The 60,948-nt window shown below is 38.2% G+C and overlaps 1 protein-coding gene across 9 annotated transcripts; it reads left to right on the forward strand.

Moving 5' to 3' along the window:
* The first annotated feature begins 31,247 nt into the window (after positions 1–31,247).
* On the forward strand, positions 31,248–37,552 carry LOC147384144 (UPF0481 protein At3g47200-like). 9 transcript variants are annotated; one of them, XM_086426746.1, is made up of 4 exons: positions 31,248–31,459; positions 33,274–33,550; positions 33,738–33,909; positions 36,079–37,552. In XM_086426746.1, the coding sequence occupies exon 4, from the start codon at positions 36,137–36,139 to the stop codon at positions 37,379–37,381; it is 1,245 nt and encodes a 414-aa protein (XP_086282872.1). In that variant the 5' UTR covers positions 31,248–31,459; positions 33,274–33,550; positions 33,738–33,909; positions 36,079–36,136; the 3' UTR covers positions 37,382–37,552. The 9 variants fall into 9 exon arrangements, with proteins under 9 accessions (XP_086282872.1, XP_086282867.1, XP_086282868.1 ...); XM_086426741.1 differs by lacking the exon at positions 33,738–33,909 and having other exon boundaries at positions 33,274–33,321; positions 33,413–33,550; XM_086426742.1 differs by lacking the exon at positions 33,738–33,909 and having other exon boundaries at positions 33,274–33,321; positions 33,425–33,550.
* The last annotated feature ends 23,396 nt before the right edge of the window (positions 37,553–60,948 follow it).

Here is a 60,948-nt window from a genome sequence, read left to right on the forward strand (position 1 = left end):
GACACATGTCATCACCCCATCTCACCTCCCTCACCCAACTACCTACTCCATTAATTTGCTTTAAATCCCATCTACCCACACATCAATCCATCACCTTTTCTCTCAAATCAAACACATCTACCCACACCCCTAACCTATGCCTCCCCTAATCTACCCTCATCATTCCCTACAAAACCCACATCTACAACCTAAACCTACACCATCCTCTCAAGTCAAACACTCAACCTCTCCCATCAACCTATCCCAATCCTTCATTTCCACCCACTTTAACACATGGCATCATCTCCTTCACCCTCCCAAAATATCATCAACCACCTCTTTAAATCCTCCATTCTCTTAAACCAAATATCATTTAATCTCAACCACCATCTTAAACTCACCTCACCAAACACTCCACCCAAATGGGTTGGGTAGGATCCAAACCATTTGGGTCAAAACTCACCCATTTAACCCCCCTTCCCTAAATACCCTCCAATCTCCTCTAAATTACACCCACTTCTCTCTCAAACTCATAACCATTCTATCATTTTTCTTCACTTCACCCCATTATATCTATAAAATAACTCCTCAACATCTATAAATACCCTCCTCCTCTTCCCAAAAATGGCCCCCAACTTTTACTACAAAATTCTCTCCAACTCTCATTACTAACAACCATCACCAATCCTCTTCAAGTCTCATATACAAAAAAAAAGTTATTATACTCCACTCATCTCTTTCATCATCTCTTCTCTACTCTTTCAATCATACAAGAATTGTATTTTCATAAATACTAAGGACTCAAGAAGAAGAAAAGAAGAAAGAAGATACAAGGTGGGTTCAAGGTAATCCCCCCTCTCTCTTCTACACCCTCTCCTCCTCCCTCTTCTATCACCCTCTCCCCTTCATTTTATTTTTAGGATGAATAGACCCCAAGGTTAAAGGTCTATAAGGGTCATTTCCATCAATGGAATGACCATATGATCAAGCCGAAAATGAACCCCTATCTAGGGTACAAATGCACCCACGTGGCACGTTATCTTTCACACCTTTTTAAATAAAAAATACCCGAGTTGAGTTGAGGTTACCACTCTTTAGTGGGGAGAAAAGGGTGCCTAACACTTTCCCTTTTCTCCAATCGAGCCACTTACCCCGAATCTCATTGTTTGATTAGTTCCTATCCATCGAGAGTCACTAAAACGTCAAAAATGTCACTTTTTCAAAAAATGCACACCGGGTGACCATTCACACCCACTTATAATATGAATGGTGGCGACTCCAGACCATTGTAGATGTGGTCATCGTAATGACAAAATCCCGTGTCTACAAAGGATTTTATGGATTATTATTGAGCCAAACTTATTTATTTTGATATAAAGCCCAATACTTAATGTGTGGATCACTTGAATTTGTTGGATCATGGGCTTTATCTGCGAAAGCCCAAATCCAAACCATATGTGTCCCGTCCCAATCAATGGCCCCAATTTAATTTAAGGAACTCCCGTTAATTTAGAAAACGACAAGGACCCATTTCAATTTTAATGCCTACAAATGCCCCCTCAAGGGTGCTTTGTCGAAAGTATATCGGACAATAATATACCCTTGATTCTTTAGATAAGGGTGCCACTATTGGCAAATATAGATATATTTAATGCCTCCATTTCCCATTGAGAATTTGGGTCCTCTTCTGCAGCTATTGATTATCTTTATTTTGTATAGAACTTAAACTTGAAAATTATGAGTGTCGAAATTTGAAGAACATTGTGACCATGTATCTTTTACAGATTTGCTGTAAATTTAAGTATGGGCCTTGGAGATTGGAATATTTTTTCAACCCATGAGTTCAAAACGAAAGTGATGATTTATGGACCCTACAATATCCAACTTCATAAGGTAGTATCTCTGAGGTGTATGGGATAAACACTTAGAATATTCAAACTTCAGGAATTGTGCTTTTGATTTGTATTGGAACAATCCCCTTAAAATATCCTAATTCAAACTTCACCCTAGTACCTTGGAGATGTATGGGATCAAACGCCCATTTTCTTCATTCTTTATGATCAACAGCACCCTTGCCTATAAAGTCTTGGTGTATTGAGATGTATGGGTTCAATCCCTCATCTCATCATTTTCTTGAACCCAGCCATTTTAACACTGTCATGATGTTATATATATGGGTTTTGTATTCGAGATGTATGGAATCGAGCTCTACCTACTCATATTCTCATTTTCTTTAAACCATTGACCCTTCAACCTATATGGTGTAGATGCTTCAAGAAGAAACATAATGTGAATCGTTCCTCCTTTATGGAGCCATCTAAATTTTTTTTAAAAATTAGTCATCCTCGCCTCCTTTTGTTTGACCATCTCCATGGTATCTTTGTCTTAGTGTCCATTCGAATTGGTTTATGACACTAGTCGTCTTATATCCGTTTGGGCTACTTTGAATGGGCTTGCAATGGGCCCCAAATTTATTGAAAGTGAACCAAGGTTCCTTAGTAAGATTTAAATCTTACTAATTTAGTAAGCTTAATTTTTTTTTTCTGTTTTACCCATTTTCTCACGGCTTTGTGTAAAAGATTTGAGGTTCAACAATTAACAATTGGAGTGCCGATATAAAATGGGAGTTTTAAGGAGTAAAAAGTTCGGGTGCAGATATAAGTTGTATCCATACTAAAGATCCAAAATCCCTTTCATTGTTGCTGCAAATCGTTCTTTAGGGTTCGACGATGTAGACACCCCATTTTTGCACTCGCCTGATTAATCAACTCGTCAACCCGATCGCAAAGGTTCCCAATGATGGATGCCTATTCCAATGCTTCATTTTGTTACCAGATATGTTTCAGAAATCCGGATGAGGTATCTCGAACTGACAAAACTTAGAAATCACGCTACGCTAGGTAAATACTACCCCAGAAACATAGAAATCATCATCTTGCAAATCAAAAAGAAGCTTCACGATAAAATCAATAAAAATGATCAAATTACCAAAATACCCCTAACATCAAACAACCCTAGAGCCTACATTACGCTTAGGAAAACCCATTCAAACACATAAAAAACAAATCGAAATCAAATAAATCATTTCACCAATTTTCACAAAATTTGACAAAATTATGAAAATACCCTCATAAAATTCACGATCATTTCACACAAAAAATTTCATAAATGATAAAAATCAACTTTTCCATTAAATTCCTTACGAGAAATTGATTCCAAAACATCCTGGCACATTGAAAAACGACTTAAAACGTAAAAAATCCTCTCCAAGGGCAAAACGGTAATTTTACAACTTTAATAATTAAAAATTTTGAAATTAATAAATAAATCATTAAAAAATGTAAAAAGAAACATTAAAGTCAATCAAGTAAGACTAAAGTCAAGTAAGGCTAAAGTCAAAACATAAAAATCAACCAAAAAAGACTAAAGTCAAAGTATTAAAGTCAATATCATAAGACTAAAGTCAAAACCCTAAATCAAAACACTAATCAAGTCAATCTCATAAGACTAAAAGTCAAACCCTAAATCAAAACCCTAATCTAAACTAATTAAGTCAATTTCATAAGACTAAAAGTCAAAACCCTAAATTAAAACCCTAAAGACTAAGTCCATTTCATGAGACCAAAGTCTAAACCCTAATTGAAACCCTAATTGAAACCCTAAAAGAAACCCTAATGAAACCCTAATTCTCCTAAAAAAACTTTATAAATAGGAGCCTCCACACCCTATTTTCGTATCAAAGAAAAAACCCTAGAAAAAGTAGGTGAAGAAGCCTCCACAACCTCCCCAATACCCTAATTTTGGAGTCCCAACTCCTTCCCTAACACCCCTACTTCGATTTTAGCCTAAAAAACACATAGAAACATTTCAAAAACACTCCAAAAATCCACAACAAATTCAAAGCATCCAAATCGAAGAAAAAGATACCTTACCTCGGAGATCAAAAATTAGATCTGGAGATAGAACGAAGTAAGGAATACGATATAAGAAGTCGTTTTCACTAGATCTGAGGGAATAGCACTTTTGCAAATCGAAGGTAAGTTTTTTTCATTATTTTTTAATCTAGGTTTGTCATTAGCGATGTAGATTTATTTGGGATAAGTAGAGACCGGCAATGGCCGGGCGGGGTTGGTGCCTAACACCTTCCAACCCCGTAACATGATCCCGGATTCAGATTTTCTGTAGTAGAGTAGTTTTTATCCATTTTAGAGTCAGTTTGGTTCCTAGACCACAATAACTAGGTGGCGACTCCCAAACCTCAAGGGTCAAAAGCGGATCCGTGCACCCCGCGGATCGAGGGCGCTTTCAGACGAATCGAGGCTCTCTCTTGTTCTTTGGCGAGTAACGACGGTTCCCATCGTCTCATCTCTCTCCCACCTTCTTTTCTCCTCTTCTTCTTTACGTCTCTGCCCCACAGCCGTGTCCAAGAAAGGCGTCTTCTTCTACAAACTAATCGAGCCGATTAGACGAACATCTTTTTATCCTTCTGCTGTTAGTGGCTGATCCTTAAAGGAATTTGCAGAAACAGAACGAATTCTTGGGCTACTACATGCCCTCAGGTACCCTCCTCTTCTTCTCCTTCTTCTTAAAATTTTTTTGTTTCTTTTTGCCCAAAACAGGGGCTGCGGTCTCTACGTTAGGGATTCGTAGCTAGATTTTTAATATCAAACATCTATCTAGAACTTGATTTCCGCTTATGAGCTCTTTGTTTGATAATCAAAAATAGCGAAACTCATATCCCTCAAAGACACAAAGAGATAGAGAGAGAGAGAGAGAGAGAGACAGAGAGAGAGACAGATTAAAAAAAAACAAATTCATAAAAACCCTCTCTTATGGTTTCAACACCAATTCGTCAAAAAAATTTTATTTCTCCGATTTGGAGGAAGAAACATCAATAGGTAGGCCCTTTTGCTACCACATTTCATTTTTATCTTCATATTTCTCTTGTTGTTGTTGATCAACTTTATCTCTTATACATGCTTGAAGATTGATCCAAAAGTCGAAGCTTCCTTGTAATCTTATAACAAGATCTGAGTTGATTTTTTTTTCTTTGTCAATAAACCAGAATTTTTTATCCAGGAAGAGAGTACGCCACACCATCGTGCCTTCATCGTTGCCGTAGGTATGTCTCTTTCTTGTTATTTTTCTATTTTCCAATTTGATTTTACTGTATATGGAAACTAGAACAAGGCTATGCCATCTTTGAGTCATGCTACCCTTAAGTTCAACTGTTACTTAAAATCTGGGAGTTATGTCCATCCTGAAAACCTTGAATGAAGTCAAAAACAGAATTTTTTTTTTCATATTCTTTTAGCCGTCATAATGGTTCAGAACTTACTGGTTGGTAAGCTTTAATAAGCTTTTGTTGTCTCCTTCTTTGAGCAAGTACCCATTATTCCTATTAGACGCATATAGTGCAAAGTCACAAAATGTTGTAGTCTTTTTTTTTTTTTTTTTAAAAGGACTCGATGAGTTTGATTCATTGTTTGAATCATCATAATCGAAGGAAAAAAAGATTGTTTGATTGATCAATTCAAGTCAAATAATATTAATTAATTTGACAAGAAGCTTGATTCTAAAGGTGCATTCTTGACCTCTTCCTTTAATTAATTAATTTATTTTTTTAATGAAAACATCGCCTGACCACCCATAACGCAGTGACTTTTGCTAAAAGTATAACAAAATCCTTTTTCTTAAAAAAAAGAAAAAAAAATTTTGTTCAACAATATGATTAGAAGTCTTGGATATATATATAACCTTCTTGAATAAATTCCAACTTTGATTACTTTGTCATACTTTGTCTCTTTTCCTTATTGGGTCTTTTTTATGATTCAGAATTTGAGAATGAAATAACATTGAAACTTCTCTTTTTTTTTTACAAACCCAAGACTATCAATAATATTGATATAAAGATCTGATTCTTTTGGGTCGATTGCAGCTCGATTACAGCTTTGAAACCACATGCAGGTATGGATCTTAATCATTCTTCCCATATATTTTCTTTGAACTTTGTCATCCTCGCATTTCCTTTCTTATGAATTGTAAACAGAATTACAAATTGAGAACTTATAACTCTTATCAATCAACCTTTAGAACGTTTATCTGTTAGTCTGCTTAGCGGTGGCCAATGTTGAATTGTTAAAAGTATTGCTTGATAAACGGTGTACACGTAGAAGAACCATGCGACGACCCATTTGTCCAGCTAGTTGACTAACCTCTAAAGCAACTGTTTATCAGTAACGCTTAGGAGTGGATGACGTCAACTGGCTGACAAACGTCAACTGGCTAAAATAAACGCGGTACGCAAGCTTTATGAATGTAGAAGATCCATGCGACGACCCATTTGTCCAACTAGTTGGCTGACCTCTAAAGCAACTGTTTATCAGTAATGCTTAGGAGGGGATGACGTCAACTGGCTGACAAACGTCAACTGGCTTGCAGAATTATGGGATACAAGATTTATGCACGTAGAAGATCCATGCGACGAACCATTTGTCCAGCTAGTTGACTAACCTCTAAAGTAACTGTTTATCAGTAACGCTCAGGAGTGGATGTGTAGACACCCTATTTTTGCATCCGCCTGATTAATCAACTCGTCAACCCGATCGCAATGATTCCCAATGATGGATGTGTATTCCATTACTTTATTTTGTTATCCGATATGTTTCAGAAATCTGGATGAGGTATCTCGAATTGACAAAACCTTAGAAACCACGCTACGCTAGGAAAATACGACTCCAGAAACATAGAAATCATCATTTTTCAGACAAAAAGAAGCTTTACGATAAAAATCACTAAAAACTATCAAATTACCAAAATACCCCTAACATCAAAACAACCCTAGAGCCTACATTACGCTTAGGAAAACCCATTCAAACACATAAAATAATAAATCGAAACCAAATAAATCGTTTAGCCAATTTTCACAGAATTCGACAAAATTACGAAAATGCCCCTCATAAAGTTCACAATCATTTCACACACAAAATTTCATAAATGACAAACTAATATTTCCATTGAATTTCTTACGAAAAATATATTCTAAAACATCCTAGAACATTAAAAATCAACTTAAAACGTGAAAAGTCCTCTCCGGGGGCAAAACAGTAATTTCACAATTTTCATAATTAAAAAATTCAAAATTAATAAATAAAATATTAAATAATTAAATTTAAATATTAATGAAATTAATTTAAAATTTTGAATCAAAGAAATCGATCAATCGGGCTCTCAAGCAAAATTGTTGAGGGTTCGTGAGATATTTCTTTAAGGACCCCTCCATTTGGGGGTCCAAAGAATTAAAGATATCTTAGAGGGGGGTTCTCCAAAAATTTAAAGTCAATCAAGCAAGACTGAAGTCAAGGTATTAAAGTCAATTAAGCAAACTGAAGTCAAAATTAAAGTCAATCAAACAAAACTGAAGTCAAGATATTAAAAGTCAATCAATTAAGACTAAAGTCAAAATATTAAAAGTCAATCAAATAAGACCAAAAGTCATAATAGAATTCTAATTAAATAATAATTCTATCTAATAGAGTTCTAACTAAAAAACAATTCCACCTAAAACAATTCTAATTAAAACACAATTCTACCTAAAACAAGTCTAACTAAAACACAACTCTAATTAAAAGAACTCTAATTAAATACTAACTCTATCCAAATCAACCCTTAAAAAATTCTATAAATAGAGGTGCTCACACCCTATTTTGGTATCAAATCATAAACCCTAGGAAAAGTAGGTCTAGAAGTTCCCCTAGCCCCCCATAAACCCTAGTTTTGGAGCCCCAACTCCTTACCTAACATCCCTCCTTCAATTTTAGTCTAGAAAACACATAAAATCCCTCCAAAAATACCCTCAAATCCGCAACAAACTTGAAGAGTTCAGATTAAAAAACAATGAGATACCTTGATCTAGGAGATCCGAAGTCAAATCCGGAGACAGAACGAAGCAAGGGAGTACAGTACAAGGAGCTCTTTTTGTCAGATCTGAGGGAGCAAAATCCTTGCTATCAGAAAGGTATCAGTTTTTTTTTTAATTTTTATTTCTATCTAGGTTTTTAGCAATGTGATTTACTTGGAAAGTTAGTAGAGACCGGCTTTGGCCGGGCGGGGTTGGTGCCTAATACCTTCCAACCCCGTAACGTGATCCCCGGACTCTTTTTCTCTTTCGTAGATTAGTTTACCTTTTTTAGAGTCAGTTTGGTTTCTAGACCTTAACAACTAGGTGGCGACTCCCAAACCTCAAGGGTCAAAAGCGGATCCGCGCACCCCGCGGATCGATGGCGCTTTCAGTGACGACTCCACTGGGGACCATTGAGGATCAGACTTGAAAAGCCTCAAGTATGGGAAGCATTGCCAATAGGACCTTTTTTATTTATTATTTTTACTTGTTTATCTATTTATTTTTATTTTTATTTATTCATTTTTATCATTCTTTTGGCTCTATTATTGATTATCGGTTTGGATGTTGAATATTTTATTTACGGTTCATTCTAGGGTTATTCTGAATGACCCTAAATAATACAGGATGTTAGGAGGGTAATGGTATGGAGAAAATGGGTGCACTTTATTTTTGGGTGTGTATCATCCTTTGTTAACATCATTTGTTTCGATTTTGAATACCTTGATTTAGCATGTTATTTTTATGATACCATCGAAGGTTACTTAGATTGACCCTAAATAATGTGAGATTTCAAGATTGAAGGTTTTATTAAGGATGGGATGATAATTGTTGGATTATGAAATTTTTGTTCTTTTTTAGTTTTATGTGCCAATCCGTTGACAGTATTCTAAAAAAAAGTAATTATTTGTTTTTATTGGGAGTATCTATATTTTGGGTAATGTTAAGAAAAAATTTTGGGGAATGCGTGCAGCTCTGTCCATTGACAGTAAAAAAAAAAAAAAAAAGAGAATTTTAGGTTGCTGTTAGTAATCCCACGGTTTTAAGTCGCGTTGGGATAGTGTGCTGTTTGTTTTTGTTTTTTTTTAAAAAAAAAAAAAATTCATAAGGTAATGTGCTGTTGGGAACAGCAACGTCCTTTTAAGTGGATGGTGTGCAAAAGACTTTTTTTGTTTTTTTTTCTCATTCCATCTCCTTCTCAAAAGAGAAAGAGGAAACATCAGAGAGGAGAGGACGTCCCTCTATTTCATCGTCCCTCTCTCTCTCCCCCTTCACTCTCTGTAAATACCGTGTGGTGGTAATAGCAATCTCCGTAAATAAATCTATGATCAATGGCGTTTCAGAAATACCTCCGAATCTCTCTATGTTTCTCTATTTTCTCTTTTCTCTTTGTTCTAAAAGTTTTAGATCTTGTGAGAAGATGGGAATGGTGAATAGAAGAGAAGGAGGGAATGGGAGCGACGATCCTTCTCGAAGATCTAATGGAGGAGAATCGGCAGGTTTTCAGAACGATTTCTTACCGAGTCCGGATCATCCGAAACTTGTAGCTTCGTTAGATTCGATGGGAAATCTGCCTCCTAAGAGTCCTGGAAGATCTCGAACTCCTCTCTTGTTCGCTCCTCAGATTTACAGATCTAGAATAATTTTGGGAGAGAGGTCTGTGGGGAGAGATTTATGGCAACAGAGAGAAAAATAGGAAATTTTAGTTGAAGTTATCAAGCTAAACCGATCTCATCACCATCGATTGGATGAAATCAGATCTATTTTGGGGAAAATCTGATGTAGATGTGTGGATGATCATCGATTCTGTGATTTCAGTTACATATTTAAATTACAGAAACGAATTGAAGGATCGGAGAAATGGAATTGTGGAGCGGCCATGAGCCGATCTCTTCTCTTTGCAGAAACCGCGTTAATCTCTTAATCTCATAAAAGAATCAATGAGAGAATGATTCTTGGGATTTCTTTGTGAGTTTTTATTGCCACACCCATTATTACTAACGCAACATCAGCTGAGTGCAGTTAGTTTATTGATTTACATGAGAATCGATGGGGGCATTAGTAAAAATTGATGTGGCGATAGCGATCCTCTTGTCAATTATGTGGAAATTTTTACGTGGGTTGTACTCTGAATTTGGTTAATTTTTTTTTGATAAAATTTGTGGAACTTAAGTCAAAATGATTAGCTCACTAATCTAATAGGATTTATATTTTACTAAGGGTCTTTGAGCTTGAATTGAATATTAAATTCTTTTCATTTTTTTTAATGTGATTTCATAGCCATTTATCTTCAAAACCTTGGGTTTAGGTATTATCTTAAGAATTGAATTTTATTCTTGGATCTAAACTCTTTTTCATCAAATCAAAAAAGATTTTAAAATTAGATTATCAATGAGGCGACCATCTTAGACCCTTAGTAAAATCTGAAATCCTATTGCATTATTCGGGTGAGCGTCATTTTTACCTTAAGTTTGTCAGTTGACAAACTCCATGAAGTAAAAGTATTTTGTAAGAGAATTTCGAGAGATGGGTTTGCTTGATAAAAAATTTTCTCTCTGAAAAATTCAATTTGTTTAAAAAAAAAATATTGGGAGTCATCACTCCTTATGTCTACAATTATCCTTCCATTCTTAATTTGGTGTTCTTTGAAATCCCAACTTATCTAGGGTTACCCAAAGTAACCCTTAATTGGACCATAAAAAAATAAAAGTTTTTTTTGGCTTAAACCAAAAAATCATGTGCTTATTCTAGTAATCAGATCCAACTATTAGTCTATGTGTTGATTGCTTGTCTAACATGCCATAATCTCGATTAAGATATATGTTTGATGGGCTTTTTGATCCTAACGTTGATATGATGAGATGTGATTGGATTGGTGTTTGCTTTGATTAATGTTTAATATTTGGAATCCATGTGGTGATAATATGATTGGACTCATAAGCCCATGGGCCCATGTTGTTTGGAAAAGGCCCCGGGCACACCCCACCCTATTTTGCACACACCACATGCACGTTTACTGTTTTACTCACTTACACGTCCCATATAGCCAACGTGGCACTAGTGTGTGGCCCGGTCTCTTCGGAGATGCGACGTCATTCATGAAAACCACAACTCCAGTCACGTACCCTAGGGTATATCAAACTGGGAACGTCGATACCATCTAATCAGGTGATTCTGAGAGATATATTGATGCACCCAGGCTGGAGTGACCTGAGCCTTTGACCTATTGTAAGCTACACAGTCACATGTCCCGACTGCCAGCATAGTACTAGTACGTGGTCGGTCCCCTCGGGGGATGCCAAACCATTTATGAAAGCTACAACTCTTTACTCGTACCCGTAGGTATAAAAGGTAATCTAAGTATATCAATTGCACTTCTTGGTCAAAACCGGTGCCTAAGCAAGATCTTGCCCCGCTGTACCCTACTGTACGAGGGGGATAGACTACGTCTATTCTAGACGAGAGGTATTTAAGTGGGCCCTTGCTCAGCATTGTGCGCCACCTCTCAACTGGAGATCAAACTGGCTGTTTTTGGCTTCAGAGAAGTGAGTTGAGATTTTAGATTATCACCTATACGGTATATCAAACCAAGTCACCACGTATCGAGAGGTATATAGGTGTGCTTGGGCAAGGGTGGCTAGATAAAAATGCATTGCACGTAGTAAACCTAGAGTCTAGAAGCCTTCCTATAAGTCACGACCCGAATTGACTATGGGTGTTCCTGGGTTGCTTTATTCAATCCAACCAACAGGTAGGTGGGCAGACCGATCCAGAATAATCAAACAAAACCCGCAATATCGGTCCTACCCAATCGGTGAAATGTACTGATTAATTTGAACCACTTAAACCAGTTGACCCAATGGACAAATGGATCAAACTGATCAATACCAAATCAGTTGGACTAATTGGTTTCACTTTTAAAGATCCAGACCACTTTATCTAGAAAGATTCGATCTTAAGATCAAATTAATTTATCTGATCAAAGGTTCAATCCCAATCAGGGGTAGACCCGCATCTAACCTTTCTCACTTTCTTGGTCACTATAGACTTATGGTGCATTTGGATTCGATTTTCCGTCAGACTTGGGCTATTTTATGTCAAAACTTTAATCATGTGGTTAAGAGTCAAACCTTCAGAATCAATGGTTAATCTTAGGTGCCTCTAAATTTTCTAAACCCTCATATGTGTTATTTTGGGTCCGTCAAAAGAGTCGTCTAGTCAAAATACCAATGTTAAGTTCAAGTAGTCTATCCACCCAGAAGGACCTTCTCTCTTTGTAGATAATTGTCCCTAAGTTTTCTTTGAGTTTCAATCCAGTTTTTGTCAGTCTTTAAATCCAGTAGTCGAGTTTGTCAATCAATGTTTTTCAATTCCAATAAAATATAGAAGCTTCTGATTATCATACGTGTAATAATGATTTGAGCATAATATCTAACATGAGGACTAACTTAGAGCTCACTAATCAAACTTAATAAATATTGAAATTAAAGAGTACACTTAAGAAGTACAAATTGGTGATACATTATCCTCAAGAGAACATGAGAGAATAGTAAACTTACTTGAGAAATTCAACAATATTTCTTGCATGATCTCATAAGGATATATGGATGAATTACACAAAAACATAGATCAAGTCAAGAGTGATTTCAAAGTCAAAGATTATCGGTCAAAGATGATATAGCTGAAAGCATCAATAAAGATGCTAAGACTTACAAGTGGATCTACCATGTTTTTCACTCAAGTGAAAAAAGTTCTCATTCATAAAAGAATATAAGATTTCTTTTGAAGTTTGGAAATAGTTGAACGAGTCAATGTCAAATACAAATAACTCAGTCTCACTCAACTCCGTAGAAGAAGATTGAAGATTACTCCTTCTCAGAAGAAGACTGAAGAATATTCATTCTCCAAAAGGAAATCTTAGTTGACAGAGTAATCCAGATATCGAATTCCTAAAATTTTGATCGAGTTAAGCAGCATTCACAAAAGGAGGCCTCCTTTGGTCAAATCATTTTCCTATCTTACCAAAAAAAAATATATATAACCTTCTTTAGCCCCTCGCAATTTTTTTTTTTTAAAAAAAAAAAAATCAATAACCTTTTCTTTCTAAACAACGTCGACCAACCTTGGGAAGGAATCTTATTATGAACTACGTTTTGACCTGATCCCAAAAGAGAAAAGAAATATTTGGGGTACGTAGGCAACCTGAGAAGTTACTTCAGGCCCGGTCATAAAAAGAAAAATGTATTCTCTTAAGGAAAGTGTCATCCAAAAGAAAAATCCCCTATTGAAATGTTCAAAAGAAAAGAATGCCAAACTAGGGGTAAAAAAAAAAAATCAAAAGAATTGATAAAAAGAATGCCAAACTAGGGGCATTTAGAAAAAATCAAAATTGACAGAAAAGAGAGAATATCAAACTAGGGGCATTTTGGGAAGTTGAGCTTTATATCCTTTCTTTCTAAACCATATCCTAAGCCCACCTATTAAGTCCTCCTGAATGCTAATTGACTCGGTTAAGGTGTAGGGAACCAAGAAGTTGTCAAGTTGGGTTTTCAAGATCATCAAGAAAAAAAGAGAAGCCCGCTAAGTCGAAAACCCAAAAAGGTGGCTTAGGCAAAATTTAGGGCATAACCATAAAAAAGAAAGCCTGCTAGGTTGAAAACCTGAAAAGGCGACCTAGGCAAAAATCAAGGCATCATCAGAAAAAGAAGAACAAAGCCCGCTAGATTGAAAACCTAAAGAGGCGATCTATGCAAAAATTAGGGCATCATCAAATGGGAGGAAAGGTCCCGTCAAGAAGAAAAATTCAGAAAAAAGCTTGTGCAAAAACTGCAGAACCATTCAAGCCACTATATTTGTCTTTTAGCCAAGAGCTCATATCCGACAAAGACAATATTGAAGTCGAAAAAAAATAGAAGTCATCTTGAACATTGTAGGATCTTCAAAAGTATGTTTACTTGTTCAAGTGTTCGCTAATGGAAGATGTAGAATCATCAACCACTTTGAAGATGAAGATCTTTTATTCTAATATTTATCAAGATTTTTTAAGTCCAGCTCAAGCATTTTTCAAAAGAAATTCGAAAGAAAATGATCGATTCTTTATTGCACATATGATAATCTTAAGAGTCTTAAATTTAAGAGAATTTCAGTGCTTCTATCTGTCATACATTAGAGTTCAAGCGTAATCCATTCCATCAGTCTCGTAGTCAAGTCTCAGTTAAAACCAACCTTGAAACTAGGGACATTTTTGAAGGTCATTTAATTCCAAAGTTTTTGTTCTTAATCACATGATAAAAAGAAAATCTTACAAAAGCTTAAAAGTCCGGTGAAGCCCAATGATAATTATGAATCCAGATGCATGATAAGCCAATAAAGGCTTGATCTTTCAAACTTTGAACTCGATTTTGAATCATAAAATGAATTAATAGGATTGTTTAAGTTCCTATAAATCTAAGCCCGAGAAACGTGGCTTAGTAAGTTTGAGTCCGAGAAACGAGACTCCAACTTTTTGAATCATAGAATGAATGGGTTTGTTCAAGTGCCTATAAACCTAAGTTCGAGTCCGAGAAATGAGACTCCAACTTTTTGAATCATAGAATGAGTGGGCTTGTTGAAGTGCCTATAAACCTAAGTTCGAGTCCGAGAAACGAGACTCCAACTTTTTGAATCATAGAATGAATAGGCTTTTTGAAGTGCCTACAAACCTAAGTTCGAGTCCAAGAAACGAGACTCTAACTTTTTGAATCATAGAACGAATAGGCTTTTTGAAGTGCCTATAAACCAAAGTTCGAGTCCGAGAAACGAGACTTCAACTTTTTGAATCATAGAATGAGTGGGCTTTTTGAAGTGCCTACAAACCCAAGTTCGAGTTCGAGAAACGAAACTCCAACTTTTTGAATCATAGAATGAATAGGTTTTTTGAAGTACCTACAAACCTAAGTTCGAGTCCGAGAAACGAGACTCCAACTTGTTGAATCATAGAATGAATAGGCTTTTTGAAGTGCCTACAAACCCAAGTTCGAGTTCGAGAAACGAGACTCCAACTTTTTGAATCATAGAATGAATAGGCTTTTTGAAGTGCCTACAAACCTAAGTTCGAGTCCAAGAAACGAGACTCCAACTTTTTGAATCATAGAACGAATAGGCTTTTTGAAGTGCCTATAAACCAAAGTTCGAGTCCGAGAAACGAGACTTCAACTTTTTGAATCATAGAATGAGTGGGCTTTTTGAAGTGCCTACAAACCCAAGTTCGAGTCTGGGAAACGAGACTCCAACTTTTTGAATCATGGAATGAATAGGCTTTTTGAAGTGCCTACAAACCCAAGTTCGAGTCCGAGAAACGAGACTCCAACTTTTTGAATCATAGAATGAATAGGCTTTTTGAAGTGCCTACAAACCTAAGTTCGAGTCCGAGAAACGAGACTCCAACTTTTTGAATCATAGAATGAATAAGCTTTTTGAAGTGCCTACAAACCTAAGTTCGAGTCCGAGAAACGAGACTCCAACTTTTTGAATCATAGAATGAATAGGCTTTTTGAAGTTCCTATAAACCTAAGTTCGAGTCCGAGAAACGAGACTCCAACTTTTTGAATCATAGAATGAATAGGCTTTTTGAAGTGCCTATAAATCTAAGTTCGAGTCCGAGAAACGAGACTCCAACTTTTTGAATAATATATAGGTTTTTTGAAGTGCCTATAAACCTAAGTTCGAGTCCGAGAAACGAGACTCCAACGTTTTGAATCATAGGCTTTTTGAAGTGCCTGCAAACCTTAGCTCGAGTCCGAGAAACGAGACTCCATATTTAATAGGATTGTTTAAGTTCCTGTAAACCTTATCTAGAGTCCGAGAAACGAGACTCCAGCTTTGCTTGAATCATATTGAATTAACAGGATTGTTAGCGTGGCTACAATAGGTTCAAGTCCTATAAACGAGACTCATACCTTTTCGTGCTCTAAAAAAAGAATTTCAAATATGATTTAACGAAGTTCCTACATTGTTATGATTCCAATTACTTTATTGTTCAACCTTGCCATGATTGCTTTCGTTGCATAAACACATTTCAATTTTGAATCATTATTGTCAGTGAGAGAAGATCTCTGGGACGTGGCACACTTACTCAGTTTCACACAGTACACACACTCACACTTGCACTTATTAGTCAAGGAGAATTCTTTAAAATTCAAGGATCTGACACTGTCAGTGAAAGCTCATGCTTGAGGACTTGACAACCTTTTAGTTCGGGGAGAGTTTTACGCTCAAGGATCCGAACACCCTGACGAATTGCTAAATTAGGTTGCAAAATGAACTGTCACTAGCTTTGGCATTCGGATATCGCACTATCTACCAAAATAGATTTGCTATCTAGTTTGCTTCAACCCTCTGCCAAAGAGGGGCATCTGTAGACACCCCATTTTTGCATCCGCCTGATTAATCAACTCGTCAACCCGATCGCAATGATTCCCAATGATGGATGTGTATTCCATTACTTTATTTTGTTACCCGATATGTTTCAGAAATCTGGATGAGGTATCTCGAATTGACAAAACCTTAGAAACCACGCTACGCTAGGAAAATACGACTCCAGAAACATAGAAATCATCATTTTTCAGACAAAAAGAAGTTTTACGATAAAAATCACTAAAAACTATCAAATTATCAAAATACCCCTAACATCAAAACAACCCTAGAGCCTACATTACGCTTAGGAAAACCCATTCAAACACATAAAATAATAAATCGAAACCAAATAAATCGTTTAGCCAATTTTCACAGAATTCGACAAAATTACGAAAATGCCCCTCATAAAGTTCACAATCATTTCACACACAAAATTTCATAAATGACAAACTAATATTTCCATTGAATTTCTTACGAAAAATATATTCTAAAACATCCTAGAACATTAAAAACCGACTTAAAACGTGAAAAGTCCTCTCCGGGGGCAAAACAGTAATTTCACAATTTTCATAATTAAAAAATTCGAAATTAATAAATAAAACATTAAATAATTAAATTTAAACATTAATGAAATTAATTTAAAATTTTGAATCAAAGAAATCGATCAATCGGGCTCTCAAGCAAAATTGTTGAGGGTTCGTGAGATATTTCTTTAAGGACCCCTCCATTTGGAGGTCCAAAGAATTAAAGATATCTTAGATGGGGGTTCTCCAAAAATTTAAAGTCAATCAAGCAAAACTGAAGTCAAGGTATTAAAGTCAATTAAGCAAAACTGAAGTCAAAATTAAAGTCAATCAAGCAAGACTGAAGTCAAGATATTAAAAGTCAATCAATTAAGACTAAAATCAAAATATTAAAAGTCAATCAAATAAGACCAAAAGTCATAATAGAATTCTAATTAAATAATAACTCTATCTAATAGAGTTCTAACTAAAAAATAATTCCACCTAAAACAATTCTAATTAAAACACAATTCTACCTAAAACAAGTCTAACTAAAACACAACTCTAATTAAAAGAATTCTAATTAAATACTAACTCTATCCAAATCAACTCTTAAAAAATTCTATAAATAGAGGTGCTCATACCCTATTTTGGTATCAAATCATAAATCCTAGGAAAAGTAGGTCTAGAAGCTCCCCTAGCCCCCCATAAACCCTAGTTTTGGAGCCCCAACTCCTTACCTAACATCCCTCCTTCAATTTTAGTCTAGAAAACACCTAAAATCCCTCCAAAAACACCCCCAAATCCGCAACAAACTTGAAGAGTTCAGATTCAAAAACAAGGAGATACGTTGATCTAGGAGATCTGAAGTCAAATCCGGAGACAGAACGAAGCAAGGGAGTACAGCACAAGGAGCTCTTTTAGTCAGATCTGAGGGAGCAAAATCCTTGCTATCGGAAAGGTATCAGTTTTTTTTATTATTTTTATTTCTATCTAGGTTTTTAGCAATGTGATTTACTTGGAAAGTTAGTAGAGACCGGCTTTGGCCGGACGGGGTTGGTGCCTAATACCTTCCAACCCCGTAACGTGATCTTCGGACTCTTTTTATCTTTCGTAGATTAGTTTGCCTTTTTTAGAGTCAGTTTGGTTCCTAGACCTTAACAACTAGGTGGCGACTCCCAAACCTCAAGGGTCAAAAGCGAATCCGCGCACCCCGCGGATCGAGGGCGCTTTCAGGATGACGTCAACTGGCTGACAAACGTCAACTGGCTAAAAGAAACGAGGTACGCAAGCTTTATGAATGTAAAAGATCCATGCGACGACCCATTTGTCCAGCTAGTTGGTTGACCTCTAAAGCAACTGTTTATCAGTAACGCTTAGGAGGGGATGACGTCAAGTGGCTAACAAACGTCAACTGGTTAAAAGAATCGTGGTACGTAAGATTTATGCACGTAGAAGATCCATGCGACGAACTATTTGTCCAGTTAGTTGACTAACCTCTAAAGCAACTGTTTATCAGTAATGCTTAGGAGTGAATGACGTCAACTGGCTGACAAACGTCAACTGGTTAAAAGAATCACGATACGCAAGCTTTATGCACATAGAAGATCCATGCGACGAACTATTTGTCCAATTAGTTGACTAACCTCTAAAGTAACTATTTATCAGTAATGCTTAGGAGTGGATGACGTCAACTGGTTAAAAGAATCACGATATGCAAGCTTTATGCACATAGAAGATCCATGCGACGAACTATTTGTCCAGTTAGTTGACTAACCTCTAAAGCAATTGTTTATCAGTAATGCTTAGGAGTGGATCACGTCAACTGACTGATAAACGTCAACTGGCTAAAAGAATTGCGGTACGCAAGCTTTATGCACGTAGAAGATCCATGCGACGAACTATTTGTCCAACTAGTTGACTAACCTCTAAAGCAACTATTTATTAGTAACACTTAAGAGTGGATGACGTCAATTAGCTGACAAACGTCAACTGGCTAGTAGCATCACAACGTCAATTGGCTGGCAAACGTCAACTGGTTAGAAAAACCATGCGACGAATCATTTGTTCAGCCGGTTGGCTAATCTTTAAAATCAGAGCATTATTGAGCATGATGATTTTTTTTACTCATACTCTTATGTATCTCTAATCAATGTGACCTTAATACTTAATGAGACATATCACTTTTTTTTTAAATAAATGTATTTGATCTCTCCCCCCCCCTTTTTTTAGAGATGGCTAGAGACATTATTTCCAAAGGTTTAAAGAATAAGAACCATTCCAAACGGAACTTACCGCGTGAAGGTTGGGTAGATGATCCTGCAGATCCTTCTCAAAAGGGAAAATGACTTTGTTTTCCTCATGTTATGATAACCGATCGTTCAAGAAGAGGGAACATTTCATCTGTGGAGCTAAAGCTTGTTGTGCACACACCGATGACTGGTCCTTTGAAAGCACAAGATACAGAAAGGGACACATCACTTGATATGATAGTTTTAAGTGAGTATCCTCCAACAGTTGACTTACTCCCTAGAGATGAGATTGATACAGAGCGTCAACCATCTTTATGTCACCCTTCACATCATGACCAAATTCGTAATTGTCCACAAGCCATTTTGGCACAGAAAATCATGCAACGCTTTACTCGATGGGGTTTAGATATTGAACATCGAGGCGACATTCGATATCTTAGTGGTTTTTGGGACTGAAGCTTAGATCTGAGCCATAAACTACAAAGTCGAAAGTCGATAACTTTCTTTAGTGAAGCTATATTTGCAGCTAGTAAGGAATACAGTCGTTCTAATGATATGTATCGGGCTTTATGTGAGTTTTGGTGTCCCGAGACTAACACTTTTGTTACGGGTCGTGGGGAAATTGGCGTTTCTTTATGGGAAATGTAAAAAATTTCTGGGCTTTCTATCACGGGTGAGTATTATGAAGAGGTGGTGCCTAGTTTTGATGAACTCATGGGTTGCAACGGTGTTCTAGGTCTTCCTCTTTCTTGCTAGTATCTATTTAAGGTGTACATTTTATTGATTTTTGAAAAGGGGAGTGACTGTGTTAGCCACAGTGAATGACTTGATTTCTGGTACACTAAAGCTGAACGGATTTCTAATCCTCGTTTGACAGTAGAGTATAAAGAGAGAGCAAAATCATTTTACTTTGATCGTAGTGGTCGTCAGCATCCCAGAACAAAATTACGAAGACTTTTTTCTTCTCGAGTTACTTTGGCTAAAGGAGGTTGTAAAGAGGGAGAAAATCCATTTATCAGGCTCGATTTTCCTGCAAATCAGAATGTTGAAGATGAAGCTATGATAGCTGCATACCTCTCCTTGTGGTTGTGTCGTTTCGTTCTCTCCTATGAAAATGGTGATCTTATTCGTCCAGGCACTTTCAAGGTAGCAGCATTGATGGCCCGAGGTACTACGTTCAGCTTGGTACCTCCACTTCTGTGTTGTTTATACAAAAGTCTAACTCAGACCTATTAGGGTATGAAAACACAGAAAGTTGTATGTGCTTCCACGAGTTATTGTCCCCTTCATTACTTGTTTGGGTGGGTGGGACTTCATTTTCCTCGGGGAGTATTTGGTAGCATTGATGCTGATTTTGGACCTCCGTATCTGGTTCGCACAGCTGGTGTTTCCAACTCATACTTTTATTGGGAAGATAATGCTAAAGATGCGAGGAATTTGATGAGCACCATGGATTCTAGTGATTTTAAATGGTATCCTGAGGAGATTTGGCCACCAAAAGGTTATAGAAGGATGCGGACTGATGATAGTGATGATCCTTCTGAAGTTCAAACTTTCATGATAAGTTGTCGTCCTGGATTTGTTATGTTTCAATATGGTGATGTTTGCGAGGTGGAAATGTATAGCCCTCACAGGTTTGCTCGTCAACAAGGCTTTCGTCAACGTATCCCTGGAACTCCGATTCCTTTCACAAGATTCGTGGATGGGATAGAGTTACATAGTTTATGGTTGTCTTTGACTCAGACCAAAAGTCGAGCCAATTTTTTTATTCCTCCAAAAGTGCAAGACATGAATCGGCAATTTGATAAGAGTTATAGGGATTGGTGGGTTTAAGATGTACTACCTCATTTGGATGCCCTTGATTTTCGTCTTCTTGAAGATAGCGTCTCCGTTCCGAACTTTAATTTTGATGAAAGAAAAGGATTTGAAGATCGTGAGGCACGTCGTGCTTTGCTTGTCACACAAAACCTTCTTGAAAAAGAAGAATAGAACACACTCGCATTGATGATACGCCAAATGTCATTACAGAGCCTAGATTGAAATTGCGTTTCAAAAAAATACTGCCAGTGCCAGCGACTACTCAGACGGATCAAGTCAATATTGTTGGGGTAGATGTAGAACAAGCTGTTCATAGATCAAGTCCCGTGGATTCTTTAAAGCCTGTTGCTAATATTGAACCTAAAGATACGAATGTGACTCTAGATGAGCAAGAAGCTGAAGCTGAGAATGATGTGTCTCCTAGGAAAGGTAATTTTACACAATTTTTTTTTCTTCTTAGAAATTTCAATTTTTTTTTAATCTTTTGTGATTTAATTGTTCTCGTAGAATCATCAACCAATATAAACTCCATTGCCGATTTGTTCGCCTCAGAAGGTTTTCCAGTCCTCCCTGTCTTCTCGGGTATGGGAGATGTTTGGAATGTCAGTCATCTTAGTAGAGGGTTTTAGAAATTGATTGATACTGAAGACCCCTCAAAGAGCGATGGGGACGAGGTTTCTTCATGTCCTCGTCAGAATTCTCATGGCACTCCATCAACTTCAACTACACATACTGCTCCTATCGCATTAGTTTTACCTAATTCTAATAAGTTGGTTGATTCATCTGTGATTGTTCCGAAGTCACATGGAATGCTTACTGTTTCTACTCAAACTCGACAAGCTTCTTTGCATGATAGTGATATCGACTTATGCGTTCAACAAGCATTACATAGAGCTCGTGACGAATTCCTTCGATCTAGAGTTGAGTTGATGCTCAATATTGGCTTTTCCAACCTAAGAGAATGGCAATCACTTCATATGTCTACCATCATCTCTTCTCTCAAGAATGTTTTCAGAACTGATCCTATGCCTTTTGCTAACTTCTTCGAATCATTTATAATTGGAGTAGAAGCGTATCTTTCAAGACGAGAGAAGGCTTTATCATCTTTGTCAGCAGATGATAGGGATCTTCAACTATCTGTCTTAGATCAGGAAGCTCAACTAAAACGTCAATCAGTGGATAGTTTACGTACGCAACTGACTGAAGTTAAAGATAAAGAAGTTGAACTGACTAAATGAGAAGTTGAGATAGAAATCGAGTTGACTCAGATCAGAGAAATGCTACCACAAGTCGCTGCTTCTAAAGAATCTCTTAATCTCAAGTTCAGGAAGAGGAGGACGCTCTACTTATTGTTAAAGCAGAATGTACTAGCTTATCTAATGCTCTAATCATTGATGATGATGAAATAGCTGCTTGCGAAGCTGAAAGAGAGTTTTTGAAGAAGAAGTTTTGGAACCTTACTTCTTTATATTAAGTTTTATTTTTTATTTTTTTATTTTTTTTTTACTGTATAGGACTTAGGAAATTATAACATTGTTCACTTCATTTGAAATTAATAAAATTCCCCATTTTCCTTATACGAGTATATATATATTTTTTTTGTTGATGTGGTTGAACCTGAAGTAACTTTACAGGCTGCCTACGTACCCAAAAATGGGATCAAACCATAACGTAGTTCAGATGGATAATGCTCTGAGTTTTGCCTAGACCGCCCTCTCGGGTTTTCAATCTAGCGAGCTCAATTCTTTTTTTTTTTGGACCGTTCACAGTTTTAACTCATGCGGGTCAGGAGTATCATGTAGTTTAAACTCGTACGACAATGAGCATTGCTAAACGGTTTAGGCTCGTGCCGAGGAGCATTGTCAAACAGTTTAGGCTCGTGCTGGGGAGTGCATTCTTTCAAGCATAGTATCTTTTGAGGAATTTGCCGTTAATTGGACAAAGACGTAATCCTTCTGGTGTTACAAGAAGATATACACCATTAGTGTATACTTCTTTCACTACATGAGGCCCATCCCATTTCGGATCAAACTTCTTTCCAGAACGGTGTGAGAGGATGATTGGTCGTTGTACAACGAGAACTAAATCGCCAACTTGAAAAGAACGTGGTCGAACTTTCTTTTTGAATGCACGTGACAGACGGGCTTGGTAGCATTCTAGCCGTTGTTGTGCTTCTAATCTTTTTTCGTCCAATGCTTCAAGTTCAGCCAGACGTAACTTAGCATTCTCATCGCAAGTCAAACCTTCTTGGATCGCAATCCTTAAGGAAGGTATTTGCCGTTCCAATGGGAGAACAGCTTCAACTCCATAAACCAATGAGTAAGGTGTGGCTTGTGTGGAGGTGCGATATGAGGTTCTGTATGGCCATAATGCTTCTCCAATTCGTTCATGCCAATCTTTTTTAGATTTTGTAGACAACTTTCTCAAGAAGCTTGCAAAGAGTTTTGTTGAAGGCTTCGGCGAGTCCATTTGCTACAGCGTTGTACATTGAAGAACATCTCTACTTAATGTTAAACTTCATGCAGAATTGATCTATCAATGTATTGCTAAAAGATTTTCCATTATCTGTCATGATATATCGTGGAATGCCTTAACGGAAGACGATATTACTTTTGATGAAATCGACTACCGTTTCTTTCTTGACCTCTCGAAGGGGAACTGCTTCAGCCCACTTAGAAAAGTAATCTGTTGCGGCGAGGATATAGAGATGTTGCCTTGAAGATTTTGGGAGTGGTCCAACGATATCAAGTCCCTACCCGTTAAAGGGCCAAGATGTGATTGTAGGATGTAATGGCTCTGGTGATTGACGAATGTAATCTCCATGAAATTGGCAAGCTTTACACCTCTTTGCATGGTTTAGAGAATCTTTCACCATAATAGGCCAGTAAAATCCCATCCTCTTCAGACTGTGATGGAGTTTTGGTCCTGACTGATGTGAACCGCACACTCCAGAGTGTGCTTTTTCTAAAGCATCTCGGATTTCATCATCTTCGAGACATCTCATCAAGATATCGTCGAAAGAGCAACGATATAACTTATCATTAAATATAAAAATCGAGGTGCCCTACGACGTATTTCGATTTTGTGCTTTAGGTCGTATGGTAGCTTCCCATGCTGTAGATAGTCGATAAGTGGCTATCTCCAATCTTTGACTTCGGCTATTTCAACAACGTTTGCTTCGTGAGACTCACAATCTTCATCTATCAAAGGAGGTAATACCCACCGATGGCAGATAGGGATACTCATTGTCTCTCCTTCTGGCATAGTCAAACTTGCAGCAAGACTAGCTAAAGCGTCAGCCTGCTTGTTTTCAGCTCTCGGTATATGCCTAATGATGACGTCTTCGAATTGTCTTACCAGTTGTACAGCATAGCAGTGATAAGGCACTAACTCATGCTTTCGAACGTCATACTCTGTCGAGAGTTGGTTAATGACAAGTTGTGAGTCCCCATACACGTAGAGTTGGTGTAACTTCATCTCTAGCCATAGTTCTAAACCAATGATCAGAGATTGGTATTCTGCAACATTGTTTGAACATAACTTCGTCAAGGCAAACGAGAATGGCAATACTTCATTTTGTGGGGTGATAAAAATTACACCTGCCCCCGCTCCATCTCTTCTAGCTGCGCTATCAAAGAACATTCTCCAAGCTGGAAGCACATCAATAGAGAATACTTCTTCATCGGGCAAGTCGTGAGACAATTCCCATTCAGCTAGAATAGGATGATCAACAAGAAAATCGGCTAACGCCTGCCCTTTTACAACCTTTTGAGGGATGTAAATAATTTCAAATTCTGATAAGAGAAGGGCCCATTTAGCTAGTCTTCCCGACAAGACTGGCCTTGTCATGATGTACTTGAGTGGATCAGCTCGCGCAGTGAGTCGAATTGTGTGCGATAACATATAATGCCGGAGTTTCTTTGTGGCAAAGATGAGCGTTAAACATGTCTTCTCGATGGGTGAATAGTTTACTTCTACTCCAACAAGAGTTCGACTCAAGTAGTAAAGTGCACCTTCTTTTCCTTCGGCATTTTCTTGAGCCAACAATGCTCATAGTGACATTTCTTGTGCACTAATATAGAGAATCAGTGGCCTTTCAGGAATTGGTACAGAAAGAATAGGAGGTTTGAGAAGATACTCCTTGATGCTTTTCAGAGCATTCTCACAAGCTTCATCCCATTCAAATGAAGTATCTTTCTTCATCAATCGACTGAAGGGATGACAACGCCCAGCTAAGTTTGAGATGAATCTACGAATGTAGGCAAGTCGACCTTGTAAACTTTTAAGTTCATGAATGTTCTTTGGTGCTGGCATTTTTTGAATGGCTTCAATTTTATTTCGATCGATTTCAATACCACGATGCCGAACCACGAATCCCAAAAATTTACCTGAGGTAACTCCAAAAGCATATTTTAATGGATTCATCTTGAGCTGATACCGCCGTAATCTGTCGAAGGTATCACGTAGATGTTGTAAGTGATCTTCCCTTTTCTTGGACTTTACTACTAAGTCGTCAACGTAACATTCAACTTTGTCATGTAGCATGTCATCAAAGATCTTTTGCATAGCTCGCTGGTAAGTAGCACCAGCATTTTTAAGTCCAAAAGGCATAACTTTGTAACAATATATACCTTTTGGGGTACGAAAGACTGTAAGCTCCTCGTCTTTTGGTGACATTCGAATTTGATTGTAACTAGAACATCCATCCATGAAAGACAAGGCTTCATGTCCTGTAGTCGCATCAACCATAAGTTCTATGATTGGGAGTGGAAAATCATCTTTTGGACATGCATTATTCAAGTCACGAAAATCGACACATACTCGAATTTGTCCATTCTTCTTTCTTACTGGAACTATGTTGGAAATCCAGGTTGGATACTTTACTTCTCGGATGAAGCTAGCTTCTATCAACTTGTTGACCTCTGTCTCAATCTGTGGTATCAACTCTGGTCGAAAACGTCGTTGTGCCTGTTTTATTGGGCGAATTCCATGTTTAACTGCGAGTTGATGAACAACGATCTTCGGGTCAAGTCCTGGCATTTCTTTGTAAGTCCAAGCAAATACATCTTTGTACTCTTGTAGCAACTTGAGGTACTCAGATTCTTCATGCTGGTTTAGAAGAGTGCTGACGAACGTGGGTCGCGGCTCTTCAATTGTCCTAAGATTTATTTCTTTCAAGTCGTCTACAGTGGGTTGTCCGCCTTCTTCAAAAATTGGTGGAGCATCTTCGAGTTCTTCATCTGACGACGTAGAATTTTCTTCGGAGAATTCCTCAATAGTAATATGATTTACCGAAACGACATCTTCAGAATTGTCAATTTCAACAGTTGAAGCTCTGTTGTTGCTTGTTTGGTTTGTGAGGATGATGGTGCGTCGCTTCACAACCAATGCATCTGATATCGAGACCTCTAAAGTCGTTTGTCGTTTCATGCAAGATGGAATAGTGCTATGCAAGCCACTACTATCTTTATGCTCCACATGTTTATTCATTGGCTTAGGTCGACGTCGCGATTCTTTTCATATTTTTACTCCAACCTTCTGACCAAGTCTAGATAGAGCAGATGCACGAGATTTATGAATTTGTACATCATGACGATCATCTAAAGCATCCAATCGATCAAATACCGACGTGGTCGAGATGTGGCCACCAATTCGATCAAAGACCGATGTCCGTGGAACTGGTGTTTTTACAGACTCATCAATGATTTCTACTGTAGTATGTTGTGAAGCAGCCGTCTTCATCTTAGAAATTTTGATTGGAGCTTCTGACGTATACCCAAGCCCCGCTCGTGTGAATGAAACCTTTTCTCCAGCTCGAACGAGTTTGACTTGTGTTGAAGTTAAACCATGAATTTGATCAGTTGGTAGTAGTTTACCCAGTCGTACGGGTTCACCTTTTCCGTAACCAACAATTTAGAATAACTTTAATGTTTTAGGACCGAATCAACTTTTGGACTCTACTTTTGCGAGGTTGTCTTCATGGTTCTTCGCAATTAACGTAGTTGGGACAACATTTTCCACGGGTGTCCTTATTATGTAAGATTTTTGGAGAGGTGTAACCGGGAATGTTAACTCTTCTTTCAACGTCTCCAATTCGATTTTAGAGACAGGAAATTTAGTCTTTGAAGAAGTCTCTTCGAAAGGTGATTGTCCCAGCTTTCGTCTCAATTGTGGCACGTAGCGAAGCATTGGGGTTGGTAATACAACTATGGATGACGCGTCCACCATTGATTGACCCACTTTCATTTGTCGAGTTTTTGGTTCTTGCTTCTTACTTCGTTCTTTTTGAAGCAGAGGACCGGGAGAAATCTTATCGGCGTCATCATAGCATGCTTTCCTTTGTCAGGTTTTTGCTTACTTGGAGGAGGTACCAAAACTGGAAGTGCTTCTTGAATGACATCCCCTTCAAAATAGAATTTCGCATCTGCAAAATACGTTTATGCCTTATCAAACGGTTGATCTTTGGCTATCACACGTTTCTGCACACCATCTTGGTAATATTTGAAGCATTGATGTAACGTGGATGGTACTACCCCAGTTTCATGTAGCCATGGTCGGTCGAGAAGCAAGTGATATGAAGTTTTACAATCAATCACATGGAAGAGTGCTGTTTGCTCCAAATCTGCGATAGAAAGCTTGACTCTTATCATGTCGATCGCTCTTTGACCTCCTAAGTTGAAGTCCTGAATCATCAATTTACTGCGAGCAAGTTGATCCAATGAGATGCCAACTTGTTTCATAGTACGAATTGGCATGATGTTGACCGCAGAACCGCAATCCAGGAGGATTCTTTGAATTTTAGTTTCCCTCACATAACCTGTAACATAAAGAGGCCTATTGTGAGGTCGAGACCCCAATTGGAGATCCTCGTCAGTGAAGGTGATTGTGGCCATACACATACTGTCTTGTTGTGGATCTATGTCAGGTTGAATTTTCTGTTTTGAATCGGTTGAACTTTGCTTTGAAGTAAGCTGAACTTTTTGGAATTCATTGGACAAATCCACGTCGACTTGTGAATCTTCTATTTTCGAGGTGTTATTGTCTTTCTCAAGTCGTTGATCTCCCTCACTGGGAGTAGTAGGATGTTCTTCAGGCCTATCACCGATATCATCTTCTAGCATTTCTGCTTCCACTTGATGACATGAAACCGTGCAGACTTCCTTTAAGAGCTTCTTGGGTAAGAATTCTAGAAGTGTGATCGGTAGAAGAGGAGGTTTAGGGTTTAGGGGTCTGCCGGCGGAATTCGGAAAGCCTTCTTCTTTGCTACTCTCTTTCGTTTCTTTGACCCTGTACTTGGTTTTGACTTTCTTCTCTTTCTCTTTGGATTCGAAATAAAAGGAGTCGGCACATATGTAGGACGTCTTTTTCGACGAGTGACAACTGTCCACCCTTCGTCATCAACTGAAGTAGACTGTGAAATACTCGACTTTGAATTTGAGGTCGAATGAGATTGTGGTCCTTGTTGAAGTGAAGTGGGAAAGGTGATGATTTTTCTTTGATGTGGCCTTGCCCCCAACATGGGATGGGCCTTTTCAACATCAAAATGTACGGATATGAGTGGTGATGGTTTAGGTAAAATTTTGGTGATCTGAGGAGATGGAATCTGCGTAGCATACTGACTTGTCAAGAGTATTGGATTAAAAGATCCAAAAGTGACAGAAGTCATGTTGGAAGTAATAACATTTTCGACACAGTCAAGTTCAATTTTCCCTTGACGTGACAAATCCATAATCTTCTCTTTGAAAACGAAGCATTTTTCAATCGGGTGACTAATCACCCTGTGATAGCGACAATATTTCAGATCGTTGTCGCGACCTGCTTCCTCGGGTCATTTGGGCACTGGAAGTTTAACGAGCTTTAATTTCAGCAACTCTTCGAACATGCCCAAGACATCAGCATCAGGAAAATGGTACTCTTTTGCTTCAAGCTCTTTGAGAGTCTTCCAAGCTTTTCCTTTTTCTTGTGTTGAATCAGCTCGCGGCTGATCTTCTCTTCTTTTACCTGTGATCTTGACAGGTTTGCTGGTGGTGGTAGACAAGACTTCTTTAGTTTTTAAAGATTTATCGTCCTTCTTTTCCTGTCTTCGAGGCTCGCTTAGTCGTGGAGTTTGATGCACAGCTATACTCTGCTCCATGTCGTGGGCTCGAGTAGCCAGCTCTTCGAAAGTGTGTGGCTTGATTCCTTTCAAGATGTAAAGGAGTTGTCAGTGCATCCCTTGAACACACATCTCGATAGTAGAAGATTGCGAGAGTCGATCCATACAGTTGAGGGAAAGATTTCTCTATCGCTCTATATACTCGATGACTGGTTCATCCTCCCTTTGTTTGAGAACGGCGAGCTCCACCATACTTACTGTTCTTCTAGTGCTGTAGAAGCGGCCGAGGAACACCCTCTCAAATTGATCCCAACTGTCTATTGAGTTGGGTTCCAAGTCAGTGTACCAATCAAACGCATTGCCGCGGAGGGAGCGAACAAATTGTTTCACCATGAAGTCTCCGAATGTACCGGCGTTGTTGCAAGTTTCGATGAAGTGGGCAATATGTTGCTTTGGATTGCCTTTTCCTTCGAACTGTTGGAATTTTGGTGGTTGATATCCTGCCGGAAGACGCATTTGTTCGATGCGTTGAGTATAAGGTTTGGAGTAGACCAATGAGGACTGTGACATGCCCCCATACTGAGCACGAATGGTGTCAGTAATCATTGCTTGCAATTGTTGAACAGAAAGCGAGGCAACAGACCCTTGTGGTGGATCTTGAGTAGCTTTTCGTAAATCAGAATAGTCTGCTCGTTGTTCCTCTTCGTGCGGAGGCATGTATGCTTCGGGGGTGAATCCTGGAGGATGCGAAAGTCCAGCATTCGATTCATTCTCCTTATCTTTATGCTCCAAACGACTAACAAGGGTTGCAATCTGGATGTCTTTGTCTTCCATTGCTTTTGTTAATTTGTTGATGGTGTTTGCCATCTGAGCAACTTGTTCCTCTATCGTTAGCGCTCCAGCTGTCATCACTGCTCTGATGGATGTATGAGTTTGTGACGGAGAAGTAATCGATAAAGATCTAGACGATCCCTCGCTTGACTTCGAATCAGATCCAGAATCTGACGATTCGTCTTCTACCATGTCCGCCCACGATTCTTTCGTGGTAAGTGTCGTTTTTGTGGCACGTTTCTTGGAGTGATGCTGGAGAGGCTCCATTAGCTTAATTCCACCAGTCTTTGTCATTGTTCGTGTCACATGATGATCGCGACTAGTAACCTGATCAGATTCAAGATTGGAAGAAAGGATTTTCTTATCTTTCTCAGTAACGGCAGATGCAATAGCGTTGGCGTTGCGAGATGCCATCGATGCTTTAGCTGATCTTCTTGCAGTTGACTGAAAGATGAGAGGTTGAGATGTCCCACCGGGCGTGCCAGAAATTTGTCGACAATAAATTTCTACGGATCTACCTCGAGATCCGTAAAAAATAATCGCAAATGATTTTATTGATTTTTTGATGAAAAGTGGATACAGATCTCAGTGTTTCCTCTGATTAACAGTCAAGTACAAAAATAGTGATGATGACGTATGTAGCTTTTCTTCTCTTCGAGCTTCGCGCTTTATCGACTGAGAAGGTTGCTTGAACGGTGGCTTTGCTTTGTACTTGATCTTCTGTAGAAGCTTCTGTAGATCTTCTTCTCTCCGGGCTTCGTGCTTTATCAGCTGAGAAGGTTGCTTAGATTCCGGAGAAGGACTTTATGCTTGATCTTCTCTTTAGTCGGAGTCCGGATCTCTGAAGAACTTTGCTTTTGTCTCTAGAGGAAGGCTTGAGAGCTTCTTCTTCTCTAGAGGGAGAGTTTCTGTCTTCTCAGAGAAAGTGATCTAGATCCCCTCTCAATGAGAGAGGCTCTTGTATTTATAGACTTAAAGGTAATTTAGCTTTTCAATTATACCCTCAACTTAAAAAGGTTTAATTGATTTATTTAAAAGGCTAAATTTGTCCAAATCTAATTTTAAGGATTTTATGAATTATTATTGAGCCAAACTTATTTATTTTGATATAAAGCCCAATACTTAATGTGTGAATCACTTGAATTTGTTGGATCATGGGCTTTATCTGCGAAAGCCCAAATCCAAACCATATGTGTCCCGTCCCAATCAATGGCCCCAATTTAAACTTATATGCCTAATTTTAATTTAAGGAACTCCCGTTAATTTAGAAAACGACAAGGACCCATTTCAATTTTGATGCCCACAGGTACCAAACCAAGCAACAGTAACTTCCCAAATCCCAAGGTGAGTGTAAATTTTGGAAAAAATAAAAAATGTTATTCACGTGTGTATAAACCTTTTGGTAGGTAGGGAGGAGAGCATAAGATATTATTTATTTACAAGAAACGAGGTCAGCCATAGCTGTTTGTACTATATTATCTTGTTATCTACAAAAACCCTAAAATGCTCACATCTTTTCATCTTTTGAAATTCAAATCATTTGGTTCGATTACGTTTTTTTTTTGGTCTGTTTTGGGAAGAACACAGGATTTAGGGTTTTTATAATATAATTGAGGGAAATGGAGTATTCAAATGTGGGCAACTAAGATTCAAACAGTAACGGGTCTGGATCTGGATCCGGTGCTTGGTAAGCTAATTTCCTTTTTAGATTCCTGTAGCTATTTGTAAAATGGAGCATCGTTTGAGGCTTACTATTTTATCTCATGGTTTCAAATCTCGTTCGAGATTGAGATGACTCACTCAAGTCATGTCCAAATCGTTCAAGGCTGAGACGAATATTCAATGTGAATCGTTTCTCACACGTTTGTTTCACAACCGAGATGAATATTTACAATTTGGGCCGTATGTAAAATTTGGCCGAGTCAATTTGGGCCGTCAGTTAACTCGGCTGAGCTGAGGCCAACACATCTAAGTTCTTGGATGAGCCACTATGTTAGGCGATTCACAATGATTTTCTCTAGCTTGATTGTCTCCGGTCTTGGATGAGTCAGTGTGATGAGCCATTCAGTAACTTGAATACACATGGATGTCTAACAAACAGAGACGAGTTAAAAACTTGTGAGTCAAATCGGACGAGTCAAATTAAAATTTTAATACCTAAAATGCCCTTGATTTTATTTAATATTTATTTTTTATTATATTATTTGGAGAAGTAGAAGATGACAGATTATTGGGTAGAAAACCGTTTTAAGATTAAAAATCGGAGTTTATTTTATATTTATATTTATATTTATATTTATTTTTTTTAAGGTCCAATGAGACAGACTAAGATAAGGTAGAATAAGTTAAAGAGCTTGAATGTGATTTTTAGAAGAGTCGTCCTGGGGTGACACAGGATTTACTGTGATTCTCACAATTCTGACGTGGACATGCATGTATAACCATAAATGATTTTTACTCCTATTGCGAGGAAATACATCTATGGTTATGCTCACATCCCACGTTAGACCTGTGAGAATTGCTGTAAATACTTTGTCAGCATTTTCCATTTTAGAATTATGATCCCTAGAACTATGGTACCTTGTGTATCTCAAGGTAAATGGTCTATGGTTCTATGAAAAGGGTGTTGTGTGTGTGTGTGTGTGTGTGTGTGTGAGAGAGGGAGGAGTCACATTATCAGGACTCTAAAGTAAATATTTCTACATGCCAAGAATAACCTTATGATTATTGACATATAATTAGATTTTTAGGACAATAATCAACCTTATGATTATGACGCATAATTAGATTTTTAAATAAATTTTTAATAGGAACCAAAAATGTGTGGTGTGGATACTAGAAGAATTAACTTATGAGTCGTGTTGGAGTAACATTGAAATTGAAATTACTTCACACATTGGTGTGCATAAAATCATAGATGCTTCTCACTCATATCTCAATGAAAAGTATCTATGGTTCTGTACCCAAGTCAGCAATGTTTAGAACGATGTAAATTTCAATATTACTTGAGAATCATAGATATCTTAAGTTAATTCTTCTAGCATCCACACCACACATTTTTGGTTTCTATCAAAAATCCAAATTCAAACAAATGGATAATGATATCAGGATATCTTATCCCAATGTGACTCCTCTCTCTCTCTCTCTCTCTCACACACACACAAAAAAACACCCTTTTCATGGAACTATAGATCATTTACCTTGGGATACATAAGCAGCCCAGTCCCACCACACATTTGTTGGATTTTGATTCAGGATAAGTATCCATGGTTCTGTACCCTGGTCAGCAATGTTTTAAATAAGTTTTTATTAGGAATAAAAAATGTGTGGTGTGGGTCCTAGATTTGGAGCTGTTGCTTCAGCATTTTCCTTAAATTATCAACATACCTTGAATCAAAATCCAACAAATGGATCATGATATCAGGATATCTTATCCCGAATCTTTTGTTTTGTTTTGTTTGATCAATTTAGTCAATACTTAAATCAATCAATATTTGACAGGTGTACAAACTCTGAATAGGGCACCGGATATTTTTCACTACTAACCATGTAAGACTTGTTTGCATCTTTAAGAGGTCATCATTATAAAAACCTAAGAGACTCGCATCTTTCGACATTGTAATCATTTGGTGCTTATTAGTGTTTGTTTTAGTATCTCTGGGGAAGAAGCCACGACTTACGGGTTCTATAATATATTAAGAGAAATGGAGCATTTAAATGTTGGCAGCCCAGATCCAAACACAAACGGGTGTGGATTAGGATCTGGATCTGATGCTTGGTAAGTTATTTTCCTTGTGGACTTATTTTAACGTCAAGCTAAGGATGTCAATGGGTTGATTTTAGTTGGATTCCTAAAAGAATAGGAATTAAAATTGTTCAATTTTATTGATTTTGGTTTCTGTTGGTTCTGGTCTCAATTCTCAAACTTATGGGATGGTAACAAAATATGACTGCAACCTACGCAGGTTGGAGGGTCAAACCCGGTTCAACCCAAGTTGCAGAACCCTTAACCCGAGTTCAACTCAATTCGATCATCGAGTTAAAAGTCATTTATCCAAGCTCAACTCAACATTGAACTTCTAAAATTGAGTTAAGCACAATTAGCTCAACTTACATAATTGTTGGCAGATTGGACAGGTTGGACTCATTGATGAAGTCTATTTCATTTTGATCAACACATAAATTTTGTTTTATATCTTAAAAAAGAAATACAATATAAAAAATAAAATCATTAGTATATAAATTTGCATAAAACCTTTAGATCCATAAATTTTTATGTCATAATTTTTTCTCATAGTTTTACAAATATATTTAAGAAGAGAAAATTAATAAATTTTTAATAAATAAATAAAAATATTTATATGTAAATATATAGCATCGAGTTTGGGTTGGCTAGGGTTGCTCGGAGCCTCAACCCGAATCCAATTCAGGTTGAGACTTCCTAGCCCAGGCTCAACACATTTTTCATATAATCCAACCTAGACTTGCTCATCCGTCGGGTTGAGCCCAAGTTGAGTTCAGCGTTAGCCCGCCCAACTTGCAGCCCTAGAAAAAAATCATAGAATACTCTTTTTCTTAAATCATTTAATTATTTGTTTTTATCGATTTCAATTTGGAATCAATTCAGTTCCAAGTCCAATAAAAAGGGATCCAAAACCAAGGTTTCCAATTCCAGATAAATGAGTACCTATTGACAACTCACCTCATGCACAAGGTTTTTCTTCTTGTTATTGTTCTTTGAACATCCCTAGGGAATATCCTCCCATCTCAGACATTGATTCAAAGGGTCTCAATAATATGAAAACATAGGGGCTTCTCAAATATTTAACAAAATATAAATAGATGTGTAAAACCCAAAAAAGTTTAATACTGTCACATGAAGGTATCTAAAATATTCACCTGAACATACAAGGGTGCCTAAAATCAATGAAAAGAATTTTGGGGGAGGGGCAAAATGTAGAAATTGTGGAGTGAGTGGAAGCAACCCCATTCAAAATAGAGGGGCATCTCAAATATTAAGGCAAAAGGGGGTCTACAAAATCCAAAAAAGTTGTGGAGGGGGGCAATTGCCTTCCCTAGCTCTGCCCTGGGATCAAGGGATAACTATTAGTTCTAATGTTTTTTACAATTCCATTCGGCTGTCATTTATTTTTCAATGTTTTTTTTACAACATCACTGGATACAATTAGATTGTGTAAAATGGATTTGCATAATTGCCCTCCCTAACCACTACATGAAATTGAAATTTTGATAAGAAAATTCGAAGCCGATTTGACGGCTTAGAACCGTTGAATTTCTCCCATCCTCCATTAATTTGAAGATTTCGACTCATAAAAAAAAAAAGTTTGACAATGAAAAATATAACATCCTAGTCTGTCAAATTTTATGAAATTTAACGGCCTTGGATCGTTGAATATGACATTTTTTCATGTTGTGGGCTTTTTGCCCTTGGGACCAAGGAATAACTATTTGTTACAATGTTTTTTTTACAACTCCACCGAATGCAGTTGGATCTTGTAAAATGGATTTGCGTCCAAGCAATGTAAACAATGTTGTAATAAATAGTTGTCCTCTGATCCCCTGTAAGATGTGGAATACTTACGACCACAAATCCATACATATACATATATATATATATATATATATATACATATACATATACATATATATATGTATATATATATATATGTATATATACATAGATATCATAGATATGTATACATATACATATACATAGATATATATACATATACATATATATATGGGGGCGGTTCAAGGGTCACATGTAAAAACATATGAAAAAACAATGGCTTTTCCAAAATATGGGTTAGAGGTTTTTGATTGAGCTGATTTTTTGCAAGGATGGTCACTATGATGAGAAGATCATCCTCACAAAAAATCAGCTCAATCAGAAACTTCTAAATCCATCAAAAGTGATTTACAAATTATTGACAAAATTTGGCAAAAAATCGACGGTCCACATTCTAAATCACTTTTAATGGGGTTAGAAATTTCAGATTAGACTGATTTCTTTTAGGATGATCTTCCCATCATAGAGATCATCCTCACAAAAAATCAGCTCAATCCGAAATTTCTAACCCATGTTTTGAAATTTTATAATTGTTACATTGTTTTTACATATGTTTTCTCATATGTCCCTTGAACCTGACCCTATATATATATATCATCTAATCAGGCTGAGTTCCTAATCCAAGTCGGCAAGTTTACTAGTTGGTTGCAACCAAATTAATGATATTTAAATTGAAACTCAGCGAGTTAATTAGAGTCATTTATCTTTTGTGTCAGTCCTTGTAGCATTATAACAATCACAGAAGATGAATCCCAAAGTGATCGACGGACTAGTATGAAGCCTCGAATCCCAAAGGTTCCACAGGTACTGCGAGATATCGAAGACCACAACAAATGCTTTGATCCTGTGGTGTTGTCAATTGGCCCTTATCACCATGGAAAACCCGATTTCAAGATGGTGCAAGATCTCAAGATTGCGTGCGCTAAACAATTTGTCTCAGGTTGTGATCTTAATAACTTCTGCTGCATGGTTAAAAAAGTGGCTACTACAGCCAAGGATTACTATGATTGGTCCACGATTGAGCAGAGGCCCGACGAAGAGTTCGCCAGGATGATGTTCCTTGATGGTTGCTTTATTCTGCATTTCATTGATTGTTGCATAAATGGAATAGATAGCGAGTTGTACAAACATATAAATATTCTGTCTCTCATATGGAGAGATTTGTTCTTGCTTGAGAACCAACTCCCATATGTAGTTCTCGAGGCATTGATAATGAGCTTCAAAGACACTGAAAAATGGGAAAAATGGGAAAAATGGGAAAAAATGGTCGAGAAATGGATCAATGTCAGAGTTAGTCCCCAAGACTATTATTCTAGTGAGGATTGTGCTGAAAACCATGGTCAACAACATCTTCATCAATCTATCGAGGTTGAGGGAGATGATCAACAACAACCGCTTCATCTTCTTGACCTTCTTTGGAAAAAAGTGGCTGGTTCTCGTGACGATGGTCAGACATCTAACCAATCTTTTTTGATATGGAGATCATACCCTTCAATCAATGAGCTTATAGCGGTGGGAATTAATATCAAGAGGAGTAATACAAGTTGTTTAAATAACATTCATTTTCGACCTACCATGTTTGGTGGAGAGTTGTTACTTCCTCAAATGGTCATTGGTAACTATACCAGAGAAAAGTTTCTCAACTTGGTTGCCTATGAGAGGGGCAAAGATACATATTATTTTCCAGTTAGTTCTTACCTCTATTTCATGGATACACTCATTGATGATGCCGATGACGTGAAGAAGCTGCGGTCCAAGCGAATATTATACAATTGTCTTGGCACCAACGAGCAAGTGGCCGATATCTTCAACAAATTGGCTGTTGGATTGGTGCCGAATCCTGATGCTTATCCAGAAGTTATAAGGGGCATTCATGAATATTACAAAAGCAAAATGAAGGTTTCCATTGGAGAATTTGTGCACTCTCATTTTAGTGGTCGCTGGTCTATTATAGCTACCATTGCTGCAGGCATTACTATCCTCCTAACTTTCTTTCAAACCATATCCTCACTCTTATGAGTTAATTAGTAATTTTTATCTTTAATTAGTAGGATTAATGTGAATGATTAAGCTCCTAGATGTTTGTAGCCCAGATTTTCATAGGGTACTAAAACTAAAGGTATTTAAAAGTGATGTAGAGAAAGTGCTTGTTTGAGATTTAAGGGTTTCCCTTTGTTCTCTTCTTTGAAATCTAAGGTGTCTCCCCTTGTTACCGTCTTTTTCTTATAACATATAAAATTTTTGCTTTCTTAGTGAAAAAAAGAAAAACTCCTATGGAATTCCTTATGTAGTTCTTTTAGAATATTTTCTTTACTGCCATTTCCTTCTCTTAGCAGCAATCAAGTGCTTTGGTTGTAAGCCTATAATTCAGTTGGTCGACCGATATGCTACAATGCTCAACCATTAAATCATGGATATAAGCATAAATTACCTTTAATATGTATCTTTTAGCATTTGAAACATGCATTTGTTATTATTTTATTTTACGGCTGAATTTGGTAAGCAAGGACATCCAAATTCATATTTTCTACATCAATTAATCTTCAAAATCTCTAATAACGACTGAACACAAATTTCTAAATTAAGCAAATTCCCATAATCCATAACATTGTACTTGTTACATGCAAATTAAACTCAATAAAGTTGGAAACAAGAGAGAAAGAGAAACAAGGAGAGGGAACAATGAGGACAGATAGCAGCTCAAAGTAAGCTAGTAATAAGAATAGCTTTATCGTGAAGATCTCACCTGCTAACTTCATTAAACACCTAAATTGTTAGGATCCTTACTTTAGTTTTCTATTTTGTTTAGTTTCCTAGTTATATTAGTTTTGTAATTCATTTAGCATTATTTTTGAGAGTTTCCATTTTAAGTTTATTAGGAGTTTAGTATGTGTCTAATTAGGATTTAGAGTTGAATTAGGAATATTGCCATTGTAGCCAAATTAACAAGTTAACCCTCTATACATAGGAGGATAGTTTTCATTATTGAATAAGCAATAATAATAAATTATCTCTCTCTTATTAGAAGCTCTACTTCTTCTTAGTCTCTCATTCTCTTCTAGTTATTGTTCTTCTTGGTCTAAGAACCCCTAACATCTGGTATCAGAGCATCTCTCTTGGTCATCACTATGAAGGTTAAGGAGCTAGAAGTTCAAGTTCAATCTCTCACCCAATGATTAAAGAAATTTCTGAGATATTGAATCGGATTCGAATTAATGACTTGCTAATAGATACCACCTAGGCCACAATTGGAGATACAAGACCGTCCAAATCAAGGTGAGGCTATAATTCAAAGCCGCATCATACGTATCGATTTTTCGCTGTTTAACAGAGATGATTCACATGTTGAATTTTTTGTGTGGAGCAATATCAAAAAGGCACTAACATCATGAATGAATAGATGGTGACCTTGGCATCGACTCATCTTATGGGAGATGCAATTCCATGGTACCAATGGTTAGAACGCACTTTAGGCGGATTGAATTGGACACAATTTACTCAGGCATTGTGTACATGATTTGTCTCATTAGATTAGAACGTTCCTAGTAAAACACTTTCCAAGTTGCATCAAATAGGAACAATCAGTTTGCATGACAAACTACGAGTAGGAGTTCAAATATGAAAATCTATTACCCTTATATAAGCTTTTGAACTAAAAAAATTGCAAAACGAAGTTGTACCTGTTACAATAGTAAAGTCAATCTCTCGAGTGAACTCCAACTGTTTAGTCCTTCTACTTGCTCTTACTGGACAAAAAACATTTGAACCCACAACATCATTACTTGGGCTAGTTCCTTATGGGTGTAGACACCACAATTTGAACGGGCCCTTACTCGAAAGGGCCCAAAAACAATAATTTTTCAATAAATCAGGCCAACGGGCCTCGAAGGCTCGAAGCATTAAAATCTGACATTTTTGTCAAAATCCAAGCCACTAACACCCCTCAATGGGTTAGTAGGACCACTAAAAGGATTCGGCATGCTCCCATCTAGCCCGTTCCATTCAAAGAACCAATTTTCCAACGAAATAGGCCAACAGGCCTCTAAGGCCCAAAACATTAAAAAGTGACAATTTCGATTAAATCGATGCCCCTAAGACCACCCCATGGTCTAAAGGATCCATCAAAAAGACCGGAATCATCTCACATCGACCCAACATTCGCCACTCCACACTTATATCCACAAAAATCGATAAATTCTCCAACGGGCCCAAATTGCCAAACACATGGCATTTTTGATCAAATCAATAACTTCAAGAAAAATACAAAAAAATTAAAAAATTAAAAAGGGAAGACTTGGGAGACCTACCCTTCATCTATCATCCACCACTCCGTCTCGAAATTCGCAAATACCCTAAACCCACCTAAGGCCCACAAGGCATCAACTCTTTCCTAAATTCATTTCCTACCTTACCCTTAACCCAAAATTAATCTCATATCTTCTAAGCCCTAAAACCAACCTACCTTATCAAAATCCAATCCAAAATAAGCCTTACCCAATCGAAAACAATCCACAACCCTCCTAAACCCAAGCCCAATACACCTCAAGGCCTACGAAATCCCACCCATATCCAATTCATTATCCAACCCATAACTTTAACCCATTATCCATCACCCACATCAACCAATCACCCTCTCTACATCAAAAGATGACACATGTCATCACCACCCTTCACCTCCCTCATCTCATCACCCATCCCCATCACCATTCTCTAAACATTCCATCTAACCCACATCACTTCTTTCCTAAATCACTTCAACCCATACCCTATCCTAACCTAACATATCATCATTCTCTAACCACCAACATCACAACCCATACTCAACATACCCTAATACACCATCATTCTCTAACATCAATAACCACCTACATCACAACCCACATCTACACTCATCATTTTCCTTAAAACACTCCTACAAAATCCCTTCAACTCATATTTCCCTCATCATCAACCAACTAACTCATACCCTTCTCTCTAATCAAAGAATCACCATCAACCAATCAACCAATCTTATCACCTCATCCTCTCATCACAAATGCCATATGGCATCATCCCCTTCCTCCTCCCAAATACTAACTTAACAACCTCTTACACAACCCATTCTCCTATACCTAAACACCTCACCTCTTCAACCAACCTAACACTCTTTCTCCGAACAACCCTTTTACACCCCTACTCCCCTATCAACCATCACTCATCTCATCCCATCAAACACTCTACCCAAATGGATTTGGGTAGGATCCAAATCATTTGGGTCAAAACCTCACCCATTTTCATTATTTACAAAACTACCCCCAAATTCATACCAAATTTCATACCCTCCATTTCAAATACCCATACCATTCTATATTCTCCCAATTCTTCACCCCATTATACCCCCAAACCTCCTCCCAACTCCTATAAATACCCCTCCCCTCCTTTCAAAAATGGTTACCAAGCATTATCAATTGTTACCAAGTATTACCAAGTCCCCCCAAGAAAAAAAATCTACTCTCTCACATCATATTCTGAAAAAGAAAACTTCACTCTCAACTCACTAAGGACTCAAAAGAACTCAAAAGGAAGAAGTAGAAGAAGAAGAAGAAGAAGAAGAAGAAAAGAGGATCAAGGATACAAGGTGGGTGCAACCAACACGCCCCCTTTTTTCTCTCTCTTTACCCACTCTATTTCCCTCTTCTATCTCCCTCTTCTATCATCCCCCTCTTTTCATTTTATTTTAAATGGGTTGAGTATGAATGGACCCCATGGCTAAAGGTCTAAAATGGTCATTTCCATCAATGAAATGACCCTATGATCAAGTCAAAAGTGAATCCCTACTTAGGGTACAATCACACACACGTGGCACATTATGTTCCAATTTTCTTTAAAATCAAATGATCGAATTGTGTTGAGGTTACCACCATTTGGTGGGGAGAAAAGGGTGCCTAACACCTTCCCTTTTCTCTAACCGAGCTGCTGTAGACACCCCATTTTTGCACTCGCCTGATTAATCAACTCGTCAATCCGATTGCAATGATTCCCAATGATGGATGTGTATTCCATTGCTTTATTTTGTTACCAGATGTGTTTCAGAAATCCGGATGAGGTATCTCGAACTGACAAAACTTAGAAACCACGCTACGCTAGGAAAATACGACCCTAGAAACATAGAAATCATCACCTTGCAAACCAAAAAGAAGCTTCACGATAAAAATCACTAAAAATGATTAAATTACCAAAATACCCCTAACCTCAAAACAACCCTAGAGCCTACGTTACGCTTAGGAAAACTCTCTCGAACACATAAAATAACAAATCGGAACCAAATAAATCATTTCACCAATTTTAATAGAATTTGACAAAATTATGAAAATGCCCCTCATAAAGTTCACAATAATTTCACATAAAAATTTTCATAAATGACACAAACCAACATTCTCATTGAATTTCTTACGAAAAACCGATTCTAAAACATCCTAGAACATTAAAAACCGACTTAAAACGTGAAAAGTCCTCTCCGGGGGTAAAACGGTAATTTCACAATTTTCATAAATAAAAAATTCCGAAATTAATAAATAAAACATTAAATATTTAAAGTGAAACATTAATGAAATTAATTCAAAACTTTGAACCTCAAAAATCGATTAATTGGACTCTGAGGCAAAATTGTTGAGAGTTCGTGAGATATTTCTTTAAGAACCCCTCCATTTGGGGGTCCAAAGAATTAAAGATATTTTAGAGGGGGTTCTCCAAAAATTAAAAGTAAATCAAGCAAGACTGAAGTCAAGGTATTAAAGTCAATCAAGTGAGACTGAAGTCAAAATTAAAGTCAATTAAGTAAGACTAAAGTCAAGATATTAAAAGTCAATCAAATAAGACTAAGGTCAAAACCCTAAATCCAAACCCAAATCTAAAACTAATCAAGTCAATCTCATAAGACTAAAGTCAAAACCCTAAAACCCTAAAGACTAAGTCAAACCCTAATTGAAACCTTAAAAGAAATCATAATCAAACCCTAATGCTTCTAAAAACTTTATAAATAGGAGCCTCCACACCCTATTTTCGTATCAAATCATAAACCCTAAGAGAAGTAGGTCTAGAAGCTCCCCTAGCCCCCCATAAACCCTAGTTTTGGAGCCCCAACTCCTTACCTAACATCCCCCCTTCAATTTTAGTGTAGAAAACATCCAAAAGCCTTCCAAAAACATCCCAAAATCCGCAACAAACTTGAAGAGTTCAGATCCAAAAACAAGGAGATACCTTGCCTCGGAGATCCGAAATCAAATCCGGAGATAGAACGAAGCAAGGGAGTACGGTACAAGGAGCTCTTTTGTCAGATCTGAGGGAGCAAAGTCCTTGCTATCGGAAAGGTAAATTTTTATTTTTATTTTTATCTAGGTTTTAGCAATGTAATTTACTTGGGAAGTTAGTAGAGACCGGCTTTGGCCGGGCGGGGTTGGTGCCTAACACCTTCCAACCCCGTAACGTGATCCCCGGACCTTTTTTTTTTTCTCTTTCGTAGATTAGTTTGCTTTTCTTTTAGAGTCAGTTTGGTTCCTAGACCTTAACAACTAGGTGGCGACTCCCAAACCTCAAGGGTCAAAAGCGGATCCGCGCACCCAACGGATCGAGGGCACTTTCAGTGGCGACTCCACTGGGGACATTGAGGATCAGACTTGAAAAACCCCAAGTATGGGAGCGTTGCGAGGATGACTTAGTTTATTTTATCTTTTAGTTCGGTTTATTTTACTTCTTTGGTCGTTTATTTATTTTGGTGCAATTGTGGATTATTTGTTTGAACTTTGAGTATGTTGTTTTAGCATGTTATTTTCTATGGTCCAATCGAGTGTTGTTTAGAATAACCCTAAATGATTAAGGAGATCGAGAGGTTTAATTGAGGATGGGGTAGTGACTAATGGACTTTGAAGTTTTTTTACTTTTATTTTTGTTGTTTTAGGGGTTTATCTTCGAGCATTTTTTTTTTTTTTAAAGTAGATGCGATGTATCTATCGACGACTCATTTATTTTTAAATAAGCATGTGATGTGATTTGATAAAATAAAAATAAAAAATAAAAAAAAATTTAGCTGTGCTGCCATGGACAGCAAGTAAAAATGGAGTTTTCAACAGTAACAATGTGCTGGTATAATTGGGGTGCCGCCAGTAAAAGTTTTTTTTTTATTTTTACACCCCCTTACAACATACTGATGAGAGTGGTGTGCCGTGCGTAAATTTTGTTTTATTTTTCTCCCACACCATCTTCTTCATTGATTTTATACCTCATTCTATCGTCTTCCACAGATTTGGAAGAACTCTGCCATGCTCCTCGATTTCATCCTTTGCCCAAAATTTAGTTTTCTTCTTTTCTCTCTCTTTGTCAATTTTTCTCAAATCGATCCAACAGCAACCTAGTTAAACATGCAGAGAAGATCTGCAACCTAGGCGTTCTCTCGTGCTTTTCTCATCGATGCATCCCCTCATCGACAACAATGGAAGACAATACCAATCGATCCGGTCACAGATCGAAGCTTGAGTTTCATCTCTAGAATCCACAACGTTCCCATCTATCACTCTTTATTTTCTTCTCTCAGCTTCTTCTTCTCTGATCGCCCATGAGATCTTCATCACAACCAGGTACAAAGGATACCATAATGTGTACAAGGTTGCAAGTTCCTCATGATGCAGAAAGATGGAGTTTGGAATCATAACCTCCATTTGAGATCGACTCAAGCTTAAACGATTTTACCAGATTGATTTCATTTCTCAAAGAAAGTGATGTTAATTCATATTGATGGGAAGCTCCTTATAAAACAGTTGATCTCTCTCGAAGAGCCGATTTTTTTTTCAAAACGAGATCTCTGTTGGTTTCTTTCCAAAAAAACGTGTTGGTTCTTTGAATGAGAATTTCTGTTTTATGGTAAAAAAAAAAATTAGAGAAAAGAAAAGCTTAAATGCCGATTTATTCGGGAATGGAAGAGATCAATTGGAAAATCGGACCTTCCAAATCATCAATTTAATGCTATTTTTATATTCCGATTCAGATCAAAAGTTGAGATCATTTTTTTAAGGGACATTGCCGATTTATTTGGAAATTGAAGAGATCAATTTGAAAATCGGACCTTCCAAATCATCAATTTAATGCTGTTTTTATATTCCGATTCAGATCAAAAGTTGAGATCATTTTTTTAAGGGACATTGCCGATTTATTTGGGAATGGAAGAGATCAATTTGAAAATCGGACCTTCCAAATCATCAATTTAATGCTGTTTTTATATTCCGATCTAGATCAAAAGTTGAGATCATTTTTTTTTAGGGACATTGCCGATTTATTTGGGAATGGAAGAGATTAATTTGAAAATTGGACCTTTCAAATCATCAACTTAATGCTGTTTTTATATTCCGATTCAGATCAAAAATTGAGATCATTTTTTTAAGGGACATGGCCCCCTTTCACTAAGGGGATTGTTTTTTATCACGTCAATTTTTTTTCTCTAAAACTCACTATCGGCATTTGTTACTTATAAAGATTGATGTGACAATAACTTTTAGAAAAATAGTTTTTGAAGGAAATCTCCCCACCCCCAAACATCTCTATCTTCAATTTAATTTCTTTTGAAATCCTAATTTGTTTTAGGATATTCCGAATTAAACCTTGATTGGGCCATATAAATTTTTGAGACTTGGAACTAGGGACTTATTTCAATGATTCGATTTAATTTTTAATCGCCCATCTAACATGCCATAATCTTGTTTGAGATACATGCTTGATGTTGATCATAATGTTGATGTGATGGAATGTGATTGGATTAGTACTTAATATTCATGCTACATCAATGTTGTGATGATTTGATTGGACCCATGGGCCCACTTGTTTGAAAAAGGCCCCGGGCACACCCCACCCTGTATTGCACACACCACATGCACGTTTACCGCTTTACTCACTTACACGTCCCATTTAGCCAACGTGGCACTAGTGCGTGGCCCGGTCTCTTCGGAGATGCGACGTCATTCATGAAACCCACAACTCCAGTCACGTACCTTAGGGTATATCAAACTGGGGGCATCAATACCATCTGATCAGGTGATTCTGAGAAGTATGTTGATGCACCCAGGCTGGAGCGACCTGAGCCTTTGACCTATTGTAAGCCACACAGTCACATGTCCCGATTGCCAACGTAGTACTAGTACGTGGTCGGTCCCCTTGTGGGATGCCAAACCATTTATGAAAGTTACAACCCCTGACTCGTACCCGTAGGTATAAAAGATAATCTAAGTATATCAATTGCACTTCTTGGTCAAAACCGGCGCCTAAGCAGATCTTGCCCCGCTGTACCTTACTGTACGAGGGGGATAGACTACGTCTATTCTAGACGAGAGGTATTTAAGTGGGCCCTTGCTCAACATTGTGCGCCACCTCTCAACTGAAGATCAAACTGTCTGTTTTTGGCTTCAGATAAGTGAATTGAGGTTTTAGATTATCACCTATACGGTATATCAAACCAAGTCACCACGTATCGAAAGGTATATAGGTGTGCTTGGGCAAGGGTGGCCAGATAAAAATGCATTGCACGTAGTAAGCTTAGAGTCTAGAAACCTTCCCGGTAGGTCACGACTCGAACTTATCGTGGGTGTTTCCGGGCCGTTTATTGAATGAATGCATGTGATTAATGAATGTATGTGAATGTATGTGAATGATGAGATCAGAATGCATGTGAATGATGAAATGGATGTATGTGAATGATGAGATCAGAGTGTATGATTGTCCTCAAGGATAAAAAATGTTGTTTTTGAAAATCAAAATGAGTGCACCGACCCAATAAAAAATCCATCTCTTGCAAATGACGCAGCCCAACTCGATCCAACAATCCTGATGGACCGGGCTATTTAAATCGAAATAGAAATCAAATTTTCAAAGAAGAAAAATGGTTTACGAAGGGAAAGTATTTTCTAGAAAAAGTATTTTCCAAAATAAGTGTTTTCCAGAAAAAGTGTTATAATGTTTTCTAAGAAAAAAATGTTTTCTAGAAAATGTTTTCCATAAGAACAAGATTTTCCAAGAGAAAATATTTTTCAAATAAAAATTATTTTTCAGAGAAAAAATATTTTTCAGAAGAAAATGTTTTCCAAAAGAAAAGAAAATGAAGGAAAAATGATTTACAAAGGATATATTTGCATGAAAAATTATTGAAATATGTTTGAAGTTGTTATTCAATGAAAACATTATTTGTCAATATTTTTTCAAGAGTGCAGTAAAATTATTTTTCTTCTGAATAATCATTAAATGGATGAACTTTTTAATGGATTGGTGCACAGAATTCAATAAAATCTCAGGATTCATTTAAAATGTTATCAAGGGGGTGACACGGAAATTGGTTAAATTCACCTTCAAAGAGGTTTAAAGGTTATCATTATGCTTCAGCTCAATCGTCAATCGTCTAACTAAGGTTGTAAATCCGGTCAGTTAGAGTAAACGTCAATATCAAGTCAACAGTCAGAAATGACCTCAAAATTTCTCAATATCATCCAGTTGTTCTTTGAAAATCATAGTGCTTCAATCCTACCGGTTGTAAGCAATGTCTCAGTTCTCATCAAGCCCGTTTTGGGTAGTCTTGAGTTTTCATGAGTCATTTGGGTTAACTCGAGTCCTTTTTCCTAGCAAGGTCATGTCCTCCTTAGATTGAGTCTACTCTTTCTTATTGAGTCAAGTTAGTTCGTCGAGTCTATAGAGGTGTTTATCGCCCCTTCTGAATTTGATTGGATAAAGGAAATTTTTGAATACCTCGAGCGCATTAACGAGTTAACTAATAACTGGCTTCAAAGAGAAATTCCTCTAATAAGGAACCCCCTCCTGAGTAAAAAGATAAGAGTTGGGCTCAAGAAAACAAAGGTCATTGACCTCGGAAGAAAAATAAATTCCTAAAGAGATTCAAATAGAAACCATCTTATCTCTAGAGGAACACAAGGGGATAATGAATTGACTCAGAAATTTCAAAAGACTTGTTCGTGTGATCATATGAGGGTATGCTAGGTACAAGCTTGGGTGTTGTTCAATATGGAATGGATACTCGTCTATATCAATGGAATCAAAGAAGATGTTATAAAAATGTATCAGTGCTATCTTCACTACATCTTGAGTTTCAAATCATATATTATCAGTCGATATGGGAGTACCTTTTGAACTAATCTCTGATAATGGGTCGTACTTCAAAGCATAAATCATTACTCTGTGTTTAAAGTTGAAGATCCGGCAGCACAAATCATCCCCCTACCGTTCTCAGATCAATGGAACGGTTGAAGCTGTCAGTAAGAGTCTCAAGACTATCATCAGGAAAATGTGACAATCACATCGAGATTGGTTAGAAAAATTATCATTCACGCTATGGATGTATCGAACTTCAATTCGATCCTCTAGTGGAGCTACTCCCTACTCCTTAGTGTATGGCATGGAAGCAGTCTTGCCAGTTGAAATGGAAATTTCGTCTCTCAGGGTCTTGTCAGAAAATCATTTGTTAGAAATAGATTGGGTTCGTCAGCAGTATGAAGAATTAAACTTGATCAAAGAAAACGAGTTAAAGCCCTGTACCATGTGCAAGCTTATCTAAGAAGAGTCACTCGTGCATTTGACAAAAAGGTCAAAGCTCATCATTTACAAGTCAAAGATTTAACTATCAGACTTCAAAGAAAATTGAACACTCCTCCTCGATTATAGGAGAAAGTCTAAATTGGAAAAATTCATTCATTAAGGAAATACTGTCTGGAAAAGTCGTCAGACTTCAAGATCATGATAGAGGTGAACTACCAGAACCAACCAACCTTGACCAGATCAAGCGGTACTACATTTAAGGAGGCCATCTTTGACCGAATCAATTCTCCTGTTACCCAGTTCAATATATCATTTCTCAACCCCTTTGCAACCTTTTTCAAAAAGAAAAATTATGCCTTTTTCTTTCTTAGCCCGATCACCTAACCTAGGGGAGGGAAGATTCGAACTACGTTTTGGTCTGATCCCAAAATTTTGGGGTACGTAGGCAACCTGAGAAGTCACTTCAGGCCCGACCACATCAAAATAAAAAAAATCTAGTTCCCCACACAATAAAAAATTAAGAAAAAAATTCAAAAGAAAAAGAAATCCAAAATGGGAAAGAAAATTTAAGGTAAAAGAAAACAATTGAAAAGGAAATGCCATACAAGGGGCATTTGGGTTTTTGAGCCTCAAAATTCCTTTCTTTTTATACCCAGTCCTAAGCCTACCCATGAAAGTCCTCCTAAGTACCGTGCGAAAAGTCAAGGAAGATAGCAAAGCATGATCAGGCAGCAACTCCAGAAGTTCAGAGACAAAAAAAAATAAAAAGATAAAAAATGATGAAGCCTGCTAAGTTGAAAACCCGAAAAGGGCGACTTAGGCAAAAATTAAGGCAAGCTCGCAAGGTTGAAAATCTGAAAGGACAACTTTGGCAACAATTAGAGCAAAGGAAAAAAAAAAAAGAGCTCGCTAGATCGAAAACCTGAAAAGGCGATCTAGGCAAAAGTTAGAGCAAGCTCGCTAGATTGAAAATCTGAAAAGGCGATCTAGGCAAAAGTTAGAGCAACAAAGAAAAACAGAAGAAAATTCCAAGCTGAGAGCAGTTCGAGCTGAAACATCAGAAATCCGAATAATCAAGTTCAATACTCAGCTTAAACCTGGCATAAATTCAGAAGCCACAAGTATCTTGTCTACGATCGATCTGAAAATTCTTACTTCCCCAAGTGAACCAATGGAGAGAATGGTGAATTCTATGATGAGTCTCAAAAGGAAACATTTTGTTCTCTTGAGCTTGACTCAAAATCTTTAATAAAATTAATCAAAATTAAAAGTTGGATCTTTATTGCGCTTGTGGTAATCAAATATTTCAAACTTTCATACAAGGGGCATTTTTTCTTTTTCCTCTAGATAGGTAATTTCCCCCCTTATACTAGGGGCATTTTTTAATGATGTGTTCAATTATTTTCAATGCCATGTTTATTATCAAACTAGGGATATTTTGTTCTTGGAGCAATGTTAATCCTAAAAACCTCAAACTTAAGGTTACCTTCTTGATAACAGTTCTTCAAAAAACACTTGAGGTTCAAAAGAAATAAAAACTCAGGTTTTAAATTCGTAAAACTTTTGGATAAATCCTTGAGGTTCAAATAAAAGCACTTCGGATCTCACATTTGACTGTGTCCAGAAATCAACTAATATGGTATTCCCAGATCCAATCATTCCTGGATTCGATCATTTCTCTTCCAGATTCAGTATCTTCCAGATTTATTCAATTCACTCTGATCAGTCTTTTCCAAATTCATTCTTTTTTCCCAAAAGTCCTTCATTCCTTTGCCAATTTTGCTCAGTTTCCGCCAAGGGTTATCTTGGATTTTGCTCAGTTGCCGTCAAGGGTCATCTTGGATTTTGCTCAGATGCCGCCAAGGGTTATCTTGGATTTTGCTCAATTGCCGCCAAGGGTTATCTTGGATTTTGCTCAGATGTCGCCAAGGGTTATCTTGGATTTTGCTCAGTTGCCGCCAAGGGTTATCTTGGATTTTGCTCAGATGCCGCCAAGGGTTATCTTGGATTTTGCTCAGTCTCCGCCAAGGGTTATCTTGGATTTTGCTCAGATGTCGCCAAGGGTTATCTTGGATTTTGCTCAGTTTCCGCCAAGGGTTATCTTGGATTTTGCTCAGATGCCGCCAAGGGTTATCTTGGATTTTGCTCAGTTTTCGTCAAGGATTATCTTGGATTTTGCTCAGTTGCCGCCAAGGGTTATCTTGGATTTTGCTCAGTTGCCGCCAAGGGTTATCTTGGATTTTGCTCAGTCTCCGCCAAGGGTTATCTTGGATTTTGCTCAGATGCCGCCAAGGGTTATCTTGGATTTTGCTCAGTTTCCACCAAAGGTTATCTTGGATTTTGCTCAGTTGCCGCCAAGGGTTATCATGGATTTTACTCAGTTTCCGCCAAGGGTTATCTTGGATTTTGCTCAGTTGCCGCCAAGGGTTATCTTGGATTTTGCTCAAATGCCGCCAAGGGTTATCTTGGATTTTGCTCAGTTGCCGCCAAGAGTTATCTTGGATTTTGCTCAGTTTCCGCCAAGGGTTATCTTGGATTTTGCTCAGATGTCGCCAAGGGTTATCTTGGATTTTGCTCAGTTATATTTTACTCATTTATGCCCAGTTTATGCTCAGTCTATGCTCAATTTATGCTCAAGTTTTACTCAGTTTCACACAGTGCACACACTTTCACATTTGCACTTTTTAGTCAGGGAGAATTCTCTAAAATTCAAGGATCTGACACCGTCAGTGAGAGTTTGCGCTCAAGGACCTGACAACCTTTTGATTCGGGGAGAGCTTTACCCTCAAGGATCCGAACACCCTGACGAATTGCTGAATCAGGCTGCAAAATGAACTGTCACTAACTTTGGCATTCAGATATCGCACTATCTACCAAAGTAGATTTGCTATCTAGTTTGCTTCAACCCTCTGCCAAAGAGGGGCATCTGTAGACACCCCATTTTTGCACTCGCCTGATTAATCAACTCGTCAACCCGATTGCAATGATTCCCAATGATGGATATGTATTCCATTGCTTTATTTTGTTACCAGATGTGTTTCAGAAATCCGGATGAGGTATCTCGAACTGACAAAACTTAGAAACCACGCTACGCTAGGAAAATACGACCCCAGAAACATAGAAATCATCACCTTGCAAACCAAAAAGAAGCTTCACGATAAAAATCACTAAAAATGATTAAATTACCAAAATACCTCTAACCTCAAAACAATCCTAGAGCCTACGTTACGCTTAGGAAAACTCTCTCGAACACATAAAATAACAAATCATAACCAAATAAATCATTTCACCAATTTTAACAGAATTTGATAAAATTACGAAAATGCCCCTCATAAAGTTCACAATAATTTCACATAAAAATTTTCATAAATGACACAAACCAACATTTTCATTGAATTCCTTACGAAAAATCGATTCTAAAACATCCTAGAACATTAAAAACCGACTTAAAACGTGAAAAGTCCTCTCCGGGGGCAAAATGGTAATTTCACAATTTTCATAAATAAAAAATTCTGAAATTAATAAATAAAACATTAAATATTTAAAGTGAAACATTAATGAAATTAATTCAAAACTTTGAACCTCAAAAATCGATTAATTGGACTCTCAGGCAAAATTGTTGAGGGTTCGTGAGATATTTCTTTAAGGACCCCTCCATTTGGGGGTCCAAAGAATTAAAGATATTTTAGAGGGGGTTCTCCAAAAATTAAAAGTAAATCAAGCAAGACTGAAGTCAAGGTATTAAAGTCAATCAAGTGAGACTGAAGTCAAAATTAAAGTCAATTAAGCAAGACTAAAGTCAAGATATTAAAAGTCAATCAAATAAGACTAAGGTCAAAACCCTAAATCCAAACCCTAATCTAAAACTAATCAAGTCAATCTCATAAGACTAAAGTCAAAACCCTAAAACCCTAAAGACTAAGTCAAAACCCTAATTGAAACCTTAAAAGAAACCCTAATCAAACCCTAATGCTTCTAAAAACTTTATAAATAGGAGCCTCCACACCCTATTTTCGTATCAAATCATAAACCCTAAGAGAAGTAGGTCTAGAAGCTCCCCTAGCCCCCCATAAACCCTAGTTTTGGAGCCCCAACTCCTTACCTAACATCCCCCCTTCAATTTTAGTGTAGAAAACATCCAAAAGCCTTCCAAAAACATCCCAAAATCCGCAACAAACTTGAAGTGTTCAGATCCAAAAACAAGGAGATACCTTGCCTCGGAGATCCGAAATCAAATCCGGAGACAGAACGAAGCAAGGGAGTACGGTACAAGGAGCTCTTTTGTCAGATCTGAGGGAGCAAAGTCCTTGCTATCGGAAAGGTAAATTTTTATTTTTATTTTTATCTAAGTTTTAGCAATGTAATTTACTTGGGAAGTTAGTAGAGACCTGCTTTGGCCGGGCGGGGTTGGTGCCTAACACCTTCCAACCCCATAACGTGATCCCCGGACCTTTTTTTTTTTTCTCTTTCGTAGATTAGTTTGCTTTTCTTTTAGAGTCAGTTTGGTTCCTAGACCTTAACAACTAGGTGGCGACTCCCAAACCTCAAGGGTCAAAAGCGGATCCGCGCACCCAGCGGATCGAGGGCGCTTTCAGCTGCTTACCCGAATCTCTAGGTTCGATTAGCTTCCTATCCGTTGCGAGTCACTAATGCCAAAAAAGGCAATTTTTCAAAAAATGTGCATCTGGTGACCATTCACACCCACTTACAACATGAATGGTGGCGACTCCAAACTTTAGTAGATGTAGTCGTCGTAACGACAAAAATCACGTGTCTACAGCTGGCGACTCCACTAGAGACCCATGGCTCATCCCTCGTGACAACTCGGTTGTTTTGAAAAAAAAAAGAAAAAAAGATTTTGTTTATTTACTAACATGGTTTGTTTGTTGTTTTCTATGTTCCTTTCTTTTTGATTTTTTCTCACATGTACACGTTGTAATATTTACTTATTTTTTGTTGCTTGTATTATTATAAGGGGGTCGTTGAAAATTAAAAAAAAAAAAAATGGCATGTGTGCACTTGCGAACATAACCCCACTTCCAAGCCACCCCACCCTCAATATACTTAGTCCCGATGCTTAGTAGTTCCACGGCTTGAGATCGTTATTTCAAATGTCGGAAATGAACAAATCAAACCCAATCACCAACCAACGATATGTGTACTTCGGTATGTATCGAGGTTTGAAGATCGGGTAGCCGTGAAGCCACCTATGAAACTCATGCATGTTCCCGACTAGATGAGTTAGGACACAAATTTAATGTTACATCGACCCCCAAAGCAATGTTGTATGCAATTATTGTGGTCGGACCTCGAAGCCCAAGTTGTAAGCCCAAAAGTGGCAATTAGATCATAGGTTTATTTTACTCTCATTTTATATCCCCTTAGGTAAAGGGGAGGAAATGCTTGTTGCATCATGATAAAAAAAAAATAGAGAACAAAAGACCCAAAAACAGGGGAGACATGGAAACTAGTGGCAAAGAAACAGTTCTGTGAAATTTCTAGAAATTGAATTTCATTCTGGTCCGTGTCCATGGCACGGATGGATCAAAATGTACTTCATCCGTGTTGGTAACACGGTTGAAACAATGACTAATTTAACCGTGTTTTGAGCACGGTTGAAACAGTGAATGTCTCATCCGTGCCCAAAACACGGATAATAGAATGAGCATTACATCCGCACCATTAATATGGACCAGAATGAACTCGACCCTATAGAGTGAACTCGATAGTCTATTTTGAAAGGGCCCGCTTACAATTGATCAAACATTGATGACCCTTAGAAAAAAAAACCAAGTTTTGGACAAATTAAATAAAATGGATCGTTGTTAGTCAATGCTCTCGAAAATAAAAAAAATGAGAAATAAAAAAACATATAAATATAAATATAAAAAAAATGAGAGGGGGAAGAATTTACGAATTTTCCTACTCGAAACAATTTTGTGAACCGGGCCCCACTCATATCCATTTAAACCGGGCCCGTGATCCGAACCATGCCAACTGGGTCCACGACCCAGATTTAGTTCTGACTGGGTCTAGGACCCAGATTCGTTTCAACTAGGTCCACGACCCAGATCCATTTCAAATGGGTCCACGACCCAGATCCATTTCAGTTGGGTTACGACCCAGACCCAGATCCATTTCAATTGGGTTACGACCCAGATCCAATTCAACTAGGTTATGACCCAGATCTATTTCAACTGGGTTACGAATCAGATCCAATCCAACTAGGTCCACGACCCAGATCCATTTCAACTGGGTTACGACCCAGATCCAATCCAACTGGGTCAACGACCCAGATCCAGATCCAATCCAATCCAACTGGGTCTATGACCCAGATCTATTTTCAACTGGGTCCACGACTCGGATCCAAACCTTTTTCAAGCGGGATTTAAGACCCAAATCCACTACAAACCGGACCCATATCCAATTTTGAACCAAGTTCATGATCTAATCGATCAATTTACTCAAATGCATTCTATTTTTTTCAAAAAATAAAAAAAGATTTCAAAAGGCATCAATTGCAGTCATTGATCAAAATCGGTATCTAAAAAGATTTTACCCTGTTGATACGAGGGGGATAGACTACGTCTATTCAGGGAACAAGGTGATTTAAGAGTGTCATTGTGCGCCACCTCTTCCTTGGAGATCTGCCTAGCCGACGATGATTTTTGATAACTGAATTAGGGACTACCAAAAACATGGGTTATTCCGACTCGACTTATCTCAGAAATTACTTTTTCAAAATATTCTCCCAATTTTGTGTCGATGCCAGCTCCGTGCTGATGAAATTACTTTTCAAAATAGTTTTCCAACTCCATGTTGATACCGAGTTCGTGTCGATGCCAGCTCCGTGCTGATGAAATTACTTTTCAAAATATTTTCTAGACTCCGTATCGATGCCAGCTCCGTGCTGATGAAATTACCTTTTCAAAATATTTTCCCGACTCCGTGTCGATGCCAACTCCGTGTTGATGCCAACTCCGTGTCGATGCAAGCTCCGCGCTCAGATAATTTCACTTTCAAAATATTTTTCCGACTCCGTGTCGATGCTAACTCCATGCTGATGAAATTACTTTTCAATATGTTTTTCTGACTCTGTGTCGATGCCAGCTCCGTGGTGATGAAACTACTTTATGTTTCCCGACCCCATGTCGATGCCAGCTCTGTGCTGATGCCAACTCCGTGTTGATGCCGACTCCGTATCGATGCCAGTGCCGTGCTGATGAAATTACCTTTCCTAAAATATTTTATCGATTCCGTGTCGATGCCAGCTCCGTGCTGATGCCAACTCCGTGTTGATGCCGACTCTGTGTCGATGCCAGCTCCATACTGATGTAATTCTTTTGTAAAATATTTTACCAATCTCGTGTTGATGCCGGTTCCGCGCCGAGAAATTACTTTTTCGCTAAAACTCATAATAAACAACTTTACCCGACTTAATAAAACATCATACATTTTTATTTTTTTAGGATAGTAACGCTTGGTCTTCTGTACCCACAGGTGGCCAAGCGAAAGAAATACAAACAGCCAGAAGTGCCTCCCTACTTTCTCAGATCATCTACCATCGCCATGAGTTCTTCTGAACCAGCACAACCTCCAATAACCGAAACGTCTGGTATCGATTCATAAATCACAATACTACTAAAGATAATTGAGTGGCAAGAAAAGATAGTAAGTACTGTGTTAGCCAATGCCAGTATCCTACAAGCTTAACCGATACAGTAGCACGCATCCAGGTCGAATCAAGAGTTATCTGAGCAGCCTCCACAGGGACCTCAAACCACAATGCCACCTGCAGTGCCAGAATACCAGGGGCTACCGCTCTATATCCCACAGAATCGACCACCCCCCGTGGTCATTCCTAACGATGAATGTGAATATAGGGCTACGGAAGCTAAAAGTGTCACAGATGAAAATTTGGCTCAACAGATCGAGTCTCTGTAGGAAGAAATGAGGAGGATGAAGGGCCTCAACACCATGAGTGGAACTCGATTCAAGGATCTGTGCTACTACCCTAATGCTCAATTACCAGTCAAGTTCAAGTGTCTGGAGTTTGAAAAATATAACGGAGTGGGATGTCCGCTGTCGCATCTGAAGTTATATTGTGGATCCATGTGCTAGTATGGCGAAGATGACAGGTTGTTGGTGCAATTATTTCAGAGGAGCTTAACGGGGCTCGCGCTCAAATGGTTTTCTGGGTTGGATCACTCACTCATTAAGAACTGGTAGGACTTAGTCGAAATGTTCTAGCAAAATTATCGATTCAATACTGATGTAGGGCTAGATCGAAACGACATGGCCAAAATGACAAGAAAGCAGAGGGAAACGGTGAAAGAGTATGCACAAAGATGGCGAGAGTCCACCTCACAAGTAAGGCCCGCAATGACAGAGCAAGAGATGAATACTACGTTTATCTCGACACTAGGGCACGCCTTCTACACTCATCTGGTGGGGCACACCACAGACACATTCTCGAATCTGGTACAAGTGGAGATCGGGTCGAGGACGGGATCCGAACCGGTCTGATTTTTGAATTCACGAGCCTAGGGGCAACAACTGGAATCCCTTCTCAAAGAAAGCCAGTACCTCCGAGAAAGAAGAGGGAAAAAACTCAGGTCAACAACGTACAACCAAATTGACTCCTCTTCATCCCTTCACCAGCACCAAGACCATAAGCGCCATCAACGTCATGGGCACTAGCACCGCCAACATGGAACCCTCTACCTCAGAATCCATTTCGAACAAATCCTCCACCAGTTGCACAGCAGGCACCACTGTATGGGCAGAACCAACAGGCACGTCCTAACAGAATAAACAGAGTGTTCACTAGGTTACCTATGACACTATCAGAATTACTGTCAATCCTACTCAGGGGAGAATATCTAGTAAAACGTCCACCAAACCCCGAGACGGCCAAAGGACCAGGATATAACCCTAATTCATTCTGCGAATTCCACATGGGTGCACTAGGGCACTTCACAGACCAATGCTAGCAGCTCAAGCATCAAGTACAAAACCTGAATGATAAAAAGACTCTCATCCTAGACGGGCTTGCTAACCCGCCCCAACAACTAAATATCAATCAAAACCCCCTACTTATTCATAATGGGGAAGGGAGTGGGCACAGGGTAAATGTCGTCTACGGAGAGCTCGACTTTAATCCTTCGGATTTGATAGCACCTATCGGGGCAAAATTTAGGGTCCACTTAACCCAGGAATCAAGGACATCATCAATTAACACAGTCAACCACTACATAACGAATTCACCTCGAAATTCACAATTACCTCTCAGAATGGCCAACCTCACCATCCATCCCACTCATCAAAATATTACTACCCGACCACCTCTAGTCATACCTTGCGGATCATCCAACCCTCAAAGTTCGACCCAACCTCCCCTTGTTATACCCTACACACCACCATATTCTCAAGGATCAACCCGACCTCCCCTCCATATACCATACACCTCATCTCCACATCCATCGCTTGTCATTCCATACACTCCATCAGTTCCTCACATAACTCCCCTACTACCACTACCTCCAAATCACCGCCACCACCCCTCATCCTCAATATGAAACCCAATCCACCCCCCATAACCATACACTCGCCTAAACCATTCTCCTATAGCTCCGATCAGGTAATTTCCTGGAGCTATGAGACCATTATCACCACAACCATCGGGGTCGAAACAATAAAGAAAGCAATGGTGGCCGATATCAGCCGTATAACAAAGGTAGGGAAGTGCAAAAAATTGTCAAAACATGGGGTGAACATCAAGGGAGAAACGAAAGAGATAGCAAAAGAAGTGACAGACGAAGAGAAAAGAAAAGTGAAGGGAAAGGATAAGCTGTATAAAGATGATAAGACAGAAGAGAAGGCAAAGGTGATAGACAAAGAGGCTGCAAACTTCATTAAGCTCGTTCGAAAGAGTGAGCATAATATCGTGGACAAATTAAACAAGCAGCTAGCTCAAATTAGTATCCTGGGACTAATGCAAAAATCAGAAGAACATCAAGAAGCATTGCTAAGAGTCCTAGGGAAATCACATGTACCTGCAATTACCTCACCGGCATAGTTGGAACAAACGGTTGGCCAGATCATAGCCCCCAATCCCATTATTTTCACGGAGAACGAATTTATGCCTGAAGGAACGGGGCACGTCGAGCCACTAAACATTATGGTCATATGCAAGGGTATGATGGTTGTCAGGGTGCTGATTGACAACGGTTTAGCGCTTAATGTTTGTCCACTTGAGACCTTCCGAAAACTGAACGCTGATTGGTCACATGTCAAGCCCAACAACAAGGTTGTCCGAGGTTTTGACAGTTCAAGAAGGGACTCCTTGGGAGAGGTAGATTTACCTATCACAATAGGCCCATGCACCTTTAAAGTAACATTTGAGGTCATGGAGATACCGACAACCTTCAATTTATTACTGGGCAGGCCATGGATCCACATAGCAAAAGCTGTACCTTCTTCTCTACACCAAAGAGTCAAATTTATCATGGGACAGAGGATAATATCAGTATTGGCAGAGAACCTTATTCCAGCTGAGAGAGCTCCAGACGTGCCATTTATAGATATCGAAATGACAAAGGACAAGGCACTTTACCATTCATACCAATTCGCTGCTGTCAATCACATCGAAAAGGGGAAAGAGAAGGTAAGGACAAAGTTATCAAGAGCAAACCTAATGATTGGTCGGGTTATGAAAAGGACAGGTTACCGACCCAAGCAAGGGTTGGGACCAGGAGGAAGAGGAAAAGCTACACCGGTCGAAGCAAGAAAGCATACTCCTTATTTCGATCTGGGGTTTAGGCCCACAAAGAGGGATATTGCAGAAATGAATGACAAGAAAAAAGAGCTTCGACTAGCAAGAAAGTAAAATCGTGAACCGAACATCTGGAATCTGGGCCGAGTCCCTCACATCAGTATTAGCTTCCCGAAGTCCCATATCAGACCCGACAGCTTATCAGAACGGCTATTGGCAAAAAGGCCAAAAATAGTAAACTTCGCACCGCTGCACATTCAAGAAGACTCAGTTGTTGAGTCCCAGTCATCCTTCGTAGAAGGCATTGATGTTTTATTCAATGGGGATTCCAATGAAAATCTATTAGAGACTGCTCAAGCATCCACCAAGGTAGAAATCACTACCAACCCAGAGAACAACTCACATTTTCCTACGGGAATCGACTAGGCATCAGTCGTCATCCCACTAAGTTTGGGAGGGACTATGCCCCAACCTGACGATAATCAACCGGAGATCATGGTCATTTCCGAACCACTAATCAAATCATCCAACGAATCACTTGTTCATCTCATCCGCCCCCTTAAAGAGGGGGAGGCATTGCACAACTGGGAAGAATTCCTATTAATTCTTGAGGCTGTTGAGGCCTCCCAAAAAAATGCCGTTAGGCGACATCAATTTGCCCGAGGATCATAACGAGCCCTCGTCATCGGGTAAAGACTGTTTTGAGGGTTCCCTATCTTTATTAATGAATTCGCATAATTGTTCTTCTTATTTCAGGTATCCAAAAAATCACAAAAAAACAAATATTTCTCAAAAAATAAAAAAATAAAAAAAATTTCAAAAATCAAAGAAATCAAAAAGCTTTCAAAATCGTAAAAAAATAAATATTTTTCAAAAATCAAAAAAAGAGTTTTCAAGAGATCTGTCTTCGTCAAATGAGTACCCAGATAAGACAGAATTTGAAAGGGACGAGTATGATTCGATCTTGAACTCGACTTCGACCTTATGGGGATAGAAGAAGAGTCTGAGGACGAAATGGAGTACCCACCCAAAGAAATCAAAGACTTGGTAGAACGTCACGAAAGAGGTGTTCAGCCAAACATTGAGGATACAGATTTAATCAATCTTGGTACCAAAAAGGACCCACGAATCATCAAGATCGGAGTCTTGTTGACGTCGCAGTAGAAAGAAGAAATAGTCAAACTATTATGAAACTATCAGGACTTCTTCGCGTGGTCATACAGAGATATGCCAGGGTTAGATACAGATCTCGTTGTTCACAAGTTACCAATTGCTTCCGGAAGTAAGTCAATCAAGCAGACACTGAGAAGACTGAAACCAGAATGGACCCTCAAGGTCAAAGACGAGGTCATGAAACAATTTGAAGTTGGATTTCTTGTAGTTTCTACGTACCTTGAATGGTTGGCCAATGTCATCCCAGTACCCAAGAAAGACGGAAAAATATGTATGTGTGTTGACTATCGAGACTTGAACAAGGCCAATCCTAAGGATGATTTTCCACTTCCACACATCACACTCTAGTCGATAGTACAGCAGGACACGACATATTCTTATTCATGGATGGCTTCTAAGGCTATAATCAGATAAAAATGACAGAAGAAGACCAAGAAAAGACAGCGTTCATCACACAATGGGGTACTTTCCACTACAAAGTCATGTCATTCGGGCTTAAAAACGTAGGGACAACTTACCAACGGGCAATGACCGCATTATTGCATGATATGATCCATAAGGAAATGGAGGTCTACGTAAATGACATGATTGCTAAATCTGACATTGAAGAAGACCACCTGGTAAATCTCAAGAAGCTGTTCAACAGGTTGAGGAAGTACAGCTTAAGGCTAAATCCGACAAAATGCGTGTTCGGGGCAACATCGGACAAACTACTGGGATTCATAGTCAGTAGAAAAGGCATTGAAATAGATCCGACAAAAAAGAAATATATCCTCGAAATGAAGGCACCCGTTAGAGAAAAAGAAGTTCGGGACTTTTTGGGGAGAATACAGTGTATCAGTCAGTTTATAGCACAATTGACGCCTATCTATGAACCGGTATTCAAGTTACCGAGGAAAGACACGTCAAAAAAGTGGAACAAAGACTGTCAGGAAGCATTCGATAAAATCAAGCAATATCTGCTCAATCTACCAGTCTTAGTGCTTCCTACTCCAGGGTGGCCTATGCTGATGTACATCTCAGTACAAGAAACGTTAATGGGGTATGTGCTAGGACAACATGATGAATCGGGACGGAG

The sequence above is a fragment of the Akebia trifoliata genome, chromosome 15 (assembly GCF_017979445.1).
Source record: "Akebia trifoliata isolate Shusen 1 chromosome 15, ASM1797944v1, whole genome shotgun sequence".
Lineage (NCBI taxonomy): Eukaryota > Viridiplantae > Streptophyta > Magnoliopsida > Ranunculales > Lardizabalaceae > Akebia > Akebia trifoliata.

Bases quoted from the DNA above. Each gene is read 5' to 3' on its own strand.
- LOC147384144 (XM_086426739.1), top strand. From the start codon at position 33,477: ATGGAGCATTTAAATGTTGGCAGCCCAGATCCAAACACAAACGGGTGT. The intron at 33,551-36,078 runs GTAAGTTATTTT...CTTTTGTGTCAG, and splicing joins GGATCTGGATCTGATGCTTG to TCCTTGTAGCATTATAACAA.